The 72,089-nt window shown below is 41.0% G+C and overlaps 1 protein-coding gene across 1 annotated transcript; it reads right to left on the minus strand.

The window, feature by feature from the left end:
• Positions 1 to 3,026: 3,026 nt before the first annotated feature.
• Positions 3,027 to 56,527, minus strand: LOC117999320 (copine-4-like). Its single transcript, XM_034988314.1, has 5 exons — positions 56,229 to 56,527; positions 27,392 to 27,463; positions 21,081 to 21,155; positions 6,312 to 6,395; positions 3,027 to 3,239 (listed from the first exon to the last, which is right to left on the minus strand). The coding sequence occupies exons 1-5, from the start codon at positions 56,247 to 56,249 to the stop codon at positions 3,027 to 3,029; spliced, it is 465 nt and encodes a 154-aa protein (XP_034844205.1). The 5' UTR covers positions 56,250 to 56,527.
• Between the last annotated feature and the right edge of the window lie 15,562 nt (positions 56,528 to 72,089).

Consider the following 72,089-nt stretch of genomic DNA (forward strand, 5'->3'; position numbering starts at 1 on the left):
TTTTATTTTAAGATTTTCTTTATTTGTCAGAGAGAGAGGGCATGAGCGGGAGGTGGGGGGGGGAGGGGAGAGGGAGAAGCAGGCTCCCCACTGAGCAAGGATCCCCATGCAGGACTCTATCCCAGGACCCTGAGATCATGACCTGAGCCAAAGGCAGCTGCTTACCCGACTGAGCCACCCAGGCATCCCACAGCTTGAGAGGTATTTTAATGGGGTAGGTGAAGAGGGTTAGAAGGCATCCCACAGAAGTGAAAGAGGAAAGTTTTCTGGAAGCAGAGGGAAATTTAAGAGACCTGAAGGGAAGTAGCATGTTTCAAGAAAAGCAGACTGAGGAATGCATTCTGGGCAGAGAGAGAGGTGTGTGCAAAGCTGAGAAGGCTGGGACAGTGCAGATAGGTATGAATGCCAGGCAGAAAAGCGGTGATAAAGGGGAGACTGGGTGCTGGAAAATGCTATGAAGACACTAGGCCATGGGGAAGTGGTCATGAAGAAGCACATGTCAGGGCGCCTGGGTGGCACAGTTGGTTGAGCGTCCAACTCTTGGTTTCAGCTCAGGTCATGATCTCAGGGTCATGAGATCAAGCCCTGTGTTGGGCTCCATGCTCAGCACAGAGTCTGCTTGAGATTCTCTCTCCCCTTCCCTCTGCCCCTCTCACTCATGCTCTCTCTCAAATAAATAAATAAGTCTTAAAAAAAAAAAAGAGAGAGAGAAGTAAATGTCTATACCAGGGTCCTTCAAGTGTGGACTGAAACCAGCAGCAGCAACATCACCCAGGAACTTGTTAGGATGCAAACTTCTCAGGCCCACTGTAGACCTCCTGTATCAGAAACTCTGAGGATGGGGTTCAGCAGTCTGCATTTTAGCAAGTTTTCTACGTGATTCTGATGCACGCTAAGTTTGAAACCATTGGTTCTCAATCGGGAGCAATTTTACCTTCCAGGAAACATCTAGCAATATCTGAATAGACCTTTGGCTCTAAGACTGATGGGGCTGGAGTACTATTAGCATCTAGTAACCAGGGATGCTGCTAAACATTGTAGAACGCATAGGACAAGCCCCCACAACAAAATCCAAATGTTAATGGTGCAGCTGTTGAGAAGCCCTGATCCTTCCTTCTTCCCTTTCTCCCGCTCCCTCTCCAACTCCCTATATCTTTCTTTCTCTTTCTTTCTCATCTATCTATCACCCATTATCTATCTCCTTTTTTCCCACTTGTTCCTCTACAGACAGCAGAACACTCACAGGACCATAGAGGGCTTCTTTTGTGAATTTTTGTTTATACCATTTCAGACAACCCTCTCCTTTTATTCAATTCGTAACTCCCTATGACAAAGTTGATCTACAGCTAATGGACATATTATTTGATTTCTGCCCCACGTAGGGCCAATTATCTCGCTGGGAATGGAATGGGGGTTGCCCAGAATACAGGCAGCAATCACCACCCTAGGCCTGAAGCTGAAGCTCTTGGCATTCTGCATATGAACTGACACATGAAGTCCCAAACAGCCAGGAGTCCTGATTTTGACATGAAAGACAGTCTTGATGGCAAGTGAGGCTTGAAATATCTTAGCTCTTATCAGAGACAAGATATTCGGGACAACTCTGAGTTGCTCCTCAAGAACATGGAGAGAAGCGTATCTGCTGAGAGTTCAAGCACAGAGTCCACACAGAACAGTATGAAGCAAAGATATACAAGGTCACATTAAAGAAGCTGGGACTAACCAACCAGACAGGATTCTAATCTGACAATACTGTCAAATCAAAAAAACTCTATCAGAAGAAGGCTTGTGGGGCAAAAAGGGTGAAGACAATGTAAAGTTACAAAGACAAACACTGGCAAAGCCCATCTAACAGTTTCCAGGGGATTAGGTGTGCTGAAAGATCAACATGAATGGTTAGTCTGCCTCATGGACCTATCTTCCCTTAGGGAGGTAGAGGCCCTAGGCTTTCGGAGTCTGAAGCCATTCACCATCCCTGTTATTCAGCACCCCTGGCTCTGCTGTCAGACTATTATAGCAGCCTTCTGATAGCTGTCTTTCCTATGGCTGGCCCACAGAGAGACAGTGTCTTGATTAAGCTGATGTGAATGCTGAGGTTGCTTGATGGGCATGTTTCTCACTGAAAATGAATTAATCGGCCTTTCAGTTTATAGGTTCCGGTCTCTACTGAATTTACTTAGTCATCCTGAGTTGGTAGAATCAACTCTGGGGCATGGATAACATGGAGTTTCTGGACTCCCAAGGCAGAAGGAGGGTCAGAGCTTAGACCATAAAAAATGCTTCCTGGAGTCTGCTCCCGGCATTCTACCTCTTGTTTTTCTTTGGTCAACCTCACAAGGTGTCTTTTCTTCCAACATATATATTCCCATGATACCCAAAAAGCATTTATGGTAGATTGAAAAAAATGGCCACCATACTTGGCAGCTCTTCTCACCAAGAGGCAGTCTATTTCCTCACCCCTTGAGTCTGGGATGGCCATGTGACTTGCTCTGGCCAGTAGAATATGGAGGAAGTGACCTCATATGAGTTCTGTGACTAGACCTTAAGAGACTTTGTTTACAGCTTTTGTTCTTGCTCTTTCAGAACTCTAAGGTCACTATGTGTACAAGTCTCCAAGCTAGCCTTCTGGATGATGAGAGATAAATGGCTCAAATACCCAATCATTCCAGATGATAGCTAGTCAAGCCCCAGAAGCAGAGTCACCTTGCAAATACATGAGAGTCCAAGCAAGACCAAGAGAAGAACCTCCTAGATTAACTCAATTTGCTGATGCATAGGGTCATAAGCTAAATAAATGATTATTGTCTTAAGCTACTAAATTTTGGATTGTCTGTTATGCAACAGCAGATAACTGATACAGTGTTTGTATTTTTAATATCTCCCAATTGCACCATGAACTTATTGCCACAGTTTGTCTCTGAGAAGCCACGGATTTTGCCTCTTGACATAACACAGTCAGGATTTATCTTGGACTATCTCATGAGCTTCAATGGCTCCTGCAGAGGAAATAGCCCCTGCATCTTCCATCAAGATGCTAAGAGATTTGCGTAAGTGGTACAGAAAATGTTGGGTTTGCCAACATTCACATGAGGAGAAAGAGGAGAGTTAAATACATAAACAATTGCATTTCTCGGAAATAGATTTCTGACCTTCAGCCGGCGGTCTGGATCTCCACTGCATAGAGAATTGACTGATACTTTGAATGATTTCCAGGCTGGGCTTAAGTTATTCATAACAACCTGAGGAAAGAAAGAGAGGAAGAGGAGTGGTGGGTTGGGGAAGAAATGCTTGACATTTTCACATTTCAACATAAAAACTGTTAGAGAAACATTGTGGCGCTTATGAAAAGGACAATTGCCTGGAATAGATGTCTTAATGAAAACATGGAGTAGAAAATCTTTTAAGGGTTCCCATTAAGTGGGTCATTATGGGCAGAACTCCTGTGGCCACTGGCCTGGCTGTTGTCTCATAAATAATGACAGTAATATATTCCAGCATGTAGATGCTGGGGATGACCCCTCTATATCAAATGGAGCTAGGATTGAGGAGGCAGGCCTACCTCTGGCCTCTGATAAAGGATCTCCAGTTCTATAGGACTGTCATTCCTATGCAGTGTAAGTAAAGACCCTTGGTTGGTGTAGAGATTGTTAGCAGGTCATTTCTACTGCTAAAGAATTGAATGGTTTTTGGTAACTCATGACCTCGAGTCAGAGCAGATTGCAAGTCAGAGGAGAAGTTTCTTTTAAAAGAAAAACCCCAGGAGTATACTTATACCAGCTATCCTAGGAAGGCATAATAGGGCAGAGCTTCAAATCTTCAGTGTCACAAACTAAGTCTATAACAGTGAAATCCTTTTGGAAGCAGCTTGCTAATTAATCCTGTCCAAGAATCCATACGAGTCATCTTAGTCTGCCATCACTATGATTCAAATAAGTCAACTGGGCTTAGAATGTATGAGTATTTGCTCTGTGCCTAGGATTGTACTGTGTACTTTAGGATAGGGGTTCCCAAAGTGTGGTCCTTAGAACAGCAGGAGAACCAGCATCACCTAGGAACTTGTTAAAAGTGCAGATTTGTAGGTTGTACCCAGACCTACTGACAGAAACTCTGGAGGTGGGCCGCCTATATGATTCTGATGCATGAAATTCAAGAACTACTGCTCTAGGGTATATACAACTGAAGTCAAATAGAATTCTGTCATATCGATTTTTCTTCCTATGAAATTTTTAGTTAGCAGAAGTCTTAGCATTATAAAAAAATTAATTCTCTATCTAAATAACATAATTATTTTATAGGTGATTCTCTCTTATACTGGATTCCTTAATATAACTATGAATTATTGATTGTATCATGGACTCTAATTATTAAATTTCTTTGATTGCATTAAGGTACAAAAAATAATGCTTCTGTGGGGCTTTGTCTTGTGCCCTGATACCCTGGAGATGATCAAAGTGATAGTGAGAAGAAAAGTTTGATAAAAGGGTTTGGGTTAATTTAAAGTTCTCACCTTTATATAAAAACACTAAGAAGTGATGATATTTCATTGCAACAGTTTTGAAAAACTGAATAGCAGATCAAAGTTTCAACTAGAAATTCCTATGAAATTAGAATTTGCGTGTGTGTGTGTGTATGCACTTCCCCTAAGAGAACAGTATTCTTAGTATTTATTTCATATCTGTTGAATAAGAAAGGAAAAAAATCGATGTCATGTTGCTGACTCATTGGAAAACTGTACAATCACATTTCTTGTGAGACTCCAAAAGCCCCTCAGGATGGAGGTATGGGAGGAGTTCTAGAGATTCTTGGGAATAGGAGAATTTACCAATACCAATAATGAGAAAAGGACTGCTGTCAGGAGCAGAGGAGAGGGGGATCTTGTGAGAGAAGTCTAATAATACAACTCTCATCTCCTTTCTGTCTGCACATTAAAGCCCTCATTCACTGACCGGAGCAAAAGCATGAATGGACACAACACGTCTAATTCTCACCAAAGTTTATTTACTTCTCCTGGAAGAAGTCTGTCCCACCAAAGGAATCTGTATCTGTGAAAAGGACTCTATTTGATGGTGGCAATTTGGTGCCACTCAGGGAAACTATTGCACCTCAATCTACTCCCCAGGGATTAAATTCCAGATAATCACATTGTACTATAACATGTAGTAGACATATTATCTATACTCAACTCCATTCATTATCCATTCTTTTATTCAGCACATTTTATTAAATGCCAACTATGTACCATATCCATAGACTTTGCCCATTCAAGACTATTTAATTCTTGTCTACCTTAAATATATCACAAAAAGTTCCCCTCATGCTACTTGCAACTCTATTACTTTAGGAAAATGGAAATGGATTTCTAATGTGAGGTAGTGGGAACATGGCACCCCCACTATAGTCCTATGAAAGTCATGAGGGTTTCTTCTTCATTTACTCCACCACTGGTGGTGGTGGTGGTGGTGTGTGTGTGTGTGTGTGTGTGTGTGTGTATACAACAGTCTTCTCTCAGCTCTGTTATTCATCACAATCACCCCACATCCCCCTTATCAATGTACTTCTCATCCCTACAGACTCTCTTGGACTAGCTTGTAAATAAAATAAAATAAAAAGTGGAGATTGGGGTTGGTCGTTGAATGGGTGTGTGGTACTGGGTGGTGGTGGGGTTAATAAGGGATAAGGTTTGGAGCCCCAGGGAGAAAGAGGAGGGGGCTCAAGAAGGAGATGCAGCTAGACCAAGTGGCAGCTGAGACAGGGCAGGTGTTCATATGATAGGCCTGACATCAGCCCAGTGTATGAACTTTTACTGGGGAGGCAGAATGGCTTCCCAAATTATAGTGAAGCTCAGGCCAAACAAACTTGGTTCAAACCTCTGCTCTACCCCTTGCTAACTATGAGAACTTGGAAAGTCATTTGACTTCCCAAAGGTTCAGTTAATCAACTATAAAATGGGGGTAATAATAATCATGTCAAGGGATTGTTGTGAGAAGAAAATAAAGTAATGCATATAAATCACTTAGCACAATGCTTGGCACTTAATCACTCTCATTAAATGTTAGCTAATATTCATATTTTTATTACTAATAAATTGCTGACTGAATGTATTGAAGGTCAACACTGGAAAATTTGGGTGAGAGAGGGTCTTGTAATATAACTAAACTGAGAATTAAAAAAGCTACAAAAGGCAGAGAGTCCTCTTAAAGACAGTGAAGACTCCAGACTACAGACATCAAGAAATGTAAGGGGCTTCTTGAAACAGGTCAATTTATTATCTTAGCAGATAAGATGGCAAAGCTGAAGATGACTCTTCTCACCTCAGTTCGATGTACAAGCTGCTGGGTTGCATCATCATTCATACGAAAAATTTCCAGAAATGGGTCAGATTTACTGAAGAAATCCTAAAATAGAGAAACAAAAATCAGTTATTCCCCACCTATACATATTTGATCCTGCCTTGAATCAAATGCCACTGGATTTGACCCTTCCCTGCTTTGTTCTTCATCTCTGTGATCCACCCTTGGCTAGAATGAACTGCATCTGAACTCCAAGTCCTTGGAGAAGTACATTCTTGGTTGAGTAAAATCCGAAGTATTCTTCAAAGATCAATTCCAATGATCATGTTTGAAAAGCAATGTATCTGTTGTCTTAAACATATTAATTATAGTTATCATTAAAGCCTCTGTCTGATGACTATAGTATCTGGATCACCTATGGATCTGTTTTTATTATCTGTTTCTTGGTTCTGCCTCTTGGTATACCAGACACTGTAAGAAAGACTATAAAGGCTTCAGATGAGTCTTTAGCTTCTGGTAAGCAGTTAGAATGGGGGAACTTACCTGAATCCAATTAGCATTGAGCTATTTAGAGATTGGTTTCTTCAAAAATCTTTATAGGCACAATATATTTTTGATTCATTTATTCTTTGAATATTATCTTTAAAGGGCTCTAACTGGAGGGGAGGAGCAAGATGGCGGAGGTGTAGGAGCCCTAAATTTCATCAGGTCCCGGGAATTCAGCTGGATAGGGATCAAACCATTCTGAACACCTATGAACTCAACAGGAGACTGAAGAAAAGAACAGCAACAGCTCTCTGAACAGAAAAGCAACCACTTTCTGGAAGGTAGGATGTGTGGAGAAGTGAATCCGAGGCAATATTCAGGAGGATAGACGGCAGCGGAGGGGCCTCCGTCGGCCGCTTCTGGCAAGTGATACAGCCTCAGAGCACAAAATCAGAACTTTTAGAAGTCTGCTCCGCTGAGGGACGTCACTTCAGTGGCTAAGCGGGGCATGGAACCCTCGCAGGAGAGTGTGGTCTCAGGACCCTCGGGGTCACAGGAAGACCTGGGGTGCCTGAGTGCGGCAGAGCTCCCAGGTATCGGAGCGGGGAAGCCGGCTGCAGAGACAGAGCCAAGGAGCGGGCTCTCAGCTCGGGGTTGCCATAACCCATGATCCGCGGCACAGTCGGGCCCCTGCTCCTCCAGCAGGGACCCAACAAGGGGCAGATCCGGGGAGACTCCCCTTCCTCCCCGGGGAGAAGCGGCGCAGGAGCGCTCCGCAGGGATCTGCTGGGTTTGGAGACTCCACACCGGGTCGGGTGCCAGAGATAGAAATGCTCGGACACAGGCCAGGTGAGCACGAGTGCGGCCGGAGACCAGGGAGCCGGGAGTGACTGACTGCTTTTCTCTGGGGGCGCACTGAGGAGCGGCCCCGAGTTCTTGGCTCCTCCGGGGGTGGAGATTGGGAGGCCGCCATTTTCACTCTCCGCCTCCAAAGCTGTACCAAAAGCTTGCAGGGAACAAAAGCTCCCGAGAGCAAAGCTGAGCAGATTACTTAGCCTGGAGCCGGCAAGGGCGGGACAATTCCGCCTCCAGGAAAGACATTTGGGAACCACAGCAACAGGCCCCTCCCCCAGAAGATCAGCAAGAACCGCCAGCCAAGACCAAGTTTACTGATCAATGAAAACGGCAGAACTCCAGCGCTAGGGGAATACTGCACATAGAATCCATGGCTTTTTTTACCATGATTCTTTAGCCTTTCAAAGTTAATTTTTTTTAACTTTCTTTTTCTTTTCTTTTTTTTTTTTTGAATTTTTCTTTTTCCCTTTTTCAACCAACATCTTATTGATCCCTTTTTTAAAAAATCTTTTTTATTTTTCATTTTAGAGTCATATTCTTAGTAGTAGATCCCTTCATAGTAGTTAACCTTATTTTTGGTACATATATATAAGTTGTTCTCTCTTTAAAATTTTGGGATACAGTTTCTTCTAACAGATCAAAATATACCCTAAATCTCTAGTGTATGGCTTTGTTCTAGTCTCCTGCCTAATCACATTCTCTCCCTTTTCTTTTTTAAATCCTTTTCTTTCTTCTTTCAACCAACTTCTAATCTTATCAATTCCTTTTATAAAATCTTTTATAATTTTCATCTTTGCAGTCATATTCCATCCCTTCATCGTATTTACCCTTATTTTTGTACATATATAAGTTTTTCTTTCTTCAAAATTTTGGGAGGCATTTTCTTCTAAGAGACCAAAATACACCCAAAATCTAGTGTGTGGCACTGATCTATGCACCAGCCTGATCATATTTGATCATACAGTCTTTTTGTTTGTTTGTTTGTTTTTATCTTTTTCTCTTTTTTTCTTTCTTTCCCTTTCTTTTCCCCTGGTTTCAGGGCTCTTCTGATTTGTTTAGTATATATTTTTCTGGGGTTGTTGTTATCCTGTTAGCATTTTGTTCTTTCATTCATCTATTCTCCTCTGGACAAAATGACAAGATGGAAAAAATCACCTTAAAAAAAAAAAAGAATAAGGGGCAGTACCAACTGCCAGGGACCTAATCAATATGGACATTAGTAAGATAGATCACATCCTAGATCACAAATCAGGTCTCAACCAGTACCAAAAGATTGGGATCATTCCCTGCATATTTTCAGACCACAATGCTTTGAAACTAGAACTCAATCACAAGAGGAAAGTTGGAAAGAACCCAAATACATGGAGGCTATAGAGCATCCTACTGAAGAATGAATGGGTCAACCAGGAAATTAAAGAAGAATTAAAAAAATTTATGGAAACAAATGAAAATGAAAACACAACTGTTCAAAATCTTTGGGATGCAGCAAAGGCAGTCCTAAGAGGAAAGTATATAGCAATACAAGCCTTTCTCAAGAAACAAGAAAGGTCTCAAGTACACTACCTAACCCTACACCTAAAGGAGCTAGAGAAAGAACAGCAAATAAAGCCTAAACCCAGCAGGAGAAGAGAAATAAGAAGGATCAGAGCAGAAATCAATGAAATAGAAACCAAAAGAACAGTAGAACTGATCAAAGAAACTAGGAGCTGGTTCTTTGAAAGAATTAACAAGATTGATAAACCCCTGGCCAGACTTATCAAAATGAAAAGAGAAATGACCCAAATAAATAAAATCATGAATGAAAGAGGAGAGATCACAATCAACACCAAAGAAATACAAACAACCATAAGAACATATTATGAGCAACTCTATGCCAGCAAATTAGATAATCTGGAAGAAATGGATGCATTCCTAGAGATGTGTTAACTACCAAAACTGAATCAGGAAGAAACAGAAAACCTGAACAGACCTATAACTACTAAGGAAATTGAAGCAGTCATCAAAAATCTCCCAACAAACAAAAGCCCAGGGCCAGATGGCTTCCCAGGGGAATTCTACCAAACATTTAAAGAAGAATTAATACCTATTCTTCTGAAACTGTTCCAAAAAATAGAAATGGAAGGAAAACTTCCAAACTCGATTTATGAGGCCACCATTACCTTGATTCCAAAACCAGACAAAGACCCCACCAAAAAGGAGAATTACAGACCAATATCCTGGATGAACATGGATGCAAAAATTCTCACCAAAATACTAGCCAATAGGACCCAACAGTACATTAAAAGGATTATTCACCACGACCAAGTGGGATTTATTGCTGGGCTGCAAGGTTGGTTCAACATCCACAAATCAATCAATGTGATACAACACATTAGTAAAAGAAAGAACAAGAACCATATGATTCTCTCAATAGATGCAGAAAAAGCATTTGACAAAGTACAGCATGCTTTCTTGATCAAAACTCTTCAGAGTATAGAGATAGAGGGTACATACCTCAATATCATAAAAGCCATCTATGAAAAACCCACAGTGAATATCATTCTCAATGGGGAAAAACTGAGAGCTTTCCCTCTAAGGTCAGGAACACAGCAGGGATGTCCACTATCACCACTGCTATTCAACATAGTATTAAAATTCCTAGCCACAGCAATCAGACAACAAAAAGAAATAAAAGGCATCTGAATTGGCAAAGAAGAAGTCAAACTCTCACTCTTTGCAGATGATAGGATACTTTATGTGGAAAACCCCAAAGACTCCACCCCAAAACTTCTAGAACTCACACAGGAATTCAGTAAAGTGGCAGGACATAAAATCAATACACAGAAATCGGTGGCATTCCTATACACCAACAACAAGACAGAAGAAAGAGAAATTAAGGAGTCGATCCCATTTACAATTGCACCCCAAACCATAAGATACCTAGGAATAAATCTAACCAAAGAGACAAAGGATCTGTACTCAGAAAACTATAAAATACTCATGAAAGAAATTGAGGAAGACACAAAGAAACGGAAAAACGTTCCATGCTCATGGATTGGAAGAACAAATATTGTGAAGATGTCAATGCTACCTAGAGCAGTCTACACATTCAATGCAATCCCCATCAAAATACCATCCACTTTTTTCAAAGAAATGGAACAAATCATCCTAAAATTCATAAGGAACCAGAAAAGACCCCGAATAGCCAGAGGAATGTTGAAAAAGAAAAGCAAAGCTGGTGGCATCACAATTCCAGACTTCAGACTCTATTACAAAGCTGTCATCATCAAGACAGCATGGTACTGGCACAAAAACAAGACACATAGATCAATGGAACAGAATAGAGAGCCCAGAAATGGACCCTCAACTCTATGGTCAACTAATCTTCGACAAAGCAGGAAAGAATGTCCAATGGAAAAAAGACAGTCTCTTCAACAAATGGTGTTGGGAAAATTGGATAGCCACATGCAGAAGAACGAAACTGGACCATTTCCTTAACACCACACACAAAAATAGACTCAAAATGGTTGAAGGACCTAAATATGAGACAGGAGCCCATCAAAATCCTAAAGGAGAACACAGGCAGCAACGTCTTCGACCTCATGAAAAAGTGCTCAACATCGCTCGGCATCAGGGAAATCCAAATCAAAACCTCAATGAGATACCACCTCACAGTAGTCAGAATGTCTAAAATTAACAAGTCAGGAAACGACAGATGTAGGCGGGGATGCGGAGAAAGGGGAACCCTCCTACACTGTTGGTGGGAATGCAAGCTGGTGCAGCCACTCTGGAAAACAGTATGGAGGTTCCTCAAAAAGTTGAAAATAGAGCTACCATATGACCCAGCAATTGCACTCCTGGGTATTTATTCCAAAGATACAAAAGTAGGGATCCGAAAGGGTACGTGCACCCCGATGTTTACAGCAGCAATGTCCACAATAGCCAAACTGTGGAAAGAGCCCAGATGTCCATCGACAGATGAATGGATAAAGAAGAAGTGGTATATATATACAATGGAATATTATGCAGCCATCAAAAGGAATGAGATCTTGCCATTTGCAATGACGTGGATGGAACTGGAGGGTATTATGCTGAGGGAAATAAGTCAGTCAGAGAAAGACATGTATCATATGACCTCACTGATATGAGGAATTCTTAATCTCAGGAAACAAACTGAGGGTTGCTGGAGTGGGGGGGGTGGGAGGGATGGGTGGCTGGGTGATAGACATTGGGGAAGGTATGTGCTATGGTGAGTGCTGTGAATTGTGTAAGACTGTTGAATCACAGACCTGTACCTCTGAAACAAATAATACATTATATGTTAAAAAAAATAAAAGAAGAAGATCATAGCAGGAAGGGAAAAATGAAGGGGGAGAAATCGGAGGGGGAGACGAACCATGAGAGACTATGGACTCTGAGAAACAAACTGAGGGTTCTAGAGGGGAGGGGGGTAAGGGGATGGGTTAGCCTGGTGATGGGTATTAAAGAGGGCACGTACTGAATGGAGCACTGGGTGATATATGCAAACAATGAATCATGGAATACTACATCGAAAACTAATGATGTAATGTATGGTGATTAATATAACATAATAAAAAAAATAAAAAATAAATAAAGGGTTTGTGTTTATAAGGGCTGTTGTTCCTTGACATGCCCTCAATGTTAATTTTTGTGAGACTCTCAAAGGCTCTATTTATCTCCATAATCTCTTGACTCTGGCTTTTTGTTCAGTTTCTCTTTATGCTGCTATTTGCTAATTAGTGATAATCTTGGGAGGAAAAGACACTCAGACTGTTTTTCTGAAGCATCTCTGAATCCTGAACCCTAGCTCTCAGTATCCCTGAACTTCAGTTTTGCTTCTTTAGGCCCATGAGACAACAAAGACCTCTTCTCAGTTTCTTTATTTCTTAGAACTATTTTCTGCTAGGTTCCTTAGCCTCTCTACCCATGGTGTTTTATGAATCAGGCTTGAGGAATTGACTTGAGTGGAAAATCTGGATAGAATGTCTGAATCACTGCAGTGGATTTCTCTCCTCTCCTTTTTTGGCCCCTCAAAACTTGGCTGCCTTCGGATCCCCAAACAGATGTCTCTTGTTCCTTATCCAGTGTTTCTAGTCACTTTCAGTGGGAGAATAATGTAAAACAAGCAAGTACTTCATTACTGGAAGTAATCATATCCATATCCTTCCTTTAAACTTATTTTTTACTCCACTGGATTATAAACTTTCAGAAGGAGGAACTATGTCTGATTTTCTTTTATATCTCTACCATTTCCTCAACTTCCATAATGTCTAGGCTTTAGTGGTACATAGTGTTTACTGAATGTATGAATGAATGCACATATACATGAATGAATGACATGAATACCTGGTATAGAATAGGAGGCTATCTGAGCAGCAGCTTTAGTTACCACACTCTTATTATGTATTTCATCAGGTGATTTTTTTTCCCCCAGAATTCTAGCCTGCAGCAAAGCAAAATGAAGCCCATAGTCATCCTAGTCTTCAGCTCAACAAAATATTCTCAGGAAATATACTGATCATAGAGTCTTGTGCTTGATGTTAATATTCAAGGAAGGATAAAACTTGGTCTCAGTCCTCCAAAGTACCATCTGGTTTGGTGGTAAGACAAGTACATAAATAAATATAACCCAAGGCTAATAATGAATGAATGAATGTACAACAGACAAGAGAGGGAGTTGATGGATTTGCACTGGAAAATATGGTTGTAAGGAGGGTATTTCTAGGGAGGAAACAGACTGCATGAAGTGTGAAAGAGTAAACAGAGGGGCACACTAGGCAGGTTAATTCTACTGCAGCCTAAGGATGTGTAGGAGAGGGTTTTGAGACAACCCTGGCAAGTCAGCTCCATGATGTCAAGGGCGTTAAATGCTTATCTAAAGGCTTTGTACCTGCCTTGGGAAGCAGTTGGCAACCAATGATGGATTTTGAGTTGGAAAATAATACGACTGGCTCTATACAGTAAAGAATATCAGGGGCTCCTGGATGGCTCAGTTGTTAAGCGTCTGTCTTCGGCTCAGGTCATGATCCCAGGGTCCTGGGATCGAGCCCCGCATCGGGCTCCCTGCTCGGCGGGAAGCCTGCTTCTCCCTCTCCCACTCCCCCTGCTTGTGTTCCCTCTCTCACTGTGTCTCTCTCTGTGTTAAATAAATAAATAAAATCTTAAAAAAAAAAAAAAAAAGAATATCAGCCTGAGGTGTTTGACTGGCTCAGTCAGCAGAGCATGTGACTCTTGATCTTGGAGTTGTAAGTTTGAGCCCGACCTTGGGTGTAAAGATTACTTTAAAATAAAATATTATATAAAAAAAGAATATCAGCCTAGAAACTTAGTAGGGCACCTTAGAAAGAAAAAAGATGGGAGGTAGATATATCTGTCTTCCCCTTTGTGGTCCTCCCACCCTAACCCAGAGCTAAACACCATGTGCCACAACACCCGGAGTCCAGAATATACACTTCCGCTCTATTTTTGAAGTTACCAAATTACCACAGCCTTCATCTTGTCAAGAGCCCACAGTGGCTGCTTTTGTCACTAAGCCTGTCCTGCAACCTTGTCTGTCTACCAAAACGGCCCTTTTCCTTTCCAGACACACTGCTAGCTGATTCCTACCTCTACACATTAACTCAAGACATTCACACCCCACCTCCCTTATTTCTGCTTCAACACTCACCTTAAAAAATTGGAACCTCCCTCTTACCTCCCTTTGATAATGGATGCGAGCTGCATGAGCTTATTCCTAGATGCCTTTGGACTCCTCTCTAGGAACTTTAGGCTTTGTTTCATTAAATAGATTGTTGCTCCCTCAGGGAATGTGTTGGTGAACTGCACTTAAAATTGCTGACCACACTGGACGAACTCTATCGGTTATTTTTCTTTTTCCTTTCATTGATAATTTTAAACTTTTGTTATTTTTTTCTTAAAAATAGAAAATATAAAAAAAAAGGAAGGAAAAAAGACCCAACCCATACTCTTACCCATAATTCCACAACTATCAATAACATTCTGGTAAATATTTTTCTAGAATCTAGACATAATTTTCTTTTCTTTCTTTTAAAAATATATTTGTAATCATACTTTACATACACTTTAATACCTTTTTTTTCCCTCCTGGTAGTATATTGCAATGCTCTTTCTATTTTATTTTATATCCTTTTAAAATACTATTTAGGGTTAGCACAGAGATGTTGTCAGGAAGACATACTATAAATCAAGGAAGGTAGGATCAGATGCAATCTCTGCCCTCAAGTAACTGAAAATCTAATATGGGCACACTGCCTTTAGAACTGCTTTAAATCCTGATTCCACTGTATGCAATCTACATGATCTGGGGCAAGATATTTAACTTCCTCAGGTCTCAGTTTTCTGGTCAGTCATTGGAGTGAATGTCACCTTTTGCCTCCTGGCACTGTGGAAGAGTTAAAGGAGGTGATCCATACAGTATGTGGAGTCTAGCACCTGGCAATCATAAGCACTCAAAAAGTGTTGCTGCCATGATCCTTATCAATATAAGTGTATGAAGACACTTTGTAAAGCACTACATAACTATCAGGGATGATTACTACTAAGAAGGCATCTGATTCTTGGAAAAAAAACGATTCATAAGCAGCTCAAAAATATCCTAAATGTACACTAAGAAATTTGTAGCTTAAAAACAACTCTGGTCTAACTGTATGGTTATGTGACACAATCTGGAGTTTTTGGCTGTTTTTGCTGGACTCTCAGCATTAAGATGGCCCTTGGCCCCTCAGTGCAAGCAAGGTTAATGATACAGGCATTTTACTGAAGTTTTGCTATGGTGAAATTTTTAATAACTTGGAGGCCAAATCACTCTGCCCTTTTAGTCCAATATGAAAGAAATTTAGTCATGCAAGAGGGCAATAAGCAATCAGCTGAGGTTTGGAATAGAAAAGGAAGCAGTGCATTTCTATAACAGTGATCTTGAAAATGGAATATTGGAATAAGAAAAGACTATGTGAAAGATTTGGGTTCATGCCCAAACTCTATAGCTTCCTACCCTTGTGACTTTGGGCAAACTGTTTATTTAACCTTACTATGCTTCATCTGTAAAATGCAAATAATAATTTCCACCTTTGGGAATATGGTTTTGAGTTTTGGGGATAATGCAGGTTAGACACCTGACACCTTGTACACTGTACATGCTCATTAATTATAACTTGCTATCATCAACCCAGGTTAGATTAGTTTTTAGGCAGGCATACTTGAACATAATAAAATCACAGCCCAGCAGGTAGAGATTCAATGTTGCTTTGGAACAGGGGTTGGCAAACTATGGTGTGTGGCCTAACTCCTGCTCACTGCTTGTTTTTGTGAATAAAGTTTTATTGGAACACTGCCACACTCATTCATTTACGTATTGCCTATGGTTGTTTTCATGTTCCAAAGGCAGAGCAGAGTAGCCGGGACAGAGACTATATGGTCTGCAAAGCCTTAAATATTTACCATCTGGTCCTTTATAGTAAAGGTTTGCTGACCTCTGCTTTATTTTTTATTTTATTTTATTTTTTTAAAGACTTTTATTTATTTATTTGAAAGAAAGAGAGAGATAGCATGAGCAGGGGGAGGGGGAGAAGCAGACTCTGCTGCTGAGCAGGGAGCCTGACGCGGGACTCGATCCCAGCACCCTGAGATCATGACCGGAGCCAAAGGCAGACGCTTAACGACTGAGCCACCCAGGTGCCCCTGACCTCTGCTTTCGAGACATATTTGTTTGTTTATTCAGCACCCCATCAATCTAGAATTGTGGGAACACTAAAAATGTACTTTATAATGATACTGCTACAGATGTGGTGACCATCAGTGTGAAAATCAGTTCCAGCATACCAACATGAATACCTCCTCAGGAAAGAGAGGAGACAGAGTACTCTTTGTTAGCTTGAATGTTCTAAATGATAACATTCATATCTCTACTTACTTATTAGATTAATTGCCAGCTAGCTGCTAATGTAATAAATGTGCTTTAGAAATCAGAAAGTCCACCTCCCCATTAAGTGAACTGCATTAACATTAGATAAATAAGTTATTTCTTGCAAACCGAATCTATTTTATTTGTACCTGCCATTGAAGACTATGTCTCAGATTTTAAGGACTCTGGATTTCCATCTTAGGCAGATGGCTGCTGGTCTGGTGACAACATTGGAAAGGCAAGTTAAAAATGACTATTTCTATCACAAGAAAAGGGGTATTTCTCTCTCACTGTGGTTTGCAAGGTACTTAGTACCACCTGGTATACCCACAACAGCAGTTCTCAAACTCTTTGGTCTTAAAACTCCTTTACACTCTTAAACATTCCTGAGGGGCCCAAGGAGCTTTTGTTTATGTAGATTTTATCTATCAATATTTACCCAATATAAACTGAAAATGAAATTTAAAAAACATTCATTTGTTATATCATTTTAAAAATATAAAAACAAACCCAGTACATCATAACAAAAATAGCATTTTAATGGAAGACAACTGTAAAAAATAGCCAGAAAAATGACATTCCTTTACATTTTTGACAATCAGTTTAATAACTTAATGGCTTAATAGGAGGCAGCAGGATTCTCATATCTGTTTCTGCATTTAATCTGTTGTGATATTAGGCATCATGCCACTTCCAGAAAACCATTGTACACATGTGAGAGAATGAGAGTGAATTAAGAAAATAATATCTTAGTATTATTATGAAAACAGTTTTGACCTCATGTAGTCCCCTGAAAGGGTCTTGGGACCTTGGACAACACTTGAAGGACTGCTGGACTACTCACCTCCTTCCTCCCTGGCTTCCTATTTCCCTGAAATACATGGGAATATTACCAAGTCCTCCACGTCTGGAGTCCAATTCAACATGTATTCATTAACCCTTTGCCCTGAAGAAAAATTTACATTTTAGTAAGGCAACCCAATTAAGTCCATTCTGTCACTGATTGTGTGTGTGTGTGTATGTGTGTGTTTATGTGTGGCCTTGGGTAAGTCATTTCACATCTGTGAACCTCAATGTTCCCATCTGTAAAAGAAGGCAATGGCATTAGACCAGGGGTTTTATACCTGACATATTCGGATATCTAAAGGTTACCAGAATGATAACAAGGGGACTGGGGATCCTGATGTCCTATAACCATTGTCTGAATTGGATATAACGTATTTTCCCCACATATTCATACTGAAAGTTTTCAAATGTATATCGAAATTAGTCTCATGATACTAAGTAACAAAATTTAGAAAATTAAGATCTTTATCTCAGTCACTTTTAGTCATGATATATTTTCTTAATTAATAGATATAAGTCCAACTGCTAACACATAGGTAGCTATAATTCCATCGAATGCTAAAAGCTAGAAAGAGGTCCTCCTTAATAAACTCAGAACTATTTTTCCAGCTGTGACATGAAATATTGTACTATCTTATTCTGATTCTGATCACAAAAAAACTGTGGGGGTCCACAACCACCATGTCCATTGTCCACATGCTTTTCTATAATATGACTTTGCCACTCCCCCATCAAGGTGTGGAGTTTAACTCCCCTCTCCTTGACTCTGAGCTGGCTTTATGACTTACATGTAACTAACACAATGCAGCAGAACTGATGCTCCATGACTTCCAAGGCTAGGTCAGAACAGGCCACACAGCTTCTCTGTACTTTTGGGATGCTTTCTCTGGGAAAAGCCAGCCACTGTGTGGGAAATGTGACTAACCCAAGACCACTATGTAGGCACTCTGGTTGACCAACCAAGCTGAGCCCAGCCTTTCAGCCATCCCATGTGCCAGGCACGTGAGCAAAGCTAGACTGAACTCTCAAAACAAGCTCCTCCCCCAGCTGAGTATCACGGAGTGACTTCTGTCAACATCATAAGAAGCAGAATTGCCTCATTGAATCTTGCCTCAATTTCTGACCCTCAAAACCATGACATGTAATAGCATAGTTAAGTCACTAGGCATTGAGATGGTTTCCTAGCAGCAATAGATAACCAGTATTGCCTAGTAACTAGTATTATCAGCAGTAGTAGTATCTGAGTAGGTCATCAGACTTTGCTGAGCCTTGGTTTCCTGAAGAGCTTGTTTGAGGTGATCTTCATGGTATCATCTTGCTCCCTAATGCTGCTTTTCCCTTTTTCCACCTGAGACCATTTATCTTTCAGTCCAAAGAGGAACAATGGCCTCTGCTTTGTGCTGAACAGGACCTGCTCCTCTCTGGGTTACTAAGGAGACTGGGCAAGATCCCCACAGTATGAATGACCTGGAGTCTACAGCTTTGGGGCAGTGAGGCTCAGCAGTGACCAGGGCCTTGGATAATCAACCCAGACAAAGGTGAGAATGGTCGCCTACAGCCATATTAAGTGCTGCATGAGGGTTTTTCAGCTTTGTGAGCAAGTGCTCCCTGGAATGAAGGGAAACTGTTCAAACACGTCAGAGCTAATGGGCCCTCTAACAAACCCCCAAGTCCTCTTGCACTGTAACAGAAGTCAGTTAGAGGGCAGATTAGAAGTGCTTAAGAGAGTATGAAGTAGAAAGAAGCCATTATAAGCCATTAACTGAGCAGCTTAAAACTGCTACACACTGACCCAATGGCTTATAATGGCACCAGGAAAGAGACTACAAAGCAGTTTGGTGACTTATTCCAAAACTGGGGGAGATGATGGGAGAGAAAGAACATAACAGCCATCAGGAAGTGAGGGTTAAAAGCTTACATCCAACTGACATCAGTGCACACCGCAGTTCTCAACACCTAGCTCATGCTAATGGCAAAAGGTAAGCAGTTCATGAAAGTTTCACACAATCTACTCAGGATACTAAAAAAATCCAAATATAATTTATTCATAAGGATAAAGTCTTTCCTGATGTCCCCAGGCAGAATGAATTTACCTTCTCCAGATAGCGGTTATACATCACTTATCACATCCCATCATGGCTATGACATTATTTATATCATTTGTAGTTTAAATTTATGTTTCACTTAGTTAGGCAGTGAATTACAGGTTGTAGCTGTGAGAATGGTTTAAAATATGTCTTTACCCCACCACCTGATGCGTAACAAGCATGCCACAAAGGTTCAGTGAATGAACGATGAATGAAGAATGAATGAACAAATAAAAGAATGAATTAATGAACACATAAATGGTCTGAGTACTGTTCATAGGTGAAAGGGAATGAGATATACCAGGCTATAAACGGCTGCCTAAGACTTTAGGGAACTGCCTGATACATCGCTTTATCTTTTTCAGCCTAATGCCTGTCAGCAATTGTTTGAAAATGTGGTACCACCTCCAAAAATCCCCTGTTCTCTAGTTGTGCTCTAGGAAGATAGAGTCCTTTGTGAATACACTTATTCATGTGATGTGTTTTTGACTTAAGGATATGGTTGGAGGGAAATCAGAAATATATGGTGAGGTTGGAAAGGACACTCGCCCCCCTTTTTTAAGGGGTAGAGACTGAGGAGCTTTTTCTGTATATACAAGACTAACATGGCCTGTGATTGGGTGGAAGTTGTCAGATATAATAGAAAGAATACAGCTGGGAGCCAGATTCCCCTGGAACTGACATGGAAATGAATCCTCCGTTTTAACCATTTACTAGCAGGATATGGTAGCCAAGAAAACCGCCTTGCAGACCTCCCACTACAGGGAGTGTAACTGACCAAGATCCCCAGCTGCTGTGCCCTGAAATACATCCCTTATTTTACATACTTGCACTGAGGCCAGGCTCCCAGTGTCTGCATGTGTAGGGGATATTAAGGCAGGCATGGGGGACATGAAACTTTCCTGCTGGCCAATATTGGCCCTTAGGACTCCCTGATGGCCTTGCTTAACCTTCCTTAGACGAATGGCATTCCAGGACATTGCTGCCCACCCCTTTCTCCCTCTCTCCTTTACTCATGGTCAGATTTGCATTGCGGTCTGCAGATTTCCGCCCTATGTTCCTAATAAAATCCTTGCATATTTAATCCTGTTTCTGGGATTATCTGGACTAACACGTGGAGTGACCTTAGACAAGTTACTTCATCTTTGAATCTATTTCCTCATCGGCAAAACAAAGTTAATAATGCCTGCTAGGTGGGAATTGTAAGAATGATTAAATGTGATAACGCATGAAAAGCTCTTAACCCTGTGCTTGGAAAATATAGGTGCTTCATAAATGTCACTTCTCCCTTTCATGTCATTTGTTTTCTTATGAAATGTCCCTAGCAATGGGGTTAAACCATATTGACCTGGGCATTTGGGAATAAATGAAGCCTTGGTGTAACAAAATTGTCTTTTTTAAATTATAGTCACTCCCCCTTCTCATCAACTGCTTCTCAATTTGGGGAAAGTCTTACTTTGCAGACCTCTCTGAAATCTTTGATCTGTTTAATAATGTGGATTGAAAGGGAAAAAACAGCTACAGGGGGAAATCTGATTAAACTTTGTGTGCTAGCTTTATTACTTCCTTCAGTAAGGTTAATGCCAAACACTTTACCTTGTCATCCAATTTCCGTGCATTGAATGCAAGTTCAACGTAGTCATCATTGCCAGATAATTCTTCTGCAATCACCTAAAGAAAAAAATTTTCAAATATTTTCAAGTGTTTTCCAGAAGCTTTTGAACCCACTGTTCTGATCCAAGGACCCAAGATTAAAAGAAGTATTTAAATATTTAAAATGAGGAAGGAGATTAAATTTTTCTGGGATGTGTGGAGAAGCAAAATCTCCAGTCTTACAGTAAAGGTGGCAAGATGAGGTACTGTTCTTCTGGGAAAGAACAAAGGCCAAAGGCAAACCTCAAACCTGGATTCACCATCCCAAAGCTTCTCTGGGTTTGTGCACTTTGGGAGTGAGCCTTGGGATCCACGGCTTTATAGAGCACCAGTGGGGTCTTCAAAGATTCTTTGGAATCGTTTGTATGGATTGAACGTGGAAGTAAAAAAAGAAAAAGCTTGATATGAATGCATCATTTAAAATATTCAAGCAACAAACTCAGGTAAGTGCTTGTGAGAGTGGTCATAACTTACACCACAGGGAATCTTTTTGCATTTTTCACTTAAAAATGACTTTAACTTTTTTTAAAAAAATGAATCGGTCACTTTCAAGTTAAAAAGGAATGTTCAAAGGACCTCAGGAGGTTTGCTGCCTGGCAATTTACCCCCCTAGCAATTCAGATTTTCCTGGTACATTTTTCTACCTTTTTTTTCTCTTGTCTACACAACGATGAGACCACTTTCTCTACCTTTCTCACAGGCTCTAAAACGAGATGCCAAAGTTTCAAGTACTGGAGTTTTACTTGAAATTTTAAGGTTTTATTTAGAAATACTTCCAGTATTGCCCAATGGAACATTATGTGATGACAGAAATGTATTATAATCTGCACTATCCAATACAGTAGCTGCTAGCCACATGTAATTACTTTTTTATTAATTTTTAAAAATTCCAGTTAGTTAACATATAGTATTATAATAGTTTCAGGTGTACAATATAGTAATACAACAATTCTCTACATTACTCAGTGCTCATCATGGTAACTGTATTCTTTAATCCCCATCCCCTATTTCAGCCCCATCCCCACCTCCCCTCTGGTAATCATCAGTTTTTTCTCTACAGTTAAGAGTCTATGCTTGGTTTGTCTCTCCTTTTTAAAAATCTTTTCCTTTGTTTGTTTTGTTTCTTAAATTCCACATATGAGTGAAATCATATGGTATTTGTCTTTCTCTGCCTGGCTTATTTCACTTAGCGTAATACTCTGTAGCTCCATCCAAGTCATTGCCAATGGCAAGATTTCATTGTTTTTTATGGCTGAATAATATTCCAGGCATATATGTGTGTGTGTGTGTGTATCACATCTTCTTTATCCATTCATTTATCCATGGACCCTTGGGCTGTTTCCATAATTTCACTATTGTAAATAACACTGCAATAAACATAGGGGTTCATGTATCCCTTCAAATTAGTGTTTCTGTATTCTTTGGGTAAATACCCAATAGTGCAATTACTGGATCATAGAGTAGTTCTGTCTTTAACTTTTTGAGGAACCGCCATTCTGTTTTCCACAGTGGTTACACCAGTTTGCATTCGCACCAACAGTGCAAGAGAGTTCCTTTTTCTCCACATCTTCACCAACACTGGTTGTTTCATGTGTTTTTGATGTTAGCCATTCTGACAGGTGAGGTGATATCTCATTGTAGTTTTGATTTGTATTTCCCTGATGATGAGTGACACTGAACATCTTTTCATGTGTCTGTTGGCCACCTGTATGTCTTCTTTGGAGAAGTGTCTTTTGCCCATTTTTAATGGGATTATTTGTTTTTGGGATGTGGAGTTGTGTAAGTTCCCTATATATTTTGGATATCAACTCTTTATCAGAAATGTCATTTGCAAATATCTTCTCCCATTCAGTAGGTTGCCTTTTAGTTTTGTTGATCATTTCCTTTGCTGTGCAGAAACTTTTTATTTTGATGAAGCCCCAATAGTTTATTTTTGCTTTTGTTTCCTTCGCCTCAGGAGACATATCTAGAAAAAAGCTGCTATTGTCCAATGTCAGAGAAATTACTGCCTATGCTCTCATCTAGGATTTTTACAGTTTTAGGTCTCACATTTAGGTCCTTAATCCATTTTGAGTTTATCTTTGTGCATAGTGTAAGCCAGTGGTCCAGTTTCATTCTTTTACATTTAGCCATCCAGTTTTCCCAACACCATTTGTTGAAGAGGCTGTCTTTTTCCCATTGCATATTCTTTCCTCCTGTGTCAAAGATAAATTGACCATATAAATGTGGGTTTATTTCTGGGCTTTCTATTCTATTCCATTGATCTATGTACCTATTTTTGTGCCAGTCCCATACTGTTTTGATTACTACAACTTCACTGTACAAACTGAAATCTGGAATTGTGATACCTCCAGCTTTGTTTTTCTTTTTCAAAGTTGTTTTGGCTATTTGGGGTCTTCTGTGGTTCCATACAAGTTTTAGGATTGTCTATTCTAGTTCTGTGAAAAATGTTGTTGGTATTTTGATAAGAAGTGCATTGAGTGTGCAGAATGCTTTGGGTAGTATGGACATTTTAACAATATTTGTTCTACCAAACCATGAGCTTGGAGTATCTTTCCACTTGTTTGTGTCATCTTCAATATCCAGAGTACAGGTCTTTCAGGTCCTTGGTTAAATTTTTCCTAGGTATTTAATTTTCTTTGGTGAAATAATAAATGAGATTGCTTTCTTAATTTCTCTTTCTGTTGCTTCATTTTTAGTATATAAAAATGCCATGGATTTTTGTATGTTGATTTTGTTATCCTGCAACCCTACTAAATTCATTTATCAGTTCTAGTAATTTTTTTTAAAGATTTTATTTATTTATTTGACAGAGAGAGAGAGAGCACGCACACATAAGCAGGGGGAGTGGCAGGCAGAGGAAGAGGGAGAAGCAGGCTCCCCACTGAGCAGTGCGCCTTATGTGGGGCTCAATCCCAGCACCCTGAGATCATGACCTGAGCCAAAGGCAGATGCTTAACTGACTGAGCCACCCAGGCACCCCAGTTCCAGTAGTTTTTTGGTGGAGTGTTTAGGGTTTCTCTATATAGTATCATGTCATCTGCAAATAGGGAAAGTTTTACTTCTTCCGTACCAATTTGGACGCCTTTTATTCATTCCTCTTGGCTGATGATGGGGCTAGGAAGTCCAGTACAATGTCAAATAACAGTGGTGAGAGTGGGCATCCCCGTCTTGTTCCTGACCTTAGAGAAAATGCTCTCAATTTTTCACCATTGAGTATAATGTTAGCTGTAGGTTTTTTGTATATTATGTGAAGTATGTTTCCTATAATCCTGTTTTTTGAGGGATTTTATCATGAATGGATGTTATACTTTGTCAAACGCTTTTTTGGCATCTATCAATGTGATCATATGATTTTTATCCCTTCTTTTATTGATGTGATGTATCACATCGATTTGCAAATATTGAACCATGCTTGCATCCCAGAAATAAATCCCACCTGATTGTGGTGAATGATTTTTTAAACGTATTGTTAGATTCTGTTCGCTAGTATTTTGTTGAGGATTTTTGGCACCTACATTCATCAGAGATACTGGCCTGTAGTTCTGTTTTTTTGCAATGTGTTTCTCTGGTTTTGGTATCAGTGATATTAGGAAGTTCTCCCTCCTCTTCTATTTTTTGGAATAGTTTGAGAAGAATAGGTATTAATTCTTCTTTAGATGTTTGGTAGAGTTCACCTGTGAAGTCATCTGGCCCTGGACTTTTGTTTGCTGGGAGTTTTTTCATTACTAATTCAATTTCATTGCTGGTAATTGGTCTGTTCAAATTTTTTATTTCTTCCTGATTCAATTTTGGGAGGTTATATGTTTCTAGGAATTTATCCATTTCTACTAGGTTGTCCAATTTGCTGGTATAGGATTTTTCATAATATTCTCTTATAATCTTGTGTATTTCTGTGGTATCAGTTGTTATTTCTAGTTCCTTTAGATATAAGTTTAGGTTGTTTATTTGGGACTTTTCTTGCTTCTTGAGGTGGGCCTATATTGCTATAAACTTCCCTCTTAGAACAGCCTTTGCTGTGTCCCACAGATTTTGGACCATTGCATTTTCATTTTCATTTGTCTCCATGTATTTTTTTATTTTGTTTTTGATTTCTTGGTTGGCCCATTCATTGTTCAGTAGCATGTTATTTAACCTCTGTGTATTTGTGTGCATTCCATGTTTTTTCTTGTGGTTGATTTCCAGTTTCAGAAAAGATGCATGGTATGATGTCCATCTTTTTTTAATATGTTGAGACTTGTTTTATGGCCTAATAGATTATCTATTCTGGAGTACGGGCCATATGCACCTGAAAAGAATGTGCATCCTGCTGTTTTAGGATGGAATGCTCTGAATATGTCTGTTAGATCCATCTGGTCCAGTGTGTCATTCAAAGCCACTGTTTCCTTGTTGATTTTCTGTTTGGATGATCTATCCATTGATGTAAGTAGAGTGTTAACCCCCCCCTACTATTATTGTATTACTATTGATTAGTTCCTTTATGTTTGTTATTAACTGCTTTATGTATCTGGGTGCTCCCATCTTGGGTGTATACATATTTATAATTCTTATATCTTCCTGTTGGATTGTACTGTTTATGATTATATAGTGTCTTTCTTTGTCCCTTGTTACAGCCTTTGTTTTAATGTCTGTTTTGCCCAATATAAGTATTGTCACTTTGCCTTTCATTTTACTTCCATTTGAATGATAAATGTTTCTCTGTCCTTTCACTTTCAGTCTGTATGTGTCTTTAGATCTGAAATAAGTTTTTTACAGGCAGCCTATAGATGAACCTTTATTTTTTTTTAAATCTACTCCATCACCCTATGTCTTTTGATTGGAGCATTTAGTCCATTTACATTCAAAGTAATTATTGATATGTGTGTATTTATTGCCATTTTGTTACTTATTTTATGGTTGTTTTTGTAGTTCTTCTCTGTTCCTTTCTTCTCTTGAAGAAAGTTGGCTTTCTTTAGTAAAATATTTGGATTCTTTACTCTTTATTTTATGCATATCTATTACTGTTTTTTGATTTTTGGTTACCATTCGGTTTATATATAATGTCTTCTGCTTATAGCAGTCTCTGTTAAGCTGATGGTTGCTTAATTTTGAACTCATTCTTTACTCCTCTCCTGTTTATGTTTCAGATGTTTGGTATCACATTTTACATCCTTTTATTTTGTGCTTCTCTTGACTGATTTTTAAGGATAAACTTTTTTTTTTTTTTGCTTTTGTGCTTCCTGTTTTTCTTACTCTTACTTGTGGTATTTGTTTTCTACTCACACAGTCCCCCTTAACATTTTTTGTAAGGCTGGTTTAGTGGTCATGAATTCTTTTAATTTTTGTTTATCTGGGAAACTATTTCTCCTATTCTGAATGATAGCCTTGCTGGATAGAGTATTCTTGACTGCAATTTTTTCCCTTTCAGCACTTTGAATATATTGTGCCACTCTCTACTGGCCTGCAAAGTTTCTGCTGGAAAATCAGCTGATAGCCTTATGGAGTTTCCTTTGTATGTAACTGCCTAGTTTTCTCTTGCAACCTTTAACATTCCTTCTTTACCACTATGTTTTGCCATTTAATTACTAGGTGTCTTGGTGTGGACCTCCTTGGGTTATTTGTTGGGGGATTTCTCTGCTTCCTGAATCTGGATCTCTGGTTCCCTCCCCACATTCATAGCCACATGTAACTACTGAACACTTGATATATGGCTAGTGTAAGGTATAGATATTTTTTTTATTTAATTTTGAATAATTTTATTTAAGTTTAAATAATCACATGTGGGTAGTGGCTACTAAATACAATAACATAACTCCAAACTAATATATTAAAGAGGATAGTTAAATGCTGAGCTATCTGGTCCTTAGGAAACAAACCTAACCTTGGACCAACTGCTATTAGAGCAGATTTTTAATTCTCAAAAAAATGAGAGGCAGGGATAGGTAGCTTGATGATTTGAAATTTTACATTCTTAATGTTCTTGACAACTCCATCTTTGTCCCCCACTAAAACCCACATATTAACTGCAGAAGTGCTTAGTAGAAGTGAATGGCCTCACTTTCAAATCCTTTTTCTATTCCTTTTCCCTAGGGGTAGAAGGGTCAAAATTGTATTGGCAAAAAGGAAAAAGGAACAAGAGGGGTAGGAGTAATTTGGATAACTAAGCAGTTGTGGCATCAACTCCCAATAGTCAGAGGGTTTGCTTCCTACTGTAAGGTTTGGACCAGATGCTCCATCTGGGCATCTGGACAGAGGGCTGCTAAGGAAGGGCTTACCGTGATGGAGGATTTCCCTGCTGTGTTCCCATGCTTCAACAAGGATTTAGACAGTTTTCTCTGGGAAACAATCTGCACAAAAGGAAACAAAAGGTGGAGATACTAGTTATATGATTGTAGATCTACTTTTTAATTTTTTCTTTACAAAATTCTGTATTCACAACTCAACTGGAAATTATAACACTATGTCTATTTATTTTCTAAGGTTTTTTCCATGAAACTCTCCTAAATACAGGTTATTTCCTTCTTTCTTCTTATGGCATGTGGTGTAAGAGAGTGAGGGCATGAGAAATTATAGATGAGTCAGTCAATTAGGAGGTGACTCAATCTGAAGCATCTACAACAAAATTAGATGGAAAATGTTGGATATGTACCTTCTGATAAAACAGATAAAGTTTCAGAATGATCTCAAATTAGCCCTAAAACCTCTGTGCAAAGTGGGGGTGGGCTACAGGAAGGAAAAGAAACCCAAGGTCTAAATATACACTTTCTATATCTATAATCTCTAGAGTTCTGTTTTTAACATATTCATTAGGGAGCTATAAAGTCAGTTATTAGAAAACTGATGCCCAGACAAGCAAAAAGAAGTAATTGGGGTCCTCTTCATGATTCAGTGTCAATGCACAACATGCAATGACAACTAAAGTTGCTATTATATTGGGAGCTATTCTTAGCAGAACTTGCCCCACCCTGCTCTTCCTGCCCATTTTTGAAAGAAATGTATGGCAAGGTATTGGGGCCCTGATGGATATGCAATCCATGATTTTCAAAGGAGAAAAGATTTAATCAAATGACAGCTGTGCTCTTGCTGAGGGAGAACAAAGTCATACCTTGCAGTAGACAGCTTCTATATAAGATGGCTCCCACTGGTCCTATTCATGCCATTGTGCAATTCTCTCTCCTTGAGTGTGGGATGGATCTAATAACTTGCTTCTAATGAATAGAATACCACAAAAGTGGTGGAGTATCTTTTCTGAGATTAAGTTACAAAACGAATGTAACTTCCTTCTTGATCACCATCTTATTCTTCTCTCTCAGAGCCCTTGTGCTGAAGGGAGCAAGTTGCAATGTTGTGAGTAGCCCTATATAGCAGCTCAGGTAACAACATACATATGATTTATAGAATAGGAAAGGAGATCACTGTAAAAAGCAAGGATACAAACCCATTCTCTGACATCCTTATATCTTTTTGTCTCTGTGTTAGAGCAATGAAAATATTTTGTCTATGCTAGTGTCAAATGCAAAAAGTTCATAGAACTTTCCTAGGCCAAGCAGATTTAAAGATCCTGATGCTCAATTGGCTATCTGAAGAGAAAAGAGTATTTCTGTAAGAAATCACCTGGTGATGGATGATGATAATGACGACAACGAAGATAATGATGATAATGACAGCAATGGGAACTCCCATTTAAGGAGTACACATTCCCAAAATATTTACTTAGCTTTCATCGTTCCAGCCTCAGTGTTAGGCACTAAGAATAGAGTGGTAAGCAAAGTCAGACGCAATATCTGACCTAATGGAACTTATATTCTGTGGCAGAGAAAGGCATTAACCAAATGGTCAAATAAACCAATATAACTCAGCACAAAAGAGAGATGCATTGGCATCAGGACCATCTGTCTAGGTCTTTAGATGGATATAGATGGATTCATTTTTTGTATTTTTTTAATTTAAATTCAATTAGTATATAACGTATTATTGGTTTCAGAGGTAGAGGTCAGTGATTTGTTAGTCTTACGGAATACCCAGTGCTCATTACATGATTCATTTCTTTTTTAAAAGGCTGCACAACATTCCTTAGAACAGATGTATCATGATTTATATAATCCCCTATTGATTCAGTTAATTCCAGTCTTTCTCTACTGAACAAAGCTGCAGTAAATATACTGTGTATATAGCCTTACATAATTGTGCTGCTATTTCTAAAGAGTAGAGCTTCTAAAATAGGGTTGCTGGGTCAGAAGTTACAGTCAAAGGGAGTAATTTTTATTTTAATAGGAGGTACCAAATGACTTTTCCAAAAAACTTTAGAGCAGGTCACATTCCTAGGAGTCTGAAAGTACCACTTTACCATTATCCTCACCAGCATTGGCTATTACTGCCCTCATTTTCTTTGCTAATCTGAATGAAAAGATTATAATCAGTTTCTTTACTTTTTCTCTCCTGGACCTCAAGTGGGGTTGATCTTATATCTGTTAGCCATGTGACTTGCCTAGTAACCAATATCCTTTGGAAATTCTTTTGGTTTATAAGTTTGTACAAGGTCCCCCCCCCCCCTTTTTTTTAGATGGTTCAGAAACACTTTTTCACAATCTACTGTTTGTCTTTTGAGATTTATTGCCTTTTTTCCATTAAAATTTTAAATTAAAAAAAAAAAAGAGAGATGCATTGACTGTGATGGGAACAATAAATGGATAGGTGGTGGGGTGGATGAGAGTAGACCACTTCAGAATCTTTTGCAGTAGTCCAGGCAAGAGGTGGTGGTGGTCGTGGAAATGGAGAGAAGAGGAAGGAATTTGGAAATGGATTAAAAATGAAGAGAGCAGGAGGTATGATAAATGATAAATGCATCATTGGATCAGATGGTTGTGCCATTCATTGAGATAAGGGACACTGAAAGAGGATATTAAATTTGGGGAGCAAAGAACACATATTCAGGTTTGGGGCAGAAAGCAGATTGGAGTAGGTTGAAGAAGAGAGAAAGAGGGAAGGAAACAGAGCAAACACAAGAAGACAATTATTTCAATAAGTTTGGCTATAAAATGAGGTAGAGAACACAGAATCTGAAGGAAATGAGAAATTGAGTAAAGTTGTTTTAGTGGTCACTTTATTGCTAATTTTATTTCCCCACAAATTTGGTATTGTTAATTTCCTTTTATAGATGACAGAAATAGGACACAGAGATTTTAAGTAATTTTCCAAAGCCCCAAGGCTAAGAGGAAGTGGCAGAGATTTGAACATGGGTCTGACTCCAGAAACTGATCTATGGCTACATTTGACTGGTATATGAACTCATGAAACAGATTCAGAAAATTTTCACTGCTGGATTTGGACTCTATGTGTTTGCTTTTAAGCCCTGGATCTTATGTTTGTGTGCTTAACCCTCAATATGTAAATATGAAGAAGACTGAAGAGAAATGATCAAGTTAAACCTCAAGAATGGAGTAATCTGAAGACACTGGCTTTGGTTAAGGGCAGTGTAGCATAATGATTAAGAACATAGTTGTTTTTTTTTTATTCACAGCTGGCTATCAATAAAATGACATGAAAAAATTTCAGATGACAAAGGAATTGGCATCCCTTCCTATAGTTACGTCTGAATCTAAATTACTCATATTTCCCACCCTACTCATTAAGAAGGTTCAAGTGGTTCTTCTCCTGTAGTCAGAATCATTATCCCCTCTCCCTTCCAATTCACAGATTATCACAGGTTTTAGAAAAGCTACCATTTCCTAGAAAAATGTAGACATCATTCTTGAACTTGAGATGAACCAAAACACAGAGGAAACACAGGAAACAAACAGGAAAGGGACATTAGGAAGATTTTATAGTTTCTCTCCAGGGGTTTTCAGCAAGGAGGAATAGGGAAAACACATGAATCAATGACAAAACAAGGGTCACTGGTAAGCAGCATCCAGGCCAACATCTGACTAAAGAAAGGCAACATATCCTGTTTCTCAAATAAATTTGGCCCCAGAAATACTATTGTCCATTGTCATCGCTTCATCCACATGGGTGTCCTACCCCTATGGCTTCAAGTGACCCCAACCATCCTCTCAGCATTGTAAAAACCCACTGGATTACCAGGTGTGGGTATGGGTACACTTTCTTTTTCTTTTTTTAATGTTTTATTTATTTATTCATGAGAGTCAGAGAGAGAGAAAGAGAGAGAGAGGCAGAGGCAGAGGCAGAGGGAGAAGCAGTCTCCTCGCCTAGCAGGGAGCCCAATGTGGGACTCGATCCCAGGACCCTAGGATCATGACCTGAGCCAAAGGCAGACTCTTAACCATCTGAGCCACCCAGGCGCCCTGGGTATGCTGTCTTTACAGACTGTGTCTTCCCAGATCCACATTTTCATTCTTCAAGCAAGACCAAGGGAGACTTAACTTACAAGATGTTGGATGGTCACATTCTCTTTCCTCACTCTTATCTAGAAATGCCAACATTCCCATTTGTTGGGTGTGAGGAGAATGCTATTATGTTCCAACTCCTGTCTTTTGCTAATGCTAGGAAGATAAACAATCTCCCCAGAAATATTCCTGTTTAATAAGTGAGCATTTGGGTATACAAATGACTAATCAAGCAGGCAATCAAACAAACTTATTTTACAGCTCCCCCGCCTCCATCTCAGCTCCAAAGAATGAGTAATAATTAGGGTTTCAAACTTTTCATTGTAATAAAGATCAACAAACAATGATGTTGCCATTCTTAGGACTGTTGGGCAAAAGTGGTGGAGATGGCCAGCTGGGCCAGTGATCTATAGAGAAAAGGCTATTTGTTGCAAATCTCACTTGTCATGTAGGCTTTCTTGCAGCTGAAGCAACTGCATTAGGCTCAGGAAGGCCTTAGGTCTTGTCAGAGGACATTTGAGGCAAAAAACAAAATAAAACAAAACAAAAAACAAAACAAACCAACCAGCACTGCCTGGCAAGAGGATACACTTGTTAGAAGTCCTCTAATTTAAGTAACATGCCTGATAGAGAATTTAAAGCAATGATCATAAGGATTACTCATTGGACTTGAGAAAAGAATGGAAGGCATGAGTGAGACCCTTAACACAGAGATAAGGAATAACATAGCAAAGATAAAGGGCTCAATAAATGAAATGAGAAACATGCTTGATGGAATTAACAGCAGGATGGAAGAAGCAGAGGAATGAATTAGTGACCTAGAAGACAGAGTAATGGAAAGTAATCAGACTAAAAAAAAAAAAAAGAGAGAGAAAAGAATTATACAAAATGAGAACAGACTTAGAGAACTCAGTGATTCCATCAAATGTAATAACATTCATATTCTAGGAGTCCCAGAAGGAGAAGATAGAGAAAAGGGGTCAAAAAATTTATTTGGAGAAACAATAGCTGAAAACTTCCCTAATCTGGGGAAGGAAACAGATATCCAGATTCAAGAGGCACAGAGAACTCCAACAAAAAAACAACAAAAGCAGACCCACACCAAGACATATTGTAATTAAATTTACAAAATGTAGTGATAAAGAAAAAAATTTAAAAGCAGCAAGACTACAGAAGTCAGTAACTTACAAAGGAAAACCCATAAGGCTAGTGGGATATTTTTCAACAGAAACTTTGCAAGCCAGAAGACAGTGGCATGATATATTCGAAGTGTTGAATGGGAAAAATTTGCAGCCAAGAATACTCCATCCATTAAGACTATCATTCAGAATAGAAGGAGAGATAAAGAGTTTCCCAGAAAAACAAAAACTAAAGGAATTCATGACCACTAAACCAGCCCTACAAGAAACATTAAAGGGGACTCTGAGTGGAAAGGAGAAAAAAAAGTGACAGTATAAAGGCAGGAAACACAAAAGCAGTAAAAATGAATATTTCTGTAAAACATATCAGTCAAGGAACTCACAAAAAAAGGATATAAAATATAATAACATATATCTAAAATGTCAGGAGGAGAGGTGAAAGAATGGATTCAAACTTAAACAACCATCAACCTAATATAGACTGCTATTTGCAGAAGAGGTTATATACAAACATAATGGTAACCATATATCAAAAACCACTAATAAATATTCAAAGAACAAAGAGAAAGAAATCCAGGTATATCACTAAAGAAAATCAGCAAAACATGAAAGAAAGACAAGAAAGGATCAGAGTAAATCTTCAGAGACAACCACAAAACAAGTAATAAAATGGCAATAACTACATATCTATCAGTAATTACTTTGACGTAAATGGACTAAACACACCAATCAAAAGACATAGGGTGACAGAATGGATAAAAAAACAAGCCCATCTATATGCTGCCTATCAGAGATTCATTTTAGACCTAAAGATAGAAGTCCTCTAATTTGATTCTTTTCTACACTACAGTGGGGTCATAACTGCAATCCTTACCATTCAATAAAATGGTGAAGTACAGGGGGAGGAAATAGAAGTTGAAACACTTTTTTTTTTTAAAGATTTTATTTATTTATTTGACAGAGAGAGAGACAGCTAGAGAGGGAACACAAGCAGGCGGAGTGGGAGAGGGAGAAGCAGGCTTCCCGCCGAGCAGGGAGCCTGATGCGGGGCTCGATCCCAGGACCCTGGAATCATGACCTGAGCCGAAGGCAGGCACTTAACGACTGAGCCACCCAGGCGCCCCTGAAACACTCTTTTTTAGCAAAGTTGGACCAGAAGGACATCAGTGCCATGCATGATCTGTATTTACAGATGGATCAGGGGAGGAAGCACTTCGTTCCTTTGAAATGGAAAATATTCTAACAGCATGGGTCCTCATTTTTCAGGAAAGTACACTGTTCCATTTGGATTAATGGTAAGAAAGCCAGGAGAATAAAAAATGCTTTGGCCAATATTTCAACAAGTGTACATTCAGCTGAACTTTCTTTCAAAGTCTTTCAAAACAGTCATTCTGGAGATCAGATAGTCGTTTTTCATGAGATTATTTTCATTGAAAATGTCTTCAGATTCTTTTTTGAAATTTCTTTAAGACTCTATTGTAACAAAAAACATTTATTGAACAACTTCTCTGTGCCAGGCACTGTTCTGAGGCTATTGTGGTGAGCAGACGAGAAACTTCTTTATAATATTTGACAGTCACATCTCTAGTCTAAGTCAGAATTGATTACTCCCAAAGCATGTATCAGAGAATTTTTATTTTTTAAAAGGTAAGTATATAACGCATGAAAAAACTGTGGAAATAAATCTGGAAATCACAGGATCAGAAGAAGTTCCATAGCTCAACTGCAAGACATCAACACAGCTTTATTTGTGAGTCCCCCTGAGTACAACCATGTTTAAGAAGCATTCTTTACACTTGTTTGGCCCCAGAACCTTTTGTCAAGGAGCATCTCGTTTTGCAAACTAGCAATTACTATGACCACCACTACAGAGAACAACCAAGGTTTCCTGATGGCTCACTGTAGCAGAGAGAGAGGAAGACATGCCCAGATCTCCTCAGGTTTTACTACTGCAGAGCTGACTGGGCTTCCAACCACTGGCATTGGCATCTCGTTACCTAAAGATTTTCTCTGGTATGCTTGCCTGTTGTCTACAGGTGCAGTAGGCTGAAAGTAACACCCTTGGCAGTGAACATCAACCAATGACTGATGGACTTTGGTACAGAAATCCCCCAGTCTTTTGCCCCAGGACAGGGGTGACTCTGTGGTATATGTTCTACAGAGGCACCAGGGTTTCCTCAGTGGGATGAAGCTCTAGTTGTTCCAGTGGTGATTTATTAGACAATGCACCCTTTACTTTGTTGGCTACTTTCCCTGTCTCGTCTCATATCTCCACTCCCCTTTTGGTTTTTCCTTCACCTCCCAAATTCTCTACTTGCTCTCCAGTCTTTGTCTGCTTCTAGGAAAAACAACCACAACTTTTCCTCTGTTGAGTGCTTCACATATGTTATCTCTTTGCTTTCATTTAATGATCAGCACTCTTTCTTCCCCCCAAGCAATTGGAACAAGAGAGGCAAGACTTGGAGAAAATAAGGAGTTTATCTAAGGTCACATAACATTATGAACTAAACTGTGTCCTCCCCAAATTCATATGTTCAAGCCCTAAACCACAAAGTGCTTGTATTTGGAGGTAGGGACTTTAAGGAGATAATTAAGGTTAAATGAGGGTGGAGGCCCCCCTCATTTAGGGGGTGCTCCCAATCCTATAGCACTAGTGTCCTTATAAGAAGAGGAGGATACATCAGAGAGCTTTTTTTCTCTGCATATGTACTCAGAAGAAAGGCTATGTGAGGACATAGTGAGCACAGCTGTCTGCAAGTCAGCAAAAGAAGCTTCACCACAAACCAACCCTGCTGTCACCTTGTTCTTGGAATTCCAGTCTCCAGAATTATGATAAAATAAATGTCTGTTGTTTAAGCCACCAGTCTGTGGTATTCTGTTATGGCAGCCCTAACAAGCTAATACACATACTTTATAAGAACCGAAGCCAGGATTCATTCCTTCATTGAATAAATATGTATTGAATATTATGTGCTGGGCATTGAAAATATAGTGAAGATACAATGCAGGCAGGAGCACTGCCCTCCCAGAAATAGCCACACAATACACAGGTCAAATTCCAACTCTGCAAGGAGAAGCACAGTCATGCCATGAAGGAAGACTGGCCTGGTCCAGGAGGTCAGGCAAGGCATTTCCGAAGAAACTACTTCTGACCTGAAAGCTTCTGGAAGAAAACTGAATAGTCAAAGAGGGGAGGGATGATACTCCAAGTGGAGAGCACTGTAGGTCAGAAGGGCATAAAATGAGTATGAGGAGGAGGGTGAGTATGAAGACAGAAAGAAGACCTTTAATTTAGAGAGACTAGGCTCTTGGGGGCTTTGCACTCTGACACAAGGTGCTTTAGCAATGTTGGCTTATGGTAGGTAAAAAATGATCCCCCCCTCAAAAGATATTCATATCCTAATGCGTAAAATCTCTGTATATTGCCTTATATGACAAAAAAGTCTTTGCAGTTGTAATTAAGGATCTTAAAATGGGGAGATTATCCTGGATTATTTGGGTGGACCCAGTGGCAATCCCGGTGTCCTTTTAAGAGAGATTATTTGGCAATCCCGGTGTCCTTTTAAGAGAGAATCAGGGGTGGGGAATATGATAGCACACACTCAGAAGAGAAGAAAACATGAAGATGGAGCAGAGAGAGTTGAAGGCAATGGACATTTGGAGTGATGTGGCCACAAGCTAAGGGATGCTGGCAGCCACCAGAGGTTGGGAGAGGCAAGGAATGGATTTTCCCCTATAGCCTTCAGAAAAAGCATGGCCCCGCTGACACCTTGATTTCAGACTTTTGCCCCCTAGAACCGTGAGAGAATAAATATGTGTTATTTTAAGCCACCATGTTTGTGATAATTTATAACTGTAAACACAGGGAACTAATAGACTCAGTTAGCCCATGATCAGGTTCAAAATCCAGGAAAGGATGCAATGATGCCTCAGTGATGACTGATTTTAGGGAAATCCCTACCTTTCCATTTCCCTTCCTAGGACTTCTGGGCAATATCACTACACCTGGTAGAAATTAGACCTGCTCAAGATACAGATTATGCTAGAAGAGCTTTCTCTTGCTGCTTTCCCTCTATTTCCTGGTTGCCTTGCTCCCGCTGCTGACCTAAGGACCCACAATCTTGTCCGAACACAGAGTAACTCCTGAGATCTTTGGCCTCTCCTGTGCACTAAACACTAAAGGGAAGCTTTAAAAATATTTTAAAGAGTATATTAAAGAGCATACTTCTGCCTAGGATGACTCATACCCTCTCTCCTCAGTTGGCAAATTTTATTCATTTCTCAAGATCCACATTAGAAGCTTTCAATAGTTGCTGTGTAGGAGGAAAGTGGTCACCTGCGGGACATATAAGAACTTTTCCTTTGCTCCTTATGGGTATCCTCCCTAACTTACCCTATCTGGCTCCCTCCAGCAGCACCATCAGCAGCATGGCCTGAGAATTTGTCAGAAGTGCGGAATCTCAGGACCCACCCCAGACCTACTGAATCAGAATCTGAATTTCAACGAGATCTTCAGGTGATTTGCATGCACATGAAAGTTGAGAAGCACTGAGCTAGAAAGCGAGAATTCAATGTAGGCAATTTTAGTATGATAGGATCAGATTTTAAAGATTTCTAGAAAAGGGCTTTTAAATATATCCATTCTGCAGATTTAGACTTTCATTAATGGGTAAAGTTGTAGGAACTAAGAAAGGTATATGCTGAAGCTTTCTCAGCCATTCAGGGGAGAGGACATGTGACACGCATGTGTTCATACATTTTATGTAAATTCAGTACAGCCCTTGCTTCCCCAGTGGAGATCTACAAAAGGAACACTGGGGAGAATGATTCAGAATGACAGGAGCAATGGATGATCTACTGGGCTGGGCTTCCTGTCTTAAGCTTTCTATTAAGCAGGGTTCTAATTGCTTCAAATGTAATTACAGGCTTTACCCTTTCTCTGACTTCATTAGCAAGGGATGGAGTGGAGAGAGTTTCAGAGAGGGATTTAACGACTGCTTGTGTATTAATTATCCACCTTTGCCTCTGATGATGGTGGTTAGGTCTCCTCCTCATCACAAATGACCTGGCTCAGTGGCCACCCTCCCCAGCTTGCAACCATACTACATGGCAATCAGGAGAAAGAGAAAGAGCTGCTTTCCCCAAGCAGCCCAGTGCCCAGGATAGAACATTTTGTCAGGTCAAGGGTACAAGGCACCTTTTCCACAAGGCACCTTTGGCAGTCTGTGACTTCTCTCCAGTGAGGCATGCAATCAAATTAGTAGTTCATAGGACAGAAGAAGATTAGAGAAATTCTTTGCTCATTTCTTTTTTTTTTTTTAAAGATTTTATTTATTTATTTGACAGAGAGAGAGAGAGAGATCACAAGTAGGCAGACAGGCAGGCAGAGGGAGAAGCAGGCTCCCCGCTGAGCACAGAGCCCGATGTGGGGCTCGATCCCAGGACCCTGGGATCATGACCTGAGCTGAAGGCAGATGCTTAACCATCTGAGCCACCCAGGCATCCCTCTTTGACCATTTCTAAGTTAAGGAAGCAAACTCCCAACTTTGAGGTTGTCAGAGTAAGTATTTTTATTACCATTCAACCAGGTGAAGGAACCAGAGGATCAAAGATAACTAAGGTCACACAACTATTAAAGAGTCACAATAAATACTACTTCAAGAGTCTTAATATGTGCCAGCTACTGTTCTAAGTTGCCTTATGTGTCTTGATTTCATTCTCACGACAGCCCTACGAAGTATTATCATACACGCAGTTATGGATGAGAACACTGAGTATAGAGAGTGTTAGTATGTAGTGCTGCTGTAACAAATCATCACAAACTTGGTGGTGTAAAACAACAGAAATGTATTATCTCCTGGTTCTGGAGGGCGGAGGTCTGAAATCAAGCTGTCTACAGAGCCATACTCCTCCTGGAGGCTCAAAGGGAGATTTCCAAAGCTTGTCTCTTCCAGCTTCTGGTATCTGCCATTCATTGTTCCTCGATTTGTGGCTACATCACTCCATTCCTTCATGTGGTGCTCTCCTTCCCCATCTATGTCTCTCCTCTGGAGTTATTTTATGAGGACACTTGTTATTGGATTTAGGGCCCACCTGGATAATCCACGATGATCTCCTCATCTTGAGATCCTTTACTTAATTAGATCTGCAAAGACTCTTTGTCTAAATAAGGTCACATTCACAGGTTATGGAGTTAGGATGTAGACATATCTTCTGGGGGGCCACCATTTAGCCCAGTACAGAGAGGCTAGGTAACCTGCTCAAGGTCTCAGAGCCAGGAAGCAGCAGAGCTGGGATTTGAATCTAGTCAGTCCAATTCCATTCCCTTAACTGCTACACTCTTCTGCCTCCCAAAAATGACAGAAGCAGGCCCTGTGCTAAACCCTACCAGATAGGCAAAGTGATTCATACTCACTCCTTTCCCTCAAGGAGCTTACCATGGAGGGAGTTCCCTCTCAACCACTGCAAGAGCCACTCAACTGATCCCCTAGCTTCGTTTTTGCTATATAATCACACATGAGGCTCCGATGGCTGAGTCTGGTGTGGGACCAGGCAGGTTAACCTCTCTGAGCCTCAGTTTCCTTTTCCGTAAAATGGTGATATTATCTACTCTGTTAGCTTATCATGTACATAATGAGTATTAACAACCTCTCAGCATCAGGCAAGTACTGGTGCTTAGAAAACGTTCCTTTCTCCTCTTTGCTCTCCTATCCTATCAATCTCCACGTAGAGATAATTATAGTCATTAACTGGCTTAGACAGGGGTCGTGGCAGTAGACAGAGAAGGGGGTGGATAATAAAGATACTTAACACACTGAATTGATGGGGATTTGTGATTAATTGATGGGAAGGCTGTGGGGCACAGAGAGTGAGTGGCATGAGGGAAGACTCCCAGGTTTGGGGTCTCCCCATCTGGGAGGATGGAGGTGCCATTCCCTGAGTGGGGCACAGTGGAGGAGGGGCAGGGAGAGCAAAAGGAGGTGGTGAACTTGGTTGGAGCTGTGGAGTCTGAGCTGTCTGTAAGTCATCTGAGTGGAATTACTATCTAGATAGGGTTGAACACATGAGTCTGGGCTTCAAGGGAGAGGCCTGAGCTGGGAGTCTCCAGTGTGTGGATGAGAAATGGGAGGGCAGGAGCTGCTGGGGGATCTATGAAGGAGAGAAAGGATACAGTCTGAGAGTAAGGCAACCTTCCCAGGCTGAGACTCAGGGTGATGTCCCTTTCCTCATTCTACCTGTAGCCTCTGGACAAACCCTGTGGGGGCCCCACCTCCAGGACCATGAGGAAGCTGAGGGGTCACACTCCTCTGTGTCCTCCCTGCTCGGGTTGGGGCTAGGGAGCCTCTACAGGGGGTGACATCCAGTTTAGGGCAGTGGCCTTCTTTTCCCTGTGCTGTTTGAGGCTTCAAAAGGAACAAGATTAAAAGTGGGAGGTGTTATGGAGGATGCACGAAAAAGAATACCTTTGTGGGCTGTACGGGGCAGTGGGAGTCGCTGCCATGTTTCTACACACATACCTGGTGATTTGTATCAAGGACCTTAAAATGCGTGCCCGAATAGTCCACAGTTATTAATTTAGTCTAAAAAAATCAGTATCAGAGGGCATGAAGATATATATAATACAATGCTCATTCAAGTGTTGTTTATAATTGTGGAAAACCAGAAACAGTCTTAATACCCACCATATGGGACACCTTACATGATTTTTGCTATCATGGAATACTGTGTAGCCCTTAAAATAGATGATGTAGAAATACATACATTAACATGGAAAGGTGTTCATGATATATTTTTATGAGAAAAAAGCAAGCAACAAAAGGCATGTATAAATGACCAAATGGTTATTTAAAAAAAGAACTGTATGTTTGTGCATACATAGAAAAAATTTGGAAGAATATGCACCAGAATGTTTACTAGCTATCTCTCAATGTTGCGATGAAGGATGATTTTAGTATTTTTGTGTATTTCTGAGTAGTTTTAAAAATGGCTTGTCTTGCCTTTATGTACAGAAAAACAATGAAACCATTCCCTACAAATAATAGGGTGGAGGGATGGAAAATCTTGCTTTTTAAAAAAATTTATTTATTTGAGAGAGAGAAAGATCACGAGCAAGGTGGAAGGGTAGATGGAGAAGCAGACTCCCCGCTGAGTAGGGAGCCTGACGGGGGCTCGATCCCAGGACTCTGAGGTCACGACCTGAGCTGAAGGCAGATGCTCAACCGACTGAGCCACCCAGGCGCCCTCTTGCTTGGTTTACAAGGATATCACATGGAAAAAGTTGTTGCATGTCTGGAGGAGGAGCCAGAGATGTGGGCCCTGCAACAGAGCTGAGGGAGGGTCTCGGGAGCAAAAGCCTCTAGAAGTTGTTACAGTTCAATATCTGGTGCACCTGGGGACACAAAGATTTAAACTCCCCATCCTTGTGGACCCATGGGTGTCCTGAACTTGCTGGTTAGTAGTGCGCCAAACCCTCTCGGGTCTCCTCTGTAATCAAAAGCATTACAAAGGACCAGAATCAGATACAAAATCAGAGGGATGAGGCAGGCTTTGCAGATGTTCTTAGGGATCAGTCATTCTCTCAATCTTGCATTAAAAGTTTAGGCAGGGGCACCTGGGTGGCTTAGTCGGTTGAGTCCGACTCTTGATCTCAGCTTAGGTCTTGATCTCAGGGTCGTGAGTTCAGGCCCTGCACTAGGCTCCACACTGGGCATGGTGCCTACCTAAAAAAAAAAAAGTGCAGGCAAGTGTTGCAGACTGGCCAAGGCACACAACTGCTCAGTAGTTGTAGTGGGGATATTGTCTGGGAGTCAGGAGGCCTGGGTTCAATTCACGGCTCCTGCACTTAAAAATGGGTGTGCACTTAAGCAAGTTACTTCAAGGTTCAGGAGGTTAACAGAAAATGAGGAAATAATGACACATTCCCCTCAGGGATTTTTGAGGATTAAATGAGATAATGCGTGCAAAGTTTTCAGCGTAGGGTCTGGCAGTACAGTAAGAACAGTTGCTCTGATCTCTGCCTGAAACACTTTTCTAGATTTCTTTACATGGCTTATACCCACACATCATTCTGGCCTCTGCTCAGAAATGGCCCTCCCTGACTCTCCTATCTAAATTAGCATCCGCACCCTTGCTACCTACCACTCTCTAGTCCTTATCCTATTGGGTTTTCCTTCATAGTACTATTACTGTCTGTTATTATATTATGTAGGAATAGATAAGCTCCATGAGAATGGAGCTTTGTTCCCTTTGTTCACAGCTGATGCCCTAGTGTCTAGAAGAGTATCTGGCATGCAGTGAGTGGCCAGTAAATGAATGAATGATTCATCATTATTTGGATGAGGGAATAAATGTATATAAGCTTTTAAATGATCACTGCTAGCATTAAGTGCATTATTCATTGAGTGAATGAATAATGAATGAATGAATGAATGAACGAACACATGAATGAATACATACCAGTTATTTAAATCTGATTGTTATCCTTAATTGGTATATGAACAATAGGTCCATGCCAAGGGAAGGATAAGGCCTAAACGCTGCAAGTCGCTCAGACCCTTTGGTCCAGGAGTATTTCAGATAAATACTCACGAGTAGGGTGCCTATTTGCACATGGATGTCACAGGTCTTCCTGAGCTGGGAAAAAGAGACTGTTTAGATATAGGAGTCAATTCATCAACTCGTGAAAAAGGTTGCTTCCTTCTTGACCTTGGTTAGCAGTCTTATGGTGATAATATTTAGGGAGAATTGTTAATCCACTTTTTCCAATCTGCAAAGGGTTGTAGAAATTGAATGCAGTGTGGTAGGCAATGTGGTATAATGGGAAGGAAAGTACTGAAATCAGATCAACTCAGGTGTGAATCTTAGCTCCACAACTTGCTGTCAGCATGATCTTGGATGAATTAGTTGAGATCTTCCAGCCTAGTTCTTGATCTATCAAGTGGGGAAGATCCTGGCCTCACGTAACACGATACCTGGGATATAAAAAGGCCCCCAGAATATCAGTCTCCTCCTGCAACTGACTGCTTATGAGAAAATCAGCAGGAAGATTTGGGAGGTCTGTAAAGGGATATGGATCTTCTTCTTCCTGAGTTTGTCAAATGGAAGCCCAGAGGTAGTGTAGCTTAGGGGTACGGGAGGAACTGTTGAGTACTCCGAATGTGAATCCAAAATCTTGACTTTGCCCCTTAGGACACGTGTGTAATCTTGGCCCTGTGATGATATTAACAATGATGATGGTGCTAAGGTCAAGAGCACCAAGCTCAGGAATGCCTGGCACATGATCAGCACTTAGTAAATGTTAGCTATGAAAGCGATTTGTTATCATAAAGGCACCATAAACTCTATTGTCTAAACTGACACACTTTTGAAAATGAAAGGGGACAGTGTTAACAATTAAATCACCACAATAGGTAAAAACTAGGATGGCCTGGGGCAAATGCAGTCATAAGTTACCCTAAGGTTATCAGGATACCTGATATGTAAGGATGAACTCCCCCTCCTTGGAAGTAGTTAAGCAGAGGCTAGGAGCCACTGATCTGGCTAGACTCAACATTGCTTTTGTTTTCCTCCCCGTTTCAAGCTTTGCTGATTCTACTGGAGTTCTGTCTGCAAATTTACTGTAATATTCATTTTCTGGGTTTGATTCTCACTGGGGAGAGAGAGGTTTGGAGGAATTCTGCTCCCTTGTTTCTAATAACTGGTTTGGGAATATGTGCTGATCTCAGTCTCCTGTGGGCATGCCAAGGAAGGGTGGGTGAAGCACATGAATCAGTGCACTCACGGCCTCCCCTGACCTGCCCTCGTGTATGGAGAAGCCCCAAAGGCTCATATTCCATCCAAAACAAAGTTAATGAGTTCATACCGGCCTCATTTTGTCCTTGAATCTGAAACCAAGACTCCTGGAAGTGATTTTGTAACCCAAGCAGTTACTGTTTCTTCTCCCCTTAAACTTTATCAGGCTAATTCAAAATAAAAATATTCTCTTTCCTAAATTAGACTTGAACTGGAGATTCTAGGCTTTGGGGGAATGTCAGAACCTCTTGGCAGTTCCAGTGATGCGTCCTAAACTTATTCCTTATTAATACTTCAAGCCCCCCATGGTCTCTCCTGTAATCAAAAGTGGTATTACAAAAGATCAGAATCAGATTACCCAAGCCAACCTTCCTCCCTGGGCAATGGGGTGGGGGGTGGGAACTAAGGCTTTACTTGCAGCATCTACAGAATGCTCTCTCAAAAACCTGACAGAGAGCACAGCCTCAGCCAATACCTTGCCCCCAAACCTTGCCCTCACACTTCCCAAAGTAGAATTCCTTATACATTCTAAAGTTTTTCAGAAGTTGATCTATATAATACTTATGGGTCATATTCCCCTACATGAATATGAGTTCTTTGGAGTCAGTAAATAGGCCTTACTCTGACGTTTTTAGAAAAACATGGAGGTGACACTAAAAATCACCCATAATCCCATCTCCCTGTCATCATTGTTGTCATTTAAAAATATATTTTGCTAGTGTTTTGGCCTGGGAAGAAATGGGTACTTTAATAGCTAGTACCAAATTTTTTCTCACCTTCGGCAGAGAAGACAAAAGAGAATTCAGTCTTCTTATGTTTACATTTGATATTCAGAAAAGTTTATGATAATCAGTAACTAAATTTCCTAAGTAGCCTAAATGGAAAAAAAAAGCAGAAATCTTCACAAGTTTTAAAATAATGGTAGCACACTTCATAATTAGTTTGAAGACCTCAGTTTTGGTAAATAAAAATATTTACCAAAGAATATTTGTGCTATGTATTATTTGGTGAATCAGATTTTTGGTAATTTGACGTCAGCAAATTGGCTGTTTGGCATATTGATAATGCAGTTCATGTGCTATAGTGCCTCATGCTTCAGGGCTGAGACAAGTACAGGACATTTTTATTTAAGGCACTTAGGTGCTGGTAAGTTAAGAAGGTATAGCAAGACAAATTTTATAGGGGAAAGGCAAGGGCCAGATGGTAGGGAGAGCATTGTAAACACCATGGAGACAGGGTTCAGCTTGGATTTCTGTAGGTCATTGGTTCTAGTTGGGAGCGAAAAGGATTGGAATCAAAGTTGGCTGGAAACATGCAAGAGTGGGTGCTGTGGTAGAGGTCCCAGGTGGCCTTCAACTTGGTTGGCTTATATGGCTCCCTGTGTGGGGAAACAGGCCCAGGGGAAACTGGTGGGGTGGGCTGGGGGCTGAGCACCCCACACCAGCCTGGCTTAAAGAGTTGGGACCAGGACAAACACCTAGAGATGCTTTCAGCAGTGACACATCAGTTCTTACAAATTCTCACTCAGTTCCAGATCTCTTGTTCTTCTCCCCTTACTCATTTGGAGCCAGTAGAAGTACCATGTTACTGTCAATATGTGGAACAGGGCTTGTAAACACAGGCCCATTTTAATTGCCACTAGATATATCTTTTAAAAACTATCTTTGACATTAAGTAGACATGAGGAGATGCTTTCCTGCAGGGCACTTAGGTAGGAACACAATCTGTGGCTGAATGATATCTCTGACTTAGCATGAGGGAAACACTTCATGCTAACAGATGATGTGAGAAGGGTCTGGGGGCAGGGTAGAAGGGGACAGAGATTGTCCTGAAGAGAGATGAGAATGCAGGAAGGGATGCTTACGTTCAGAGACAAGGGGAAGAAAGAGATGAATAAGAATTACTGACAATTAGAACTGGAAGCAATTTAGAGATTAATCAGTACAAAACCTTCCCTTTATAGATGAGGTCACCACATCACCAAGAGGCTCAGCAAACTGCCCAATATGACACAAAGAGTTGGTGGCAGGTCCAGAACCTAGGGCTCAGATTCCAGGGTAGGGCACCATAAAGGAATGTAAAAGTACAAAAGGAAGACTCCAGAGAAAGCAGAAGGATTTTCCTAGGATCTGAATTTAAGGAGATTACTTGCCTGGCAAAAACAGCAAAGAAAAAGGCAAGAATTAATTTTATTTTCCTTGGAGAACAGAGGGCTTGCTTACCCACCATCACCCTATGTGAATCCCACCTGCCTCTGTAGAACAGACAGTCAGCATGGGGAGACCACTTCCTGGGACTTCTCAGCCAGTCCAGGATAGATGAGATGATGGTATTTATTTATGACCTCATTTATCACTCGTGTAGCTTCTGCTTGCAGTAATTCTGCAAAGTTAGGGAAAACTTTTCACGTGAGAAGCAGAAGGGAAATGAGTTGCTTGCTGTAATGTATAAATTTGACTTCCCTGGGCCATCAATTTTATGCCATGAGGATATTAGATGTTACACAACAAAATATCAAACTGTGGAATCTCAGTGTGAGCACTACATTGAGTTTGGATAGCACCCTCGGCATCGTCATACCCCCAGTGTCAACCAATTGGGTCCAACCCACCTGAGACCAAATTCCCATTGACCACTGACAGCTTGTGGTCTGCCAGTCCTTTCAGGGGCCACCATGGTTGATGTAATCCTAACATTCACCTGTGTCAGGAAAGGAACCAACAGCCTGGCTAATAGGTCCATTGAATTATACTTAGTGGAGGGGAGTTAGGATCTTCACCAAGAATGTAAATTCCAAATTCCTGTACATGATCCTTTGTGGGACTGTAAACTTTATGAAGCAACTTTTTTTCCTGCTCTCTAGATGTCTTCTTTGTCCTTCTAATTTCTCCAGATAATTGCCCTGAATGTTAGTTCTTTCATAATTCAAACTAGTAATTCAGTGCCCAAGACTTACTAGTATTCCTCCCCCAAGATTCTGGGGGGGTGGTTCTCAAACTGTGGCCCCTGACCAGCAGCATCCTCATCACCTGGGATCCACAGTCATCAAGTTTATAAGGTTCTGGTTTTGGGAGATTGAGACATTGATACTATTTAAGAAACCATGCTGTATTTAGAGTAATTCAGTATGCAAACTTGGAGGAAAAATGACCAAGGCGGTTTTTCTTTTTTGCAAGAGGATTCCTATCAGCTTCGCATAAGACAAACAAACAAACTTAAAAATAACCCAAATAAAATCTTAGCAAGGTCAACTCTGACTTGGCTTTGCATTAATAGATACTACACTCCAATTTATACTAGTTAGTGATGAGCTATGAGGGGCTTTGGAGCCAAACAGATCTGCATTTGAGTTCCAGCTACACCATTTACTAGCTGTGTGGCCTTAAGTAAGTTCCCCAGCTTTATTCAGTGTCTTTCCTCAAATGTAAATGAGGATAATGGTAGTGCCTACTTCCCAGGGATGTCCAGCTGATTAACTTAAGTGCGGTATAGCAAATGCCCAGCCCAGTGACTGGTAAATACAAGTACCTCGAGAAAGTTAACTGTGCTACATTTACTGTTCTCGTTTTTTCTGACTCAGTGTCCCCACTGCATTTGGTGCATGAAGAAGTGGAAGACTTCAAGGATGACTGGACTAGTTAGTAAGCAATGAAAGAAACTGAAGGCACCACATTAAAGAAGGTCTGCTTGGGGCACCTGGGTGGCTCAGTCGTTAAGCATCTGCCTTTGGCTCAGGTCATGATCCCACGGTCCTGGGTTCGAGACCCACATCGGGCTCCCTGCTCGGCAGGAAGCCTACTTCTCCCTCTCCCACTCCCCCTGCTTGTGTTCCCTCTCTCGCTGTGTTTCTCTCTGTCAAATAAATAAATAAAATCTTAAAAAAAAAAAAAGAAGGTCTGCTTGCTGTTCTAGATGGTGAGGGATCATCTCAGCTCTCCTTGGCATGCCCTCTATTGGGTGCAGCAGGAGAGGGGCTTAGCTCCTGGTCTCCTTTCCACCAACAGAAATCCAAGGACGGTCTCCAAGCTCACCCAGAAGGAGTACACAGCCTTCTCGGCACCCTGCATCTCTGTGATTCGCCCCCCTCATCCATCTGCTGAGAACACACAGTTCTGCCTGGAGTACTCTTGGAGGACATGATCCTTCATTTGGCATTACTGCTCAGTGCTAAGTCACTGGCTGTGCTTATCCTCAATTTCATGGCCAATGCCAGTTTCTAGCATGCTGAGGGTTGCTAGTTTCCTTTTCTATAAGCCACGAGTCCCTCTATTTCACATGGCAGAGTGAGAATGTGGCCAACTCACGTGGACAGGGCAAGTACCTGTAGACGGCCTTGAGGAGACAGCTCTGAATGTGTGACTTCCAGCATGGGTTTTGGGATGTCACTTTATCTCTCCTTCTGGGCCTTAGTTGTGCTAAGACAGGAATTGGAATACCTACCTCCAATTATTTCAGAGATCTGAGTTGAAACCAATTTTATTTAAGAATAGTCTGAGTAAAGTAAATATTACACACATCACACACACACTGACTCCTTTGACTAAATAGTTTTCACCAAACTTGAGGCAAAATCCTAAGTTTGGTTTTACTAATTGCCCAGAACATGGGTGTTCTGTCATAACGTTTGCACCCTTTTCGCTTCCACCTTCACTCCTAAAACAAAGCTTGCCCCTAGATATGTTGATTCTTCCCCATCATTTCCTAGATTCTCACATCCTGAATCACAGCTTCCATATCCTGAATGCTCTTTCTGTGCTGGGGACTCTGCTAAGCACCTTATATGTGTTTTCTCACTTGGTCCTCACAATATTTCTTGAGGCCAGCTCGATTATTATCTCTACTTTGCATATGAAGAGGCTGAGGCTTAAGTGGCTGCAAGAACTTGCCTGTGGACATACAACTTGAGAGCAGCTGAGCTGGGATTTGACTCTAGCCCATGAGGCTCCAGAGCAGGTGCATTTAAGCATTATGAAACAGTGCTTCAGACCCTGAATGTGCCATTCCTCCAGCAGCTCAGCAGCTCCTGGATCCAGCCATTTCCCTGCCTAACTAAGTAGTACAAGGAAAAAAAATCTTGAACCACTGAAGTGATGAAGAAGTAAAGTACTAATGTTTTTTGGTCTTTTTTGTGTTTTGTGGTGGTTTTTTGTTTTTTTGTTTGTTTGTTTGCTGGATCATACCTAGAGAGAACAGTTTAGAAAAAAGAGAAAGCTCCCATTCACACCAAAATTTAACATCAAGTTCACACTTTTATCGGAAAGATTGTGGAGCGATGTCCTCACATACTCAACAGTTTTTAAAAAAATCCTTTACGGTTCATTAGTTGCATATAACACCCAGTGCTTATCACGACACGTGCCCTCCTTAACACCCATCACCCGATTACCCCATCCTCCCAGCCCCCTCCCTTCTGTAACCCTCAGTTTGTTTCCTGGAGTCGAGAGTCTCTCATGGTTTGTCTCCCTCTCTGATTTCTTCCCATTCAGTTTTCCCTCCCTTCTCCTATGGTCCTCTGCACTAATGATGCACTATATGTTGGCTAACTGAACATAATAATAAAAAAAAATCCTTTATGATTTGTTCACATATGGAATGTTCAATGAATTTCCTTCTAAAAATAAAAACAAACAGTCTCTTTGAGGGATCTCACCAACTTTCAGGCTCCCTGTGCTATAGGGAGTCCACTCTCAAATTTGTATCAGTTCCAGATCCATGTGGTTGGGTGCCAACTGGCAACCTCCTCTGGATTCTCCACAGTCATCAAGGGCTTAACATGCCAGCACATTTTATTCCCCACTCCACTGCTCAATCTGATTCTCCTGAAAGAGAGGCAAATCACTCCTCCTGTAACCACAGCCAGCTACCTGCACACCAAGGCTTGCTGATGCTGCTCTTGGCCAAACTCTTTCCTGGGCCTCCTCAACTTTCATCACCACTGCCCTCTCATCTCTTTCTCTTATGGCATGGAGCTTCCTCACTGGTTTCCCTGGCTCCACATCCACTCCCTCTCACCCAGACTTCACAGGAACGCTGAAAGTGATCTTTCCGATACACACATCCAATCTTGTTCTCCCTAGTCAAAACCCTTCAGGACCTCCAGTGCAGCACATCCAAGCTCTCCAAACTTTAGAGAAAGGCACTTAAATCCTCCTGATCTGACTCTTCTTCTCCTTTCCAGCCTCCCCTATCTGTTTTCCACCCTTCCTTGACCATCTGGCCTGTTGAGTCACTTAGGAGTTCTTTGTTATTCTTGTGCTGCCATGCCTTTGTGTGTCCTGGTCATTTTGCCCAGAGTCCTTATTTCTTTTCTCTGCTGGCGAATTCCTACTCATCCTTTGAAATTCAGGTCCAGAGTCATCTTTCTTATGAGACGCCCCTGATTCCCTCTAGGTAGAGGTAAGTCTTTCCCCTGTAGCCCCTGGAACACATCTCTGTTGTAGCACAAAGTAACATGCATTTTAATTATTTATTTACCAGTCTGTGTCTCCCAGCTAATTTTAAGCTCTTCTGGGGACAGGCCTCTGTCTTGTTCATTTTTGTATCTCTAGCACCTACCAGGGTACTTGGTATAACTGGGGCACTTGCTAAATGCTTGTTGATATATGAATACGTGATTGAATGGAACTTACCACCTTAAAATAAAAGTTCATACTGATCTAAAATTTTCAAAATAAGCTAATCAATAAATGTGGCTTGAGCATGTGTGATATATAAAGCATGGTGTTGCATTAGACATGAAGTACCGATTATGGCCTCTGCCCTAAGAAACTTGTAATCTAGCTGGGGGCCCAGATGATATATATAAAAATAAATGTTAATTAAGAAAGAAATGATAGAAAGGGCTAGTATCCAAAATCTATAAAGAACTCATCAAACTCAACACCCAAAGAACAAAGAATCCAATCAAGAAATGGGCAGAAGACATGAACAGACATTTTTCCAAAGAAGACATCCAAATGGCCAACAGACACATGAAAAAGTGCTCAATATCGCTCGGCATCAGGGAAATCCAAATCAAAACCTCAATGAGATACCACCTCACACCAGTCAGAATGGCTAAAATTAACAAGTCAGGAAACAACAGATGTTGGCGGGGATGCGGAGAAAGGGGAACCCTCCTCCACTGTTGGTGGGAATGCAAGCTGGAGCAGCCACTCTGGAAAACAGTATGGAGGTTCCTCAAAAAGTTGAAAATAGAGCTACCATATGATCCAGCAATTGCACTACTGGGTATTTACCCCAAAGATACAAAAGTAGGGATCCGAAAGGGTATGTGCACCCCGATGTTTATAGCAGCAATGTCCACAATAGCCAAACTGTGGAAAGAGCCCAGATGTCCATCGACAGATGAATGGATAAAGAAGAAGTGGTATATATATACAATGGAATATTATGCAGCCATCAAAAGGAATGAGATCTTGCCATTTGCAACGACGTGGATGGAACTGGAGGGTATTATGTTGAGTGAAATAAGTCAAACAGAGAAAGACATGTATCCTATGACCTCACTGATATGAGAAATTCTTAATCACAGGAAACAAACTGAGGGTTGCTGGAGTGGGGGGTGGGGTGGGAGGGATGGGGTGACTGGGTGATAGACACTGGGGAGGGTATGTGCTCTGGTAAGCGCTGTGAATTGTGCAAGACTGTTGAATCTCAGATCTGTACCTCTGAAACAAATAATGCAATATATGTTAAGAAAAAAAAAAGAAGAAGAAGAAGAAGGTAGCAGGAGGGGAAGAATGAAGCGGGGGAAATCGGAGGGGTAGACGAACCATGAGAGATGATGGACTCTGAAAAACAAACTGAGGGTTCTAGAGGGGAGGAGGGTGGGAGGATGGGTTAGCCTGGTGGTGGGTATTGAGGAGGGCACATCCTGCATGGAGCACTGGGTGTTATGCACAAACAATGAATCATGGAACACTACATCTAAAACTAATGATGTAATGTATGGGGATTAACATAAGAATAAAAAAAAAAAATCAAAAAAAAAAAAGAAACTAGGGGAAATTTATAAACTGGCAATTCATAGAAAACTAAATCTGAAAGGCAAATAAACACACACAAAAAATGCTCAATATCATAAGTCAGCAGGGAAATAGAAATTTAAAACAATAAAAAGATACTTCTCAGGTCTGAAAAAAAAAAAGAAAGAAATGATAGAAAAAGGAACTTCTCAAGGAAGTTACTAAATGAGTGAAGAGGAGATGGGTTTTAGGTCTCTACGGCCTAGAGAAGAGGTTCTACGGGATATGACTTGATTACTTAGAACTCCATGTTGCAAGTGGCAAAAAGAATTAGCCCATAATGATTTAAATAATAAAGGGTAGCTATTGGCCAAAATTCCCAGGAACGACTGGCTTCAGACAGGACACCATCTAGTATGCAAGTAATATGACCTGATTTCTATTTCTCTGTTCTTCCCTTCGAGGTGCCAGCCTCTTTCCTTTTCACCCACATTTTGTCATGTTATCACCCTTCCTTTTCCTCCACCAGCAGCACCATGTTCTCCCTTTGAAGAGTACCATTTCCAGACCTTACAGGCTCACCTTATCTTTCTCAGAAGGCTCTAGCAAATAAGTATTTACATTTCACTCTCTGATTAGTTATATACCTTCACTGAACTAATCACTGTGGCCACAAAAATGGGATAATCTGATTGATTTCAGCAAATTAGTGCCCACCCCAAAAGTATGGAAAAGTCAATCATACCTATCATATGGCTGATAATATAAAAGGGTGGTTGCCCATGAATATACACGATACCCAGAGAGGCTAGTGTGTCACCTGGGGTGGGCGGGAAAGCAGTGTGGCTTGGGAAACATGGCTTAGGGCTACACTGAAAAGTCTGACTTGTTTCTCATTTGCTTCACCTAAGCCAGACATTGAAAGAGATCTCAGAACATGTGGCCTCTCCCCATTATCCTTCTTTAAATCATGGCAGAAGAAAGAGCTTTGGACTGGGGACCAAAAGATCTTGACTTCTGGTATTGGCTCTGTCAGGACACTAAATCTTTCTGATCCTCAGTTTTCTCAACTATAAAATGCAGATGATGCCACCTGTCTTCCCAGCATTGTCAAGAGGATCAAATGAAATGGTCAGTATGGAAGCTCTTTCAAAAGTATCAAGATATATTTAGAAAGTACTATTGGTAATCTTACGCTCAGTGCTCATTTCCATATATTCCTCATCTTGAGGGCTTAAAAAAATTAAGCCAATGCACTCCCCCAGTTTCCCTTTCTTCACCCCTCTCCAGACAGTCCATCCATTTTTCACTGATATGCTTTCATTGGTATACTCTATATCAATCATGATGCTTTTAGCTCAAGGAATGGAAAACCCTACCCCAAACAACTTTAACAATCGGACACTTTATTATCTCATGATAAGGAGTCCACAGATAGGGTGGGCTCCAGGTGCAGTATGTCAGCCAGTGCCTCCACCTCTTCTGGCTCTGACTTCACCTTCGGGTTGCTCTCATCCTCACCCTTGCTACAAAGTGGCTACAGTGGTTCCAGCAATCACAGGCAGACAACTCTTTCTTCATATGTGGATGTCTCTCTCTCTCTCTTTTAGGCTAGAACAGCTTTCCAAGAAAAACTGTCATGTCTTACTGATCAGAACTGGCCACAAGCCCACCCCTAAACCAATCTCTGGCAAAAGGGAATGGGATTCATATGATTAGCTGAGATTACTCAGGACTCACCCCTGAGCTAGAGATAGGGCTATTTTCTACATGGACAGATGACAGGAAATGATCTGAAAATGATCAGGGCCTAATGGCTAAAGAGTGGAGTGATTGGCTGTTGGGTAGGCAGCTGAGAGCTTCTGTGTCACAGACGCTATCAATGCCCTGCTCATTTCCCGGGGCCTATGACTTCAGTGCACATCACTAACTTCTGACCACCAGTGCCTGTATTTCTTTGCTTGTAAGCTTCTTGGGCTACTTGGAGCCTGCACTGCTGCCCATGCAATAAGCCAGAAATACTGGGGGATTGATGTTCAATCAACCCTGGAAACAGCCCTCAATGCCTGATGAACTATATACTCCAAGTATATAAATACCCAAGTTCCATCATCTCTGGGGTAAGATAACTCTGTGGTGTTTGCTCTATACTGGCTTCCAGAATTTCCCCAGCAGAATTAAGTTCCAGTAGGCCACAGTGGTAGCTGGCTTGACAACACTCTTACAGGCTGCCTTCCTTTTCCTGTCTTACTTTCTCATTCTGCTATGGCATCTCCTTCACCTCCTTTGACTTCCTGTCTCAGAGTTAGCTTCTTGGGAAACCCAAATGAAGATACTATGTACCATATGCCAAACTTCTTCCTGAATCCACAGTCTTTGTATATAATTTTCTCATCTGCACGGAACGTGTTTCCTCTTTCTTCTCACCTGATGCACTCACTCTCCAAGTCTTGGTGTAAATGTCACTTCCCTTCGGAATCCTTCTTTGATCGCCTCTCCACCTGACAACATTCTCTCAGTCTTTGCTCTCCTATTCCATACTTCTCCTTAACAATAATTACAATAATTTAATTGTTTGTGTAATTTAATTAATTATTTGCTTCCCATATTTATCCACAACTAGACTGTGAGCTGCTTGAAGGTAGGGACAATGTTTTTGGCTCAACACTAAAGACTGACCTCCAGTACAACGCCTGGCACAAAGTAGAGGGTCAGGACTTACTGCCCGCTGGAAAGATGAGGGTTGTGAGAGACTAAAGATGCAAGTTTGAGGGTCATTCACAAGGACAAAATGATCAATCTTTATGGAAAAGATCTTTGATTCACATGACTCCTACATGGATCTACATTTGTTTCTTAGGGCAGAATATAACTTTTATACATGAGGGGATGTCCGTAATCTAAAAGAGAATCTTTTTTTTTTTTTTAAGATTTTATTTATTTATTTGACACAGAGAGAGAGAGAGAGTGAGCACAAGCAGGGGGAGTAGCAGGCAGAGGCAGAGGGAGAAGCAGGCTCCCCACAGAGAAGGGGGAGCCCAATGTGGGACTCGATCCCAGGACTCTGGGATCATGACCTGAGCCGAAGGCAGTCGCTTAACCAACTGAGCCACTCAGGCGCCCTCTGAAAGAGAATCTTGGAGTGGCTCATTTATATCTAGAGAGATGCCACTTTAATCACCTTACTGTATTTATACATTACAGAATTCTACCTCAAATCCACCATTCATTCATTGAATGCCTACTACCTATTAGGCATTGTACCTGGCACTTGCACTATCTGCCAACAACTATTTTCAAAAGTCATGAGAGAGATTATATTGATGGAGAAAATCCCAGATTCCTTCTCTGCCTCCCCTCACCATCCTTCTACATTAGGCTTTGGCTTTCATTAAAAGAACAAAGAACAATCTAATGAAAGTAATCACTATATCTGCTGAAAAAGGTATCTGAGGACATTGTCTGTTCTGTCACTCAGTGCTCATATGGGAAAAGTTAGTGATAAGTGACATGAGGCACAGTAAAAACAAACAGACATGAATGCTTGTCATCTTTTTGCCAGGCAGGCTCTTTCTTACTAATCCCTAAACCAGACCCTTGTCTCTGCATGGGATTGATGCAGGTTTTATGGGGCTTGAGGTTTATATAATTTGGAATCCTTTGAGAAAAAAGTGTAAGACTACAAATAAAAATGTAACACAGATCTTTGGAAGCAGTCTACCCAAGTGAGGGGCTCTGAAGTTCAAGCTTCACTGGTTTTGCAGTAAATCAGCATCGGACCTTGATTCAATGAATCTGCTCTCCTCTGCCCCTTACCCCTGCCATGGTTGTTCTGACCTCTATGCCTTGTTTATATTGATTTCTTACTTGAAAGTCCTTCCCCTTCGTTTTTCAATTTGTGGACTATATATATATATATATATATATATATATATATATATATATATATTTTTTTTTTTTTTTTCCCCCCAAGTTTGAATCCACAATACCTTCTTTGATTCTACCTAGCAGGAAGCTCTCCCTTCCTGAAGGCCCACATCCTATGAAATAAGCCCAGGACATTCTATCTCATCATGGCTTAAATTGCATTATCTATTTTAGGTACATACAGTGTGCCTTCTCCAATTAGAATGTCCACTTCTTGGGCATAGGGACTATTTCTTCATTTAGATCTCTCCTCAACACCTACTAAAGTTCTGGGTACGGCAGTAAGGGAAGGAAAAAGGAAAGGTGTCATGAAGAAGAATTATGGGATTTGGAGTGGAGCTAACTTTGTTTGAGTTCTAGTTCTGCCACTTATTAGTCTGTGGCTTTAGGCTTAACCATTCTGAGTCTTAGTTTTCTCAATGATAAATTGATATAATCATGATGTTTATTTCACATCATTGTAAGGATTAAGTAAAAGCATTTATTCATTCACCAAATACCTATTTAGCTCCTCTCTTGGGCTATTTCTGGTACCAGAAGCTTGGAATACATGTAACTGAGCAATACTCTCTGTATGAGGGTTCTCATAGTTGATTTGGGAGATGGAAATTTATAATGTAACAGAATAAGACTGTAGCACACACAATCAGAGCGTAGTAAATGCTCAATAAATAGTTGTGAAATAACTGACACAATGAAGGAATTCAGAAGAGAAAATGGTTAATTTTGCAAAGTAAGTAGGTCTTCCCATATTTGCCACATCATCCTTATGTAAATATAACTGTTAGCAATAATGGATATGACAGTGTATGGGAACTCATAAAATGCTACATGTAAAGGAAAAATAAAACCAAAGGAGAAAGAATGCTAGGAGAGAGGAAAAAGGGGAGGAAGAGAGGCCTCAAGGAGGCAAGGAGTGGGAAAGGACCTCTGTGGACCCACCTGGCCAAGTGTGCACTCCATGCCACCCAGGAAGTCGGCCTCCTTCAGCCCATTGTGGTTGCTGCTGATGTCATGAACTTCAAACCGCAGACGCTGCACCTCTTCAAAGTAAAAGTCCACAGTGAACAGTTTTGAATACACTGGGTTTATGCAGGTGCGAATCACCTCTGTTCTGTCAACCTGCAAGGAGAGAAGAAGAGAAAACCCCACCAGGGATTAGGGCTTCTTATTATTACCCTTTAGGTGAAATAATCTTATGGTGCTTCCCTGCTTCCAAACCATAAATGCCCTCCATTGAGTCACCAGAGCTAGCTGTTTGAAAGCCTGCAAGGAGGCACCCTCAGAGAATGAGCCACGTTTCAAGGTGGGAAATCTTTCAGAATAATCTGAAGCTTTGCATTTAAAGATTTAGAGCATGTTCTATTGTTAGGTAATAAGGCAACAAGACGGATCAATTATTAGTGACTACCTGGAGCGTTAGGATGAAAAGGAGTCTGAAAGCACATCTGGGCTCGGGAGGAAAGAAATCTGTAATAGATTAGTGATGTCTGATGGGCACAGTAATGGCAAAAGACCTTGTAGGCACCCCATTTTAGCCAACCCTACTCTAACATGAGTTTTGCAACACCTGATTCCTAGCATAATGAAGTGGAAAGGCCATGAGAATGGGGATGAAAATGACTGCCTTTGGTCTCAACTACAGCTTTTCTTTTATTGGGTTTATAATGGTTACTCAGTCATTTCAATTCCCTGGGCCTCAGTTTCCTCATCAACAAAATGAAGATTCGAGGATTGGAAGATGAAAAGCCCCTTCCTGCTCTAACAGTCCATGAGTTATGACTCCCCTTGCTTTCTGTGATAATAACTCTCCATTTGCCCCTCTCTCTCAGATCCATATCTCCTACTCTCCACCCTACTCTTGACCCTGGAGGCTGACCTCTATGGATGGAATTCCCTGGACTTCCTTGCCCTCTAGGTTCTGGTTTGAATCAGCCAAAGGGAGGACTTAGCAGGAGATCAGATGGTGGGAGGATAGAGAGGTACTGGCAGGAGTACCATGCCTCTGCACACACACAGCCTGCTAGTAGACTCCCTTCCACAGAGGGAGTTTTTGCGGGTTCTGATAACACAATGCCCCCTCCTTCTCTAGACTCTTCAGACCATGGGGTGGTAATGACTTTCTGCTGTTGCTATCCCTAATCACCATCCTTTGTTGGCTCCCTTATCCCTGCCCATGCCCCCAGAAAGGGTCCCTCTATAAAGAGTTTAGCCCTTTAGATGAAACTCTCTGGGTATGCCATCTGTTTTTACTGGTACCCTTACCACTAAGGTTCTTTTCTTCTATGTCTGTCACATGTCAAAACACCATTTACAACACTATTTATATTCTGGAAAGCTAACCCAAGATCTTAATGACAGCTAACCCAAATTATAGCTCACCCAAGATCTTACAGTATCTCCTAACTGGGGATATCCATTACTCATATTTTACAAATCAACTGGAGCCTACATGTACTTTTGGCTTTCCGATAGAAACATTGTCTATTGGATACTTCCCAAATGTTGTTCATTAGCACAAACTGGGAAAAACATTTCCTGCACTTTCATTAGAGTACAGAGAAACATTCTCTCAAAAACTGAAGGGAAGACTGTCTTTAACCATATCATGCACATACATGTTATCCAGCAAAGAAAAAATTCTTGCTGCAGAGTCCCTTGACATTCTTGCATTCAGTGTTTTGTCCCTGGTCCAACCGTCCCTATGGGCCGTATGTGTGAGAGAGTTGTCCTGTAAGAAACATCACCTGCTACTCCTGAGGGGATGGACAATACAGGTTGTGAGGAGGAGAATATGATTCTGGTTAGGTCCCTGTCCAACAGACAGAAAACCAAATCCCAACCTACTGTTGATTAGCATTTTACAATAAGCTATTGTTCAGACCAATGGTTATTTGACTCTTCTGGCTTCTCCTTAAGGCTTAGCTTCTATTTGAACTAAATTTTACATTTTTAAAATTTAAATTCAAGTTAGTTAACATATAGTGTAGTATTGGTTTCGGGAGTAGAATTTAGTGATTTATCACTTACATAAAACACAGCACTCATCCCAATATGTGCTCTTCTTAATGCCTATCACCCATTTACCCCATCCCCCCACCTGGCTCCCCTCCAGCAGCCCTCAGTTTATTCTCTATAGTAAGAGTCTCTTATGGTTTGGGGTGCCTGGGTGGCTTAGTCAGTTGAGCATCTGACTCTTGGTTTCAGCTCAAGTCATGATCTCAGGGACATGAGATAGAGCCCTGTGAAGGGTTCCACACTCAGCAGGGAGTCTGCTTGAGATTCTCTCTCTCCCTCTCCCCTTCTTCCCTCTTCCCCATGCTCACTCTCTCACTCTCTCTCAAAATAAATAAATAAATCTTTTTTTTTAAAGTCTCTTGTGGTTTGCCAGAATTTTACATTTTTATATAATATTCATTCTGTGGGATAGGACTGAATGTGTCACTGGCTGGTTGTATACGTACAAGGATTTACTATATTGATATAATTTTTTTCAGTTGTTAAAAGATCATCATTTTGAATAATAGTATAAATTAGAGGTCACAAACTGGCAGTCTGCCAGTTCAAGCTGACTTGGAGGTGTTTTATGGTCCCGTTTGAAAGTACTTTCCCCCTTAATTTGCCAACATAAAAGGCAACAATAAATAAAATAAAATAGTCCCATACATTCTATTGCCCCTCCCACCTTTGGAAAAAAATAAGAATATCTGGCAATGTGGGGCCACACTCATACATGGCAACAACTGGGGACTGCCCCATTCAGATGGGGCACTCACTGTCCAAGCTCTTCTGCCTCAGTGAGTTTCCCTGACTCCTAGAGGCATTTTTGCAACATCTGGCCCAAATTCACAGAATAAAGAGCCATATAAGAGATTTAATTATATTCATGGGGTGACTTTTGAGAGAGGATTTTGAAATAGCCCCCAAGAACTAACTTCTAGATGGATTTGACATCCTCAAGACACAGAGAAGGAATATTCCCTCCTTATGTGTGTAACAATAGAGTCGTAGGTGGGTTGAGATAAGATAGGAGATGGAAATTCCATCCAATTCCAGTCTTTGTTCCTCTGCTTTAACCACCCCAGATGGCACAAGGGGCTGATATGCACCGATCCTTTTGCTTTTCTTATCGGTTCTTGATTTTCAGATGACAATCCCATATAGATATAAGTTCATGTTGGCATCAAGCCACTGACCTCAGACAGTCTATCCAAGGCAAGCTGTCAACATGCAACATGGAATGACTTGGTTTTTTCAGGGAAATGACTGGTTGGAAAGAAAGTAAGAAATACACAATTGTGTTACCAAAATAGATAATTTCCAAAGATAATCTCAGAGCCAGTAAGAATCCTAAGAGCATAGAGAAGCTCAGAAAAATAAGAATGATGCTAGTAGAGGAAGTGCTTGCAATACCAAATGCCTATTTAGAAGATGTTTGCATTCCCAGCCATTATGGGAGATGCATTATCTTTTCCGGAAACTGAAGCCAGTTTTAATCTGAGCAATAGAGCCTAGAATAATAGCTCATGTTCCTCACTGAGAGGCATGAAGATCAAGGTGATTGCTTCCAAAAGACCATCCACTGACTGGTGCTACCAGCTGCATCAGAATCCATCAGGCAGCTTTTTTTAAAAACTCTACCACCAGTGATTCTGACTAAGCAAGTATAAGGCGGGACCCAGAAGCCTCCATTTTTAAGAGTGTCCCGGTCAATTCTGACGTAGGAATATCAGCATAAGGGAATTTCAGAGATGTAGGGTCTATCCCTTGCTCTTCTGTGAGGTTTTTTGGTCAAGGTTTATTTTAACCTTGGTGGTCTTCTGTCACTCAGTCTTCTAAAAGTCCACTTATCTCCTTTCTTTCCTAGTTGTAATAACTGATATATTCATGTTGCTTTATAATTTGCAGAACATGCTTAGGTCCAGTTTTTTATTTGATTCTTATAGCAATTATGTGATGTGACTTTGTAGTATTTTGTATATGAGAAAAATCAAGGACAAATATCAGCACAAGGTACTGGATGATAGAATGAGCACTTGAACTCATGCCTTCTGACCTCACAGCCTGGACTATTTTCCTTAATTCAAGTTTATTTGTGAGAATTCCTTGAAAGAAATGGAAAATGCAGCTAGGTATGGTATGATGGTGATAGAGTCAATTATTGAGTACTGCTTTTGATGAGATGCCCCTTTAAAAATTTCATCTAAAACATTTTTGAGTATGATATTAAAGTGTATAATACAACACTAATAAAAAGCCTGCTCTGTCATAGGCACTTACTTAAAAAATGCATTATCCAGGTATAATTGACATATAATAAGTCACATCTATTTAAATTATGCAATTCAATAAATTCTGACATATGTACATACTTGTGAAATCATGACCACAATCAAGATAGTGAACATAGCCATTGCCCCTCCAAATTTCTTCATGTCCCTCTGTAACTCCTTCCTCTTACCCCTCCCTCCCCACCCCATTCCCAAGAAACCACTGATCCACTTTCTGTCATAATAGATCAGTTTGTATCCTCTATAAACTTATAGTATACAGTATATAGTCTTCTTGTCTTTATTCTTTCATTCAAGTATAATTATTCTGAGATTTATTCATTGTTATGTGCATGAGTGGTTCATCTTTTTCATTGCTCAGTAATATTTCATAGATGGCCATTTGGATTGTTTCCAGTTTGGCTATTACACATAAAACTGCCATTAACTATTCATGTACAAGCATTTGTATGGACATATATTTCTTTTTTTGGTAAATACCTAGGATTGAAATACACGTTATGTTTAACTTTCAATATTCTAATAGGTATGTAGTGGTATCTCATTGTGATGTTAATTTGCACTTTCCTAATAACTAATGATGTTCAACATCTTTTTATATGCTTATTTGCCATCTGTATATCTCCTTTGATGAAGTATCTGTTCAGATAATTTGACAGGCATTCTCTTTTCATCCTTATGACAACATTATGAAGTGAGTACTATTATTATCCCCTCTTACCGGGAGGTAAAAAGACCCTATAACTTTCCTAATTTCACACAGCTTGCAAGAAAGAAGTAGGATTTGAACCCTAGGTAGTCAAGCTCCTAAGTCTGTGTTTCACATTTATGCTAGTCATGCAGATTTGAAGCTTTCCCACCTAAACCCTGTTGCTCGGAGTAATGCATAAGCCAGATGACAAATGTAAAATGTGGAAGTAGGGGGGAAGTCAGTGAGTGACGTTGTGGTTGTGCCTCTGTAGATCTGGTTTGTCCACTGGGCATATTAGGGATAGAATGGGGGCCCTGAACACCGCCCACAGAGACTGGATTGTGCAAGGGACAAAGTCAGTATGTCATCAAGAAACAGTTCAAAGGGCACCTGGGCATGGAGCCTGCTTAAGATTCTTTCTCTCCCTTTGCCCCTCCTCCCTCTCTCTCTCAAATAAATAAATAAATCTTAAAAAAACAAAACAAAACAGTTCAAGACTCTGCACAGAATGGCTGTCTGCCCCCTTGGGGTTCCAAGGGCTGGAAAAGAGGTGGGAGCTGTGAAGGTTAAACAATGTGATGTTATTAGTGGGGGAAGGTAAAGCAGGAGCCCAAACTGATGGCAGTCACTGAGTGGTCTAAGGTTTCTGGAGAAGTACAGGCCCTTATCCCAAAGATAACAGCTACTGGAGAAGAAAGACATCATGGGCCCAAGAGAGATGCAAGGATTGCCCCCACCCTAACTAAACAAATAGAGAAACTTATCTATCTGGTTCTCAGAACCATCCACATGAATGTACTTATGAGCCAACATAGGAATACAGAGTGGGGTCCTACAGAGAAATTCTGGAAGATATCTCCTATTTGAAGCAATCATAAAAATTTTGTGGAAGTAGCACACTTCATAAAAGCTACCTCCTTAGGGAATTCTTTTGACCCCTACCCAGTAAATTATCTCATTCCTTCTCAAAATGGATGGCAAGTTGGGTGGTGACCGATGGTGATGACAACTTTTCTGCTCAGGCAAAGGAAGGGATGCGAATAAAAAATGACGCACCTAATTGCACACCTTCTTACCTTTCCACAGGAGGCACTTTATATGTCATCTTCAGTCTTTACCTGCATTGATATCATTTTATGATTTTTTTGGGGGGGGCGCAGAGGAAGAGAGAGAATCTTAAACAGGCTTCACACCCAGTACTACCCAGCTCTGAGCCTGATACGGGGCTCGATCTCGTGACCCTGAGATCATGACCTCAGTCAATATCACGAGTCAGACATTTAACTGACTGAGCCACCCAGGCACCCCTACCTTCACTGATTTTAAAATATACTTTTATTTCATAATGTAACATATTTAAACTTGGAATGCATGCTATAATTGATGATATGGCATTGTTTAATTGGAAGCATTTTTTCTTAACTGGTGATATAAGAAAGTACTTCATTTTATCACTGATTTATCACTTTACAAATGATTCTATTAAATTTATCATCCTCATTTTGCAGATAATAAAATCAAACTGCATCAGAGAAGCAGTGGCAGAAGCAAGGCTCAAACCCAGTCTGTCTGACTCCAAAATATAAGTTCTTTCTACTATATAATTTGTTATGGATTGAATAATATCCCTCAAAATTCATATGTTGAAGTCCTAAAGCTGCAGTACTTCAGAATCTGACTTTATTTGGAATAGAGTTGTTACAGAAGTAATTTGTTAAATAAGGATGAAGTCATCCTACAGTAGGGCAAACCCTGATCTAATATGACTGGTCTTTTATAAAAGAAGAAATTTGGACACAGACACACATGCATGGAGATGCCATTTGAACATGAAGGAAGAGATTAGAGTGATGTGTTTACAATCTAAGGAACACTACAGGTTACCAGCAAATCACCAGCAGCCAGGACACAGGCAAGGAACAGATTCTCCCCAGTGCCCTTAGGGACACAAACTCTGGCAACACTTTGATCTTGGACTTTAACCTCTCTAAGTGTTAGACAATAAATTTCTGTTGTTTAATCTAGTCTGTGGTACTTTGTTACAACACTGCTTATAAACTAATACACCATTCTACCTCTCTCAAGAAACATCCAGCCTGGCTTCTCTCACAGATTTATCTCCAAACAGGCACTCTTCACCCACCACGGTAAAAACTCCAAATGCTCTAGATTAAACTGAGTAGGGAGTTCAAGATTACAAATGTCTCTCTCACTACCAATTGAACCCTCCCTTCATCTTCCTACTATACACTTAACCTGGCTCCCAAGTTAACAGGGGCTCTTGCGTCAGCTAGGTTCCATTTATGGCACCCTGGAGATGAACCTGCCTCCTTTCACCACCTGACATGGCTCCAGGCTTGTGCCATTCAGAATGGACAGTAAAAACCACATCACCTTGCCTAGGAGTATGGCTCAGAAGTAAATAAGATGAGCATGACTCTATAAATAAGCACTTTCAGAGAGGTCTCAGGTGTCACAATGATGAGTTCTGGGTCTTCCTCTTCCTTGTTTGCCCTCCCCAGTCCCTCCAGACTGCTGGCTCCACCCAGAGCCTGAGCCAATCCTGACTCAATCTCAGCCTACTGGCAGGGGTCACAAATATGTCTCCCTGCGCTGAACGCCTCTTTGTCCTCTACAGCTGTTCCTTTTCCCCAGTGTGAGAACCCAGTTTGTATGGCTTAGTTTTCTGATTTCTACTCCACATCTTATTGCCTTGAGCCCCAGCCTACTTAGCTTGGGGGTTTTATCACAGTACCAGTGCTATATAATAGAAATTTCCCTTGTGATGGAAATGTTTTATATTGCACTGTCCAGTATGGTAGCTACTAGCCAGATGTGGCTATTAGGCACATGAAATGTGGCTAGTGGACCTGAGGAAGTGAATTTTTAATTCAATGAGAGTGAAACCCTCATGAGTAGGATTAGTGCCCTTATAAAAGAGATCCCAGAAAGCTCCCTTGCCCCTTCCACCATGTGAGGACATGGTGAGAAGCTGGCAGTCTATGAATCAGAAAGAGGGCTCTCACTAGGCAGTGAACTTGCCAGTGCCTTGATCTTAGACTTCCTAGCCTCCAGAACTATGAGAAATAAATTTATATTGTTCACAAGCTACCCAATCTATGGTATGGCTAAACTACCCAGTAGTTTAAAAATCTCAACCAGTGTACATAGTTAAGTCTGAAAACCAGTAATATTATATTACCAACTGTTATGGCTCAGCCCCAAGGTACACAGAGACCAGGAAACAAAGTACTATGGGATCTACTCCACGTGTCACACCCCAGCCCCTGGATCAGACTTTGTGTATTGGTCCATTTCCACTTTTTTGGAAACTGCCATTTTGACTGCTGCTCATTTTGCTATAGGACATCAAGACTTAGTGAAAGAACCACATTATAGGTTGGTTTATTTGGGTGTCTTATCCAACTGAGCACTCCCTTAATGGTGTGCTCCCCAATCTGTGAAACAAGAGTTGGTGAATGTGGTGGTTATTCTCCTTTGCATCTCCAGATCGTTCTGCTCTGCTCTGTGTCCCAAGAAACTGGCCTGCATGCATTGCTTCATTTGGGTTTTTCTGCCAGCGTGTCTCCTTCAGCCAATGGGAGGCACCAGTAGGAGATCATAAAGTGGGAGGAACGAGAGGCTTGTGTGTTTTTCTTACCCTCTTGCTGCCCCATGTTGCAATTCTGACAGTGACTATGTCACTACCCCCTAGAGATCGCCTAGAATCCCTCCCTGCAAGGCTCTAGCTCTCACTGGATTCTGGTAACACTGCTACTTCTGCCTGCCCAGTAAGCACAGTGGTGGCTTTTTACTACTGCTGGTTCCAGAGCATCTCAGCATCCCTTGCTCATCCCTCTTAATTTTGTCCATGCAGCTTTAAGTGGTTCCTTTATTAACAACTCTTTTTTTGGCTGGAACTCTGATTCAGATATGCTCTTAAAAATGGTCTAAGATACTGCAAAAACGTGGAAAAGTCTTCTGTATCCTAAGGAGAGATGAAATTGTGTCCAGTCTGGTGGCTCATGATGAGTGAATTCTATGATATTTTAGGACTTTGAAAAGTGGTAATCCATATGGGATTCATGTGGTAACTTCCTCTTAGCCACAATATCCTATTCCCCAACCATGTTCAAATAATCAGTCATAAGGAACATTTACTGAGTACTTAGTATGCACTAGGCATTGTCCTAACCACTTCATATATATTATTCCACTTAGTCACCCCAACAACCACAGATTATCACTACCACTATTTTACATATGAATAAACTTAGAGTCAAAGAAGTTAACTTGCCCAAAAGTCACCAGCTATTAAGTGATGGAGCCACTTGGGATTTCCCCTGAACCTCTTTCCTGGGATCTCTCTTGAAGAGAACAAATCTATTTAGGTACCCTCTGACCATAGTGGTTTTAAGAAGTGCCCTTCCCAGGGCGCCTGGGTGGCTCAGTCGGTTAGGCGACTGCCTTCGGCTCGGGTCGTGATCCTGGAGTCCCGGGATCGAGTACCGCGTCGGGCTCCCTGCTCGGTGGAGAGTCTGCTTCTCCCTCTGACCCTCCTCCCTCTCATGCTCTCTGTCTCTCATTCTCTCTCTCGCAAATAAATAAAAAAAAAAGAAGTGCCCTTCCCAAACTCAATACTTCAAATGCTCTTTGAGAGAAAAACAATCTTTAACACCCTCAGCCTGGTGACAGACCCTAGTCTTTTCAGTGTGACTGTTGAGTGTCCGATGCACCTTTCCCAGTCTTCAAATTTTCTGTCCCCCCACCCCCTTTATAGTTCTCTCTTCAAATTTCCCCCACTTAGCCAGAGCTCCTTTAGAATGGCTCAGGAGAAATCTGGATGCTCTAAGCCAAGAGGACACAAGAAGATTCTATAACATAAATGGTGTTTTCCAGTCCTAAATCAATTGCCTTCTACCTCCCACTCCAGCTGTAAGCTGGCACAGAAATATCAAGCAATCAAACTGCCTCACAAAATTCAGGCCTGCCTGCTAAAAGCAGGCAGAGGCTGCCAGGCTGGGGAGTGGGAAGGTGTTGGATTGCAGGTCACTCCAAGTTGCAGCTACTGTCAGATCCTCCTCAGACAGGAGCTTGGAGACTAATCCCACACAAGTGTAAAGCAATTTGCACTTCACTCAGATGTTGGTTATTAACAGGATGTTCCCACCATCTCATCTCTCTGTCACAGCTGTGGAGTCCTCTGGAAAGGTCGTCCAAGACTGGAGAGCCTTAGTTTTCTTATTAATTGATGTTTGAAATCGTGAAAAGAAACTCATCTGCAGGGTGCTGCTTACACATCCCAAGTCCAACATTCTCACCAGACAGCACACTGGGCAGGTGGACTTACCGAGGCCTGCCTCCACCCTCCTCATAATAGGTGTATATGTGCAGGGAAGAAGCAAGAGGAGGTTATCCCTAGCTTGGGGTCTGCCCCCTGGGTTCCAATTCCCTCCCCCTGCCAACTCCTTTAGAATTACCAATATCCATTCTGCTTGTAAGTCAATTCCCAAATGTCCAAGTTGTGAATCAGTCACATTTTCCAAGTGACTCTTCTCCAGTTGCCACCGGGTCGGGAAGAACACATCAGCCTTCTGCCCATGGCACTCCCCTCATTAACCTAGGGGTGCTTACCTCTCCTTGACACTTTGCTTTTCTCGTGAAGTATATGTTGCTGATAGCAATAATCTCAGATCTCTGATCCTTAGTTCATCCAGTATGAAAATGGCAGCCGCTTTCACCCTGCTCTCAGTTCAGTGATTGGTGGGAATGTGGTATTGCAAAGGTACCTGAGGCTATCTCTGCATTTAGTGAGAAGATTGATCACTTAGCAGTATCTGCCCTAGGTGTAGGAGGAGGTAGGAGTGGCTAATGTGTCACATGTATGTCATTCCTCTTCTACTCTGGGGATTCGACATTTAGCAGAGGAAGCTGAGGCCCATAGATATTAAAATGACATTCTTAGATTTCATGAAGCTACAAACTACCTGAAAAACAGTTGAGCTGTGGATCCAGCTAGATTCTCTGACTCCTAGTGCAGTGCTCCATCTCACCACATCAAACTTCTTATTCCATGACTTCCTACGCAGCTGCACAACTTACAGGATCCAGGGCCTGGTGTTTAGCATCAAAGTTTAACACACAAAAAAATTCATATACATTCAGCCTTTGTTTGTTTTTGGAGACGTGTGTGTGTGTGTGTGTGTGTGTGTGTGGTGGGGGTGTGTTTTTGTTGTTGTTGTTAGAAAGAGAGCACATGTATGGGGATGTGGGTGGGGGAGGAAAGGGGCAGAGGCAGAGGGAGAGAGAAAGTCTTAAGCAGATTCCATGCTCAGGCAGAGCCTGATGCGGGGCTCGATCTCACGACCCTGAGATCATGACCTGAGCTGAAATCAAGAGTCAGATGCTTAACCGACTGAGTCCCCCAGGCGCCCCAGCCTTTTTTTTGTGGTTTTATCAATGAGAACTAATCCCCCACAACATCTAAAACAAAATTCCAAAAAACTAACTCTCTGAAGGGGGCAACACTATGGAACTAGGCCACACCAATAAGTGGGCGGGCCCAGGTGCCTCCCTACACTGGCATCAGTCAAAGAGGTCCTTGAACCATACTAGATACGAGTGGCCAGCTAAGGGGATGGCACACGGTCGGACATCACTGAATGCCCTTGAATGGGAATACTTCAAAGCAGCATTCCTGAAGCATGTGCTATAATACACTAGCTCTGCAGGCACCTCCTGGAAATAAAGCATTCTTCAGTCAAAGGCGTTTTGAAAGCCCTGCCTACTATACCCTCTTCTCAGAAAGCCATCATGCAGGATTTATATTAAAGGCTCTTGAGTTCGGCAGCAAAGAAATGTGTTACCTCTTCTAGTATTTTCCAAACTTTTAAAACCCTCCTTTTCTTTTCAGAAATACATATATTAATATCCAACAAGACGTATTTATGGAGTTTGCATTAAAGTGTTATGAAAATAGGTACAGTAGTAGAGAGAAATGAGTTTCCTCTCAAGCTGGGGTGGATTCCAATATGTGCCACAGGCCCCTGACCCTCTTTCCACAGTCAATTTAGACCAAACGGCTTTCTTTAGCCCCTACATCACGGGCTCTGCTGGGTGACAAATCCGGGCTGTTGCCCATCTGATGGTCACTAATTATATACCTGGATCCTCTTCACTGCAACCCAACAGTTAGCACCCACTCTTTTTGCCCTGTTTCTCTCTCTATATGTAGATATAGATCAGTCTATAGATATCTCTATATCTATGTATCTTTATCTCTCTCTCTCTCTCTCTCTATCTATATATATATATCATGTTTTGCTTTACTACTTTCTAAAAGATTTCTTCTTAAAGCCAAGGAATTCCCAACATTTTACTATATTTGTTAATTTAAAAGATGAAGCTGCAGGGTACCTGGGTGGCTCAGTCTTTAAGCGTCTGCCTGCCTTCGGCTCAGGTCATGATCCCAGGGTCCTGGGATTGAGCCCCGCGTCGGGCTCCCTGCCCGGTGGGAGTCCTGCTTCTCCCTCTCCCACTCCCCCTGCTTGTGTTCCCTCTCTCGCTGTGTCTCTCTCTGTCAAATAAATAAAATCTTAAAAAAAAAAAAAGTTGAAGCTGCTCATACAGGGTTGAGAGAAAGCATGGTAGGATGGACACCCCAAATTTTAGAAGCACATTCTCTTTGTTTAATCCTGATCATCTGGGCCTTGAGTCTACCCTTCCGTAGGCTGAATACCAGAATGTTCTAGATTATTAGAGACAATGACAGCTCCCCCTTCACCCCAGAAGACTCAAGCTACTCCACATACCACAAAGCTCTCCAAATGTATATTTTCCCCCTCCTATTCCTGTTCCTTTCCTTGTAAACATCAGAGAGAGAGGTTTTGATAAATGAAAAGGATGGGTAATCAGAAAATTAATCTCAACGGATTTTCAATTCACTGCCAACCATTCAGGTAGACTGATTCTTTATGGCAAGGATTCTAAAGCTGTCACAAGGTAATGTCTTTATTAGAAGAGGCAAAAATCCTTCTCTTTCCTTTTTCTCCCTGTATTCCTTAACTTCCACTTCCCCTGTCTTTACACACACATGTACGTACAGCACACAATGCCTCTTTTTCAGAACGTATGTCTCTTTTAGAGGCATCTTCCCCTGGTGCTGTAGCATCACTCACTCATTTGCCAGTAATTCTGCCATACTGAAGAGCTTACATTTCGGGGTGATTCACTAGGTACAAGCGCTATTAGTGAGTGGAGCCAAGTCTTTAAGTGGTGAACTTTCCCATCACACTATCATCACCATCAGCATCATTAAAATGATCATCAACAATCAGCATTTATTGCAGGCCTACATTTTACAAGCACGGGGTTGGGCACTCTCATGATTATAAAGAAGTAGGAGATCAATAATATCTGGAGTGTGCTGACAGCTTACCATGGGCTCTGTGCTAAGTTCCTGATGCTCATTCTCTCCCTGAAGCTACACAGGAGCCCTCTGTTGGCTCCTTGCTCAACAGGTGAGAGGGCTCAGGAAATGTAATCCAAAATATTGCTTTCTTGTAGCAACATCAGTGATTTCAGTGCCTAACCTTCGTCCCCTGGAGGACTGTGTTTTCACTTCAAATAGCAATCCAAACCTTATTTTCTTGTGTCTTATTTATTCAACTTAAGTGAATTCTGCACAAAGGCTTTTGATTAGCAATTTGTACTTATTTCCATGCATTCTTTCATTCACTCAATGAAGATTTAATGAGTGTATGTGATTTTTCCAGCACTGAGCTAGGTCTTAGGGGTTCAGCCTTAAACTAGATACATTACCATTCAACCCAAAGCATGGAGTCTAACTTATAATATAGATGTCCTACTCAAGGTCCCATTTATTCTGTGGAAAGCCTTGAGTACACAGGAAGGACATTCTGCATAGTGGTGGCTATTGGCAACACTGTGGTGCCCTGCAGTGGAGCCATTCCTGCTCAGAGAAAGCAAGATGGAAAACAAATTCTCCTAAGTGACATCTTTAGATGTACAGTACGTGTGACAAATACGAGTGGCTCTTCATCAGTTCTGAAAGCCCATTATGCACATTTTATCTGATCCGGCAGCTGTTTTGGGAGCTGGGCTAAATGTTTTTTGAATTTGTACAGCAAGACATCAGACTTTCAGGAATTAACAGGCTGGGGACAAAATGAAGCAGATTTTGGTTCCATACAGAGAAGACCTTTCTTACAATCAGAAAAACCTGAAGAAGGAATAAGATACTGCTTAGCAGGAATGAAAAAGAAGAGATTTAAATAAGAGATGTGGGGGAGGGGGCGGTGAGGAATGGACTAATTCTTAAGGTTTCTTCTAACTCTGGGATTCTAATTCTATTGCTGAATCCAAATATGATTTTTTTTTTTAAACTAGCTTTGATGGCCAGAGAATGGATAGTTTTTAATTACCTAGAGAATAAGTTTAGTGATTATGGATTGTCCATGGTTCATTTCCAGCTCTCTGGTTTTGCTTGATCCAATGCGAGGTCTGTTTTTCTTGGTCTAGTACATATGCACAAACATAAACAAAACAGAATAAATGTATTAATCATGACTTTTTATTTTCTATATTTTTTATGCTTTGACATCTTGGAGCCTTGCTGACTGTGAAGGGACTGTCCCTGTTGGGGCTGGCTAATTCTTAGAAATAGTAAAGAAACCTGGATCATGCCCTTCATAAGCAAACCAACCAATTCATTGCTCATAAAGCCAGTGACCTCCTTTGTCCAGCTCTTATGCTCTGGGCCATGATTCCCCTATCCCAATCAGCCCAGGGACAGGTATCAGACAACTAGGGTGAGCCCCTATTCTCTGGGGCTCACTGAAATTATTCAACCTAGCCAATCCTAAACCTGCTTACCTTGCCTTGCCCATTCTTCTCCATGAAAAAGTAAAGACTGTAGCCCATGCTTCTCCTCACCCCCTCTGCCCCCTGACTGACCCCAGGACTTTCCCATGTGGCCTGGTGTGGCATGAAGCATGTCTTCTGTTTCTAGGGAAATATGAATACACATCTCTTCCTTTATGACAGTTACTTCTGTGTCTATGTGTCTCACCATACCTGATTAAAATAAATCCAGGTACCCCTGAAACAACGTAACTATAGGCAGGCAGATAGTTTGATAGAAAAGAAATAACTAAAATGGAAATTTAGGGATTATTCTGTGGATTTATTTTTTTTAAGATTTTATTTGTATATTTGAGAGAGAGAGAGAGAGCATGAGCAGGGGGGAGGGGCAGAGGGAGAGGGAGAAGCAGACTCCCTGCCCAGCCGGGAGCCCGATGTGGGGCTCGAACCCAGGACTCTGGCATCGTGACCTGAGCCAAAGGCAGACGCTTAACTGACTGAGCCACCCAGGTGCCCCTCTGTGGATTTAATAGCTTTTCCCTGGCCTCTATGATTAGGAAAGGAAAGAAGCTGACATTTATTGAGCACTGACATCATGCAACTGTACTCACATTATTTTAGTCTCAGGACACACTAACATTGCAAGGTAGATATAATCAAATGCTTTCACTTTAAAGGCCATGACACTAAGCCTGAGGAAGTTAAATAACACCCAAGGTCACACGTTCAGCTCCTGGCAGTGCTGAACCTGAAGCCAGTCTTTCTGTTCCAGGTTTTTTGATTTGTTTTTTAAACCACACCCCAGTTACCACTTTCTACACCAAATATGAATGTCAGAGCTGCCTGCTTTGATTTGGTTTCAAGGTAGCAAACACAGTCAGATTAGGAAAGGATTCTGCTCATTTCCTACCCATAGAGCCAGTTGGATCCTTGAGACAA

This window comes from Mirounga leonina, unplaced genomic scaffold (genome assembly GCF_011800145.1).
Source record: "Mirounga leonina isolate KUSES-001 unplaced genomic scaffold, KU_Mleo_1.0 Mir_115, whole genome shotgun sequence".
Classification (NCBI taxonomy): Eukaryota; Metazoa; Chordata; class Mammalia; order Carnivora; family Phocidae; genus Mirounga; species Mirounga leonina.

What these genes read in the sequence shown, in the direction of transcription:
- LOC117999320 (XM_034988314.1), bottom strand. Translation starts at nt 56,249, where the DNA reads ATGGAGTGCACACTTGGCCAG. An exon ending in CAGGGAAATCCTCCATCACG is followed by an intron (nt 21,156 to 27,391) that starts GTAAGCCCTTCC and finishes TTTTTTCTTTAG; the next exon opens with GTGATTGCAGAAGAATTATC. An exon ending in CACGGAAATTGGATGACAAG is followed by an intron (nt 6,396 to 21,080) that starts GTAAAGTGTTTG and finishes TCTCTATTTTAG; the next exon opens with GATTTCTTCAGTAAATCTGA.